This window comes from Lissotriton helveticus, chromosome 1_1, assembly GCF_964261635.1.
Source record: "Lissotriton helveticus chromosome 1_1, aLisHel1.1, whole genome shotgun sequence".
NCBI classification, from domain to species: domain Eukaryota; kingdom Metazoa; phylum Chordata; class Amphibia; order Caudata; family Salamandridae; genus Lissotriton; species Lissotriton helveticus.
In genome coordinates, this window is record NC_136057.1 from 1,457,469,379 (window position 1) to 1,457,541,467 (window position 72,089).

Consider the following 72,089-nt stretch of genomic DNA (forward strand, 5'->3'; position numbering starts at 1 on the left):
ACAGGTGTCGGCTGGCTAAGCTTTATGCTAACTTTGCATTAAAAGAAACAAGAATAGTTTGTAGCGAATTTCTTTTTTCCACTTGTATTTAATATGAATGAACACTGTTGTTGATTTATGTGTGCACAGGTCTTTGGCTTTCAAAAAAACTTTTGATATCAAAGACCGTTTGGCTGTTTTGCATGACTTAAATGAAACAAGAAAAAGTCAAAGCAACACATTGCAGAAGCCAACAACCACTGAAGAGAAACCATCTGTCCCAGCAAGATTTGTCTTGATTCCAAAGATTGGGGATCTAGTCAGAGAAAAGATCATGGACAAGAAGGAATTTGGGCCTTCTTACAGACAACCAGTACCTGTCCTAGCCATCCACGGATCAAGAACAGTATTACTGCCGCCCCTTGCTGGTAAAAAGGAGAACAGGTTCTTGTCCATCGACCTGGTCAAACCACATCATGTGGCCAATCATAACTAGTAGGACAAGTGGACTCCAAAGATGTAGCAGACGCCCGAATCTGGCTACTATCCAAGAGGTTCAAACTGAGAGACTGATAACATTCGAAGACTCTGCAGTACAGAATAAAGGACTATGCAACAAAGCCATGGAACTTGTACCTCTTGAGACCCAAATAACAGTTCGTCAAGAAACACCTGTCTGCAATGAAATAGCATCCGAGTATACTAATATGACAAGTGATCAAGTGGTTCCAGCGATTTCACCGAATCCTGAAGCAATCCCTACAATTGACAGAGCTGCCTCTGGCTATTTCCTTAACTTTGATACGTTTTACGAGGATCCAAGTTAACCTGAAACGACGCCAGCTAAAAAAACTTTTAAAGAAAAAGCAACCGAACTTTTTTACCAACTTGAAAAAACAAATCTGGTTTCACCATGGGTTGAAGTATGGATTGTCTTAGGTGTACTTTTTCTTCTACTTTGCTTGAATCTGGTATTTACCTTGGGAATGCTGATCAATGGAAAATATAGTACAAAGGACACAGTAAGAAAGAACATCGACTTACTCCTCAAGCCACACAAATCATCCCATCGTGAACAAAGAGACTTGTCAGCAGTGAACATCACAGCCGTTCCTATACCAGGTGGTATAGCTTGGGACAGAACTGAATATGACATTCTTGGTCCAGTGGAGCTGTTGAAGATTCTACACCAATTCAAAGTTTCCTTGAGCGACTTTGTTTCACTCAGCTCCTTTTCTGGTGATTGGGACTTTGAGACTGTTAATAATATGCCATCAGACTTAGAAATGTATGCAAAGTTTACAATTCATGAATGCTTAGAAGGTTCCTCAGATTATGAACAAATGTATTGTTATAATCACTGTGGTCATCATTTCTTGCATAAATCTGCAAATCCTAGAAATGTATTAACTTATAACCAATGGGAACATTGTCCTACGCCACCAAAGGGTAGCTCAAAAACATTTTATGGCAAAGTTCCATACTTTTCAGGGTATAATATTTCAAATCCGGAATCATTTCACTTTAAAAATGTTAATAGGACAGGAATGAAAAGTATGTTGACAAATACAAAGCACATTTTTTCTGCGGCCTTTTATGCTCAGCTATCTTCGTTAGGTTTCGACTTTTGGAAAGACAACATTGAGACAAAAACTGTCTGGGGCTCAAAAGACTGGCAGGTGCAGGGATTAGAAGCCTTATTTAGAGCCTGCATTATCCCAGAAGAAATAATGTTTTTGAATGACACTATCCAACAGACATCTTGTCTTGGATTAGCTAAGATAAAATATTTAAACAAACCGTCAGTACCTACACCTACACCTGAAAGAAGTAACACTTCAGAGGGGATGGTTGACGTAAAAACTATTTTACTTAACAACAGAACAGATCCTGATTGGAAAAAATGGTTAATCTGGCCCACAGACACAAACAGGTGTCAAGATAGATTCCTGAATAAGACACAAGGGTTCACATTCACTAGGCCAGATCCAAGATATGTCCAGAGACAACCTCCAGTCATACAGTGTGGGAAAACTGTGCCTTGAGTGGCTACACAAATCTACACTAAAGGAAGTAAAACAACACTTATCTTTACTTAAAGATGGCGTTGATTTAAGGGACTTCTTACAAGGATCTGCAAAACCGCGTCATAAATGTTTTATGTCGCCCGGTATCTATGCCATTTATAATGAAGCATGGACAACGCAAGCAGAGACTGCAGAATGAATACGAGAAATTGATCGTATTAATTTAGAGAAATCTCTCTCTGTAGTTGACAATGGGTTAACGACTCTGTCATTCAGAATATAATCTTTGGACAGCATAGTATCCTCTGCCATTGACATAATGGAACAGGACTTGGTCATGTTACAACATGGTCAGTCACAATTGCGTTCTATAATGCTTTTGGGCTGGACGTTGCAAAACCTTCGTTCTGGCTATGTGCCATGGCGTCTAATCAACACCATGTCATTGTTTTCTGAATTTAACCTTACAGATAAACAAATCACTTTGGCACAGAGGGGAGCAGACTATACGGTGCTGAGCATTGAAAAACTGGAAAGATTACCATGAACTGTTTCTGAGAAACCATTGACAGAATGGATAATACACAGTACAATCACTCTGCCTGTTACGATTTTCCATTTTCAGTATTGTTTGAAACATATACCAGCAGGCGTATATGAAAGGTTGGGTAAAGAATACATCAAGACATCCTGGGATTTACCTAATACACACAAATGTTGGAGTGGGGGAAAAGAAGTGTTTCTTAGTGGTACTAATTGCGAAAGTACACTAAGCAGTTCACTCTTACGTCAGGGTATTAATTTACACGGGGCCTGCGATGGTTCCTTGAACAACTTTTTCCTGCCACCTGCAAGGTTCTCCAGCTGCAGTGATAGATCCAATTTTTAGGCAGCTTTCTAATGGAAGTTACATTATGTTGAATGATCACAGTTGCTGTGGCATGTTGCCAGGAACCCCCTATCTCGTAACTGTGTCAGCCAGGGTCACTTGCTGTATGCAAGTATAGTTTCCTAAAACTAAGACAGATGGGGAGTCGCCATTATGGCCTTCACTGAACATCTCTTCTATACGAATTGATACTTTAAGCAGAATGAAAGCCATTCTTTTACAAAAAACTGTGCCACTGACCTCGGCCAAGGAGACGTATGATCTGCAGGTTGCAAGGACTTCTGCAGAGATACATGCCCTTTTATCGACAAACTGCCCTATACATTTCTCAGAAATGTTAGGTCGTATCTTAAGCATGTCTGATACAAGTGGTATTGTACATGTATTTAAGATGATTTTTTCGGGCCTGTTAGCACCCTTTGAAACAGTCCTGAGCATATTTCCAAACTTTGTGCACTCTGTGCTTGGCAGCCTGCCTCTCATTTTGGGACTCGTAGCAGGGATACTATTTTTGCTCCTTCTGCTCCGATATGGCAAGCCAAGCCACCATCGACACCAAGATCACCTTGGAGAACACCCTCCTGGCAATGAAGTGTTGTGAGCGCATGATACGAATACTGAGCTTGACTCGTTTAAGAGATTTGAATACAACGTGGTTCCTATCATTCCGACCAATCTAGCAATATTGCATCTTACCTGTTCTACGATGCCTGCTATGTGGAGAAGAATGCGTGCTAGACATCTGTCTGACACTCCCATCAGTCCTGCCAACGGAAGTTGATGCTTTGCTTGAACCGGTAACGGCTCATGCACTGTGTTGTCCCCAGCGGCTACCAATTCTGATGACGGCATTCGTTGAGATCTCACAGACGCAAACTGCAGACGGTGAAATACGTGGAGAAACAGGCACACAGGTACGATCTACATCGAACAATGCTAATGCGGCTGACGCTGAAGGCGATGCTTCTCATCTATGTGCAATTGATCTGCTTAACGAGGTAGTCCAACTTTCACCTACAGTAGTAGATGAATTCTTTACCAGCTTAGAAGATTTGATGTTTTCTCCAAACAATGAGAATGACTTTTGAAGTTAGCACACAGTGTTCTGTGAGACTCTGAATTCGACCTTCACTTTCTAAAACAAACTTCTAACTTTGTAACTCTATTTTCATATGATTTAACTTTTTTTCTTTTCAAAATTTAAATTTTTAGGGGGGCGCAAAAGTAATCTGCTTAAAGTAGAACTATTCCTAGAGAACAAGAATTCTTTGAATACTTTCAAGAGACAATATTTGACCTTGTCCACAACCAAACAAATTTATATATTCTGTCATGGAATGATCTCGACCTTTTTTCTGTATTTAAGAGCCATTTCATGAATGTATTTTCATGATTCTTTTAGATAGTGTTTTCTAAATGTCATCTATATGCTTTGAATGAAACATTGCTTTTAAATGCGTACAGCACAAATGCTCTTTTTGTGTACAACCATTTCAAATGCATTTTTATGTATTTTGGGTGGGGTTTTTAAGACATCATGTTTAGATATGTTTTATGTGTTTTAGAACTTAGTAATGTCGTACATAATAAAGTGGAGTGGGTGTTGTGTGGCGTTTTAGGCTCTGAGTGAATTTTCCCGATTCATGCCCTTATATAGGTACAATTCACATTGCCCTAATATAGGCATAGAAATCAGTCCCTTATTTAGACATAGCCCATGCAGACCAAATACAGGCATGGCTACTTCCACCTGTACCAAACGTCACAATGATTTCTTGGAAAATCGGCTTAAGCAGTCAGGGACCTTCCCTTTCTTGAATATTGATTTGTCCAAGAACTCATGTACTTTACATAGAACTACTATTCCCTAGGGGTTCTTTCCTGACGTTATTATGCCCGACTTTACCTCAAACTAGACACCTTCAAGGTATAAATATGCCTTCACTTGCTCTAGCAAGACACGGTGGTTCGGAGCAATTCGCTAAAGCAAGTGCCGAAGGTAGCCGACCCTCCAGCTGACGCACTGATCGAGAGGCTGCATTTCTCTCGGCGAGAATCCAGCTCCAGTGTTTCTAAGCTCCCCTTGCGGGGTGTTGGGAAATCGAGTCCCTAGACTGAGATACCAGACCTCCTTCATTCTAAACTAAGGTATGGAGCTGATTAGAACCTAGAGAAATCTTGGATAGATTCTTGGCAAAGAAAACTAAAACCTATGCTACACAATACTTACTTCTGCCCGCGTACTAGACTTAGGTTAGGTACATTGGGGTAGGCGTATTTTAGAAGCACCAGTTGAGCATTTTGTAACCATTGTTATTTATGTATGTATTTATATATGGTTTAGAAACCATACAATGATCTTACAGTATTATTTTATAATATTGTTCTCGCTGTACGCATTATACTTTGCTGTCTGCAATACGATTGTAGCAGTTAACTTTTCTTCCATGAGAAAGAAGACTGTTCAATAAAACCTTTTATTGAAAACGCCCGTCTCTCTATTTCTCTGCATCTCTGTTGAAACGAAGCATGCACGATTGACTGAGTGAAATACTTATCTATTGTTTCCGCGACTCTAGAGATATATTTGTTATTCTTGGGAAACAAAGTTGTCATGTTTATGCGGTTGTCAGAAACTAATCCCTTCTTGTGAATCCGAGAAAGTTTCTAGTGACCTCTGAGCTAGCTGGCACTCACTATTGAGTTTAATATATTCAATAGAGACCTAGTTGACCTTAGTCCTATGTCTAATCTATAGGATATATTATTCCAAAGCGCAGAGCCTATTGGGAATATAGGAAATGCACTACTGATTGTGTGAAGGAGTTGATAGTGGCGGCTCCCATTTCAAAATGTCCACCAGCCTCTATGTAGTGAAGGCTGGAAAGCATGATCTGGGACCTTCTGTACAGATGGCATAAGTAAGGTTTTATCATCATCCTGGTAAGCCTGGATTTCGAGCATAGTTATGGAATGATCTGAAAATCAATCAGCCAAATTGGAAGAGCTTTTTCTAGTTAATACATGGGATATTAGGGAAAAATCAAGTCAAGTAAAATTGTTTAGAGAAACGACTGGTGTTTTAAAGTGAGGTTGTCACAACGCTAAGGATTGATCAAACCATAATCTAATTCTGTGGATGACTTGCATTGTGTCTATAATTTTTCAGTGCAAGATGAATGAAGTGCAACATTTTGAATAAAATTAAAGTCTCTGCCCATAATTATCGGACAGTAGCACTCCTTACAAGATTATAAAGCTCTTGCAATGAAGTTGTCTGGTCAATATGGGGTCCAAAATAATTCACTGGAACTGGCCTTCCAGGGAAACGAATACTCAAATCCATCTGCCAAGCTTATCGTGCTTGACTTCCTTTGTGGTTCTCAAAATCCGGACCCTGTTGTTTTCCCGATATCGAGGTCCGATACCCGTGTCACAAAATCTCAACGTACCAAGACGATTTTGGTGTCTATGAACCGATAATGATCAGGACATCATTTCTGTGTATTTGCGTGACAATCGAGGGTTGCCAACACCCCTAAATCACAGTTTCCGTCCCATCCCTTAAACTCCATTTTGTGAACGGCATCCATCTTGCATCTTGCCCTCATGATAAGTCAATTAAAGGTCGAGCTTGATCCAAATAGACACGTCCACCTTTCGTGACTTTCCCCTGACCTGTCCCAACTGACTCCACTGTCTTCGGCCAAACCTGTTTAGGCAGCTCCTCGCCCAGTGGCCGAATACGATAGCATCTACGCATAACATTCCACAAACCATTCACTACATACAGACCATGCTTTCTGCAAACATGCACCTGTCTGAATTCCTTGTTTATGGCCAGTTTTATGACTGGGTTGTACCTTTCTTTATTGAGGTTTCATCGATATCTGATGGGAGTTCCAGGCCTAACTGGGTAATCTATCAACAAACTGGACATCCAAAGTATGGGCTTGCTTACATGACTTCGCTCTTTGTATTATTGTAGAAATGTGTGTATAGCCATATCATAAACTTAGGAATTCTTGCTTGCAGCTATATGTTTTGTATATAAGGAGACGGCTGGTTCTGTAAAAACGAACAGTCTCCCTAGAACCTACTCTCCGTGTGGTGTACTTCTGGGACACGTGTTACTTGGTAGCTACCAATAAAACTTGATCTTTGACTGCGACTAGAAGACTCCGTGTTTCTGTGGTCCGGAACAAGGGAGAACTCAGAGGTCTTCGGGTGTTATCCCCTGACACCAGCGGGTTCCTAAAAACCCGTTACCTCAGTTGGCGCCCAACTCGGGGCGATATCAAGCGGTGACGGTCCAAGCCAGATGTTCGTGAGGAGCTTCGTGTGAAAATTCCGGAGGACGGCCGGCCACTTCAGCGACCCCTGTATGTCGACGTGGTTCCGAAGGTCTTTGCTGCGAGGTTCCCCGCGTCCCGACGGCTACGAAGGACTGCTGCCCTGACTATCGCCTTGTTTTGGACCCAGTGATCCTTGGTAGAGCGAAACGATAGACGAGTCTTCTAGCGACGTCACAGATCTTCAAATACTTCAGTTAAGTATAAGTGGAGCGTCTCCTAGTCCTTAGTTTGTCCTTAGTTTTTGGTATCCTTGAGATACGCTTTGATTTGGTACTTGCAAGCCCCAAAGCCGAAGGACTCGTGTATTCACGAGAAATATCGTAATAGATAATCCTTTGAAGTTTGAAGCTAGACTAGTGAGCGAAGATGCCTAGTTTTAGCAGACTTGGAAACTTGTTTTGTCTTGGTTGTAGTAAGGACTCCCGATTGGAGGATTCCTGTCCGGTTCCTCCAATTGGAACTCCAACGTATGAGCTCTATGTAAGGCATGGCGTAGGTCCTATAACATATAACGAAGTATGGATAAAATACACCCGCAAGGATGGTGTTTTAAAATGGCCCCAATATGGTAGTTTCGACTCAGAAGTTTTAGATAACCTAGAGGTCAAACTGTTCAAGAAGAAAGCCCGACCGGCGATGTTTGACTCTTTCCGCCTATGGCGCAAAGAAGCCAAACAGAAAGAAATAAGATTAGCAAAAAAGAATAAAAGAGGTATGTCGATGGTACAAGCTGCCGTCGCATACAGAGATAACGAGGAAGAGCAGGAAAGCGAACAAATGCTTAGGAGCAAGAAACTAGCAGTAGATAAATGTTACCCGATGCTGCCAAATAAGGGACAAGGTCAAGAGGAAGGATCCGAGAAAGATCCATTAATGTCCCACTTATTAAATTCGCCACCACCCTATGGACTAAATGCCACAGCACCTCCGCAACCTTTAGTTGCACCTCTGGTAGCTGTTATACAGGCTCCTTTACAGCACCCACCAGCTGTTCTTCAGCTGGCTCCTGTTTCTCTGGTACAGCCTCCTCAAGGCTCACCGATCACATCTATTTCTCCTACTGTTCCTTCTAAAATTTCGCCTAGCGCACCTTCTAGTCTCTCTGATACTCGTTCTACGAGCATTTCTGTTTCTACTTTGCGTGACTCTGTTCTACCACCAGTTATTCCTCCACTTTCACCTTCCGTCTGGCATAAAATGGCCAGCCTTGTTACTAACTTTCCTTCACCACTTTTTCGGTCGCCTAAAACGACCCCTAACTCGGAACGAAGACAATTACGAAGCCAAATGCCCGATTATCAGGAAAGAGAATCGTTGAATAAGTTAGCACGAAATTGGGCTATTGACACAGCAAGATATGATGTAGAGTCTGTCATGAACGTTTTCCGTCAATGGGATGAACCAACGCAAAGATACGTCTTTGAGCAGATGTGTGTTTTTCTGTGTGAGGATTTGGAAGATAATGGTCAGAAGAGCAACCAGCAAGAGTTGTGTAGTGTGCGATTTAAATTTGGGGAGGGTATGATAGTTGGTCCCGACGTTGAAAAAGCAGTTGAGATATTATTATCACATCGAAGTACGGGTGGTAATTCTGGGTCATCCTCTGACAGTGGTACATCTAGCAGGAAAAGGGCGAGACAGTACCCGATGAGAGAGGTTCCTCCGGTCTGGAGGGAAGGTGACGCAACCGCAGTTCCACCGGTTCTGCCTCATTTCCAGCGTGTATGGGTACATGTCCCCTGGAAAAGATCCGAAGTTTTAGCACTCAAACAGACACTACCCGATCCCCGTAAAAACCCGACTGGGTATTATAAGGAGTTGTCCCAAACTGCAAGCTCATGTATAATGAATTTAGCGGATATAGACATGTTGTTTGGGAACGTTGTTCCACATCCTTTATGGAGTAAGATACGTCATACAGATCATGACCAAGAATTAGGTGACTCATGGGCGAACATTGCGACTACAGATGCTAGACAAGTCGGTGGTTTCAAGCCTGAGCCGCTAATAGCTGAACTTCCTGGTAGAATTATTGCGTACATGAAGACCATTATGCCTGAAGTACGCGTGAACTGGGACAAGCTATCCGCGTGCAAGCAGAAGAAAGACGAGAATGTGTCTGACTTTTTCACAAGATTTGAGGAAACTTTCACTGACCATAGTGGTCAGGATATGGCTACCGAGGGTGGCCAAAGATTGTTTGTAGACAAGTTTGTACACAATTTGTTTCCTGAATTGTGTGCTAAACTAAAAGATTCAGAGAGTGCTTGGGCTGTCTCTACGTCAGCGCAGATTTTAGCAACAGCCCAGTACTATGAAAATAGGCGTAAAGACGAGCTAGACAAAAAGACGAAAGATTTAAAAACTAAAGTTCTTCTCCAACAGGCCTATCCGCCCCGTATGGTTAGCCAGCCCAATTATCAACAGAATCAGCAGTATTCTAGAGACGCACAAGGAAACGAGCTTTCCCATCAGCGTCCTACATATGGCCCGAATCAATGTGCGTATTGCAAAGAAGAAGGTCATTTTAAAGGTAATTGTCCGGCTCTTGCGCGACGTTTAAACGGTGCTCAAGGTGTAAGGGGAAGAGGTGTTCAGCATGCCCCTAGAGGTAGAGGCCGTGGAAATTTCACTCAGAAAATAACTTCTTTTCCGCCTAAGAAATCCATTAATAGCTTTGATCAACAGAATAACGCATCGTCCAAGTCAGCTCAGTACTATGCTGACGACTACTACACCGAACACGACAATGAGGGTAACGATTGCTAGGACAGCCATGGACAAAGAGAGGGAGTTGTTTCAGTTCCAGTAGATCAGGATGGACCTTATGTCGAGGTAATTACCTCAGGAGTGTCAGAGCCATTTCTGCTGGATACTGGTGCTACAAAAAGTTCTATTATGCACTCAAAACTTCCTGGCGCACCTTTGTCTGGCGAAATAAATGTCTCAGTAGGCTTCTCTGGCGCCCCTGTTAGAAACCCGATCTCTAGTCCTGTGTCCCTTTCTATTGGCCCCTGTGAATTAGAAGCACCCCTCATTCTTACAACAGGTTGCGGTGAAAATTTGTTAGGATTGGATTTGCTAAAGAGGTTGTATGCGACTTTGTACTGTTCTCCCTCGGGAGTACAACTTACTTTAGGGAAAAAAGTCATTTCTCCAATGTACTTATCAAAAGAAGATATTCCAACCGAATTGTCATCACTTCCGGATATACTGTGGGCTAATGGTTCCAATGACGTAGGTCGTTTGGAGATAGCACCGTATGTCATAACTTTGAAAGCCAACGTCGGATTGCCACGTATTCCCCAATACAAAATATCCAACGAATGCGAGAAGGCATTATTAACGATCATTTATGATTTGATCGATAAAGATGTTATCGAAGAAACAACAGGGAACGTTTGTAACAGTCCAGTTTTACCGGTCTGAAAACGTACTGATCCTTCACAGCCCCCTGTGTATAGGTTTGTTATTGACCTCCGAGAAGTAAATAAGGTAGTCATCCCGCAGTTTCCAGTCGTCCCCGACATTACTGCTTTATTGACAATGGTTCCAGCTTCAGCAGCCTGGTTCTCGGTGATTGACCTGAAGAACGCTTTCTTCAGCATCCCGATCGCCGAAGAGAGTAGAGACCTTTTCGGCTTCAATTTAGGAGGACGAAGCTTCTGCTTCAAATGCGCTCCTCAAGGCTACTGCGAAAGCCCATCGATATTCAGTCAGGCTCTGAAAACACAACTAGACACAATTGTGCTGCCAGATGGGTCAACCTTAATCCAGTACGTAGACGATCTACTGATCACTGCAGACACTAAAGAGATTTGCAAGGAAGCTACGTTGTCGCTATTGCGTCGCTTATGTGACATGAAGCACAAAGTCTCCCTTTCAAAACTGCAATTTTGCCGACAAGAAGTAACCTACCTAGGTCACATCTTATCGAAGGAGGGAAGGAGACTGACACCAGAAAGAATCCAGGCAATTACAGAACTAAGTGCCCCAAGGACGCAGAGAGAAGTTCGAGCCTTCTTGGGCATTACATCGTACTGTAGACAATGGATACCGAATTTCTCACTACTAGCCAAGCCCTTGCTGGCACTACTCCGCAAAGACACGCCTAATCCTATGCCTTGGTCTGAAGATTGTCAGACGAGTTTCCACGAGTTGCGTGATGCATTGTGTTCGGCTCCTGTGTTGGGAAACCCCAACTACAGTAAGCCTTTTACATTGTATGTCCACGAAAAAGAAGGTTGTGCATTATCAGTCTTAACGCAACACTTTGGGGACAAACAGCACCCATGCGCGTATTTTTCGGCAACTCTGGATCCTGTGGCTAAGGCACTGCCAAGTTGTCTAAGAGCAACCGCCGCAGCAGCTGTCTGCATTCGACAGTCTGCTGGATTAGTCATGAATAACACTCTGATCGTTATGGTTCCGCATGCAGTAGACATTTTGCTAAATAGGACAAAGACACACCATCTTACTAGCGCTCGACTATCCAGTTACGAACTTACCCTGTTAGCAAGTCACATCCACATAAAGAGGTGTGATACACTCAACCCCGCTACGTTATTACCCATCCCGACAGAGACAGACAAGATTGACAAACATGACTGCTGTTTCAGGACAGAAGAAGAGACAAAAGGGAGAGTAGACTTACAGGACACTCCCCTTCCCGAATGCAATGATACTTTATGGGTTGATGGTTCATGTTTCAAGTTGCCGAATGGTGATACGACTACAGCATATGCCGTAACGACGTTACACACCATTGTAGAGACTGCACGCGTTTCCCACAATTCTGCGCAAGCTGCAGAGTTGATTGCGCTTACTAGAGCATGTGTGTTGGCGAAAGGAAAGCGAGTGAATGTGTACACTGACAGCCAATATGCCTTTGGTGTGGCTCACAGTTTTGGGAGATTGTGGCGTGAACGTGGGTTCCTTACGTCCCATGGTGCAAAGATACAACATGGCCAACTAGTCAATGAGCTCCTTGAGTCACTCACCTTACCCCTACAAGTCGCCATTATAAAATGCAGTGCACACAAAAAGATTCAGGATGATGTTGGCCGTGGGAATGCATTTGCAGATGAGGTTGCGAAAGAAACTGCAAGGAACACAATGAGTCGGATGTATGTTACGGGTCCCGCTAGATGGATTGCTGATACGGGAATGTGTGAGGACACCATTGAAAGCGTAAAATCAATACAAGCCGAGGCCACTGAGAACGAGATGAATGAATGGAGAGAAAGCACAGGTAGATTGGATGTGAATGGTTGTTGGGTCGAACTATCGGAACACCAGCGATGGCTATTACCTAATGCATACGTACTTGCAGTAGTAACGATGGCTCACGGAATGGCACATATCAGTTCTAGAGGAATATGTAAACTATTGGCCCCAGTATGGCAGAATAGCAATACCCCAAAATGTGCAAAGAATATGGCCGAAAAGTGTATGGTGTGTTTGAAGTACAATCCCGGTAGGGGAACCCCAACTCCAGCTGGTCATTTTGCGCCTCCAACGTATCCGTTTGAGGTTTTGCAGCTCGACTTCATCCACATGGAGAGGTGCAACAATCTAAAGTACGTGCTCGTTGTTGTTTGCGCCTTTTCAAGGTGGGTAGAAGCGTACCCCCTTAAGGACAATACCGCTTTATCAACCGCCAAAGCACTTGTCAAAGAGTTCTTCCCGAGGTTCGGTATGCCTAGAATTGTCTGGAGTGATAACGGAAGTGAATTTGTAGGATGCGTGATGAAGAGAGTGTGTGAGTGTTTAGGCATCCACCAGAAATTCCACGCTGCAAACCACCCCCAATCAGCTGGATTAGTAGAGTGCTACAATGGCACTCTAAAACTCAAACTAGCCAAGATCCAAGCCAGTACAGGTCTTAAATGGCCTGACGCTTTGCCTCTAGCACTCTTGTCAACCAGGACGACTGTCCACTCCAGAATAGGACTTAGCCCCCATGAAATTGTGTTTGGCCGCCCAGCCAACGTTTGGGGCGTGCCAAGACCCAAGAAACTAAGCGAGATAGAACACCCCGTACTGCTATACTATTTGTGCGAATTGACAACTAAATTGCGTATTTTACACCAACAGGTTCACAGTTCCTCTCCACCAGCCTCTGACGATCCAGGTCACCTCATCGAACCCGGCTCGTGGGTTTTGGTGCGGAATTTCCAGCGCACCAACAACGGACAGCCGAGGAGGACCAGACCATACCTAGTGTTGCTTTCAACGAGATCTGCTGTTCGGGTTGAAGGCAAGAAGAACTGGGTACATGGGACCCACTGCAAACGAGTCCCTCTACCGCTTCCATACGACCGGTGGGTCAACAAAGGACTTGCCGACTCTGAGACAGAATCCGTACCTCGCTTCATCCCTTTCAGCGATGCCCGTTTGAAAGAAACTAGTACCGAAAAGGAGAGTGATCACATTTTGCAAGGACTTGTGTCACCGTCTATGCAATTGGACATTACTGAACCTGAGACGTTGTTTGAAAATCACACCGCACCTGGGAAACGACGATACAACCTACGGTCTAAAGAAAAAAAAGAGGACTAATAAAAGCTTGATCTAATGTAATTTCCCTTTTTCCCCTAAGAACAATTTTTTTGGATTTTCAGCTCTCTCGTCCCAAGGGAACTAGCTCATTTTTGATTTTTCGAACCGCCATCCGGTTCTGCTGCTAGGGTCGCGGTTGAAGTCTGGGGAGTGCAACTGGGAAGTTCTAGGTCCACGGTTCTGATTGGTCCACGGGAGTTACCCCGGACTGAGCAGAGCGCGCTCCCTGGGAGAATCAATCAACCACCGCGGGCAGCAACTAGAGGATGGAGTTTCCAAGGGTAGAGAGACCTGTCAGACTCACGAACTTCGGAAAACAGTTATGCACGATACTGTCCAGAAGGAGATTCCTGATACTATGTGTTTTAATGTTATGTAGCATACTTGTGTTTCTTACTGGTTATACACTATTCGTATTTAAGGTTACCTTTTCGAATGACACCCAGCCACCACCTCCTCCCACTATTTCTCCACACTACTTTCACCCTCTACCTGAACACGAGTCTGCCCGAAGACTCGAATTTGCAAACAACTCTTTCATTCAGCTTCTACACAAACAGCAGTCCATAATGAACACGTCAAACTGTTGGATATGCGGACTTATGCCACACACAACCGATAAGGGGATCCCATACTTCATTTTGCCATTCAGTTACTATGGTTCTCTGTGGGCTTTCCAGACCATGTTCTTATTCGCCCTAGAACCATACCCGACCAGTTCCGCTGCGAGCGATTCCAGTAACAAGGCACTGATTGCAGGGATAAGAAACATGAGTAGGGATATCGACACATATCTGACCATGCCCAAAGATGAACTGAGTCCCTACACCCGTCGGAACGTGACTAAACATGGGGTTTACCTGATCAAGAGCCAGGCAGCAAGGAAATCCAGCCCAGTTTCGATAGTGCCCCACCGAGGTCACTTATGCTTACAGGGTATTGGTAGGAACCCCACAGCACAGTTAGGAAAGAGCATTTGCACGGAAACATATGTATTTGCTTCCCGAACTTCCCCAATACTTTTGGCAGCCAAAGGCACGTATTTCGTTTGCCACGACCAAGCCTACACGTGGTTACCCCCTGATTTCTCAGGTACATGTTTTATTTCATTTCTGCTGCCTCCCACCTATACGGCCCGAGCAGATTACCATCGGACAAGGACAGCTAGAGGTGTCGTGAGTAAAGACGACACCGCGGGTCAGGAATTCGCTGACTTCGCAAAGGGTTTTCTGCCATTTTGGGGGCCTATGGCGAACAGCAGGAATATTCGCCAGTTAGCTCGGATAGTTGAATCCGCCGTGACTACGACGGCCGGAGCCCTTGGCAATTTGACAACAGAGCTTCAGTCGGATCGACTTATGACCCTTCAGAACCGAATTGCCTTAGACATCATACTCGCCGATCGTGGTGGTGTGTGTAGAGTCATCCAATCCAGTTGTTGCATTTTCATCCCTAATAACGCACCGACAGTATACCAGGCCATCTCCAAATTACACGAAATATCTGGTTCCCTTCACGTTGAGAAAGGGGATTGGTCCCTACTGGGGTGGTTCTGGGAGCTGATCACTGCCTGGGGATGGAAAACCTTGATCTTCATTGGGATGATCTTGGCACTTCTGTTCATGTTTTGCTTGTGTATACAGTGTGCTCCTGCACTATGTGGCCTCTGTGCTACTTCGTGTGTACGGAAGCCTGTGTCGCAGGACGAACTGAGTAACAGAATGATGCTACAGCAACATCTCCACGAATTTCTTCATACCGATTTGGACTCAGATTAGCATGAGTTATTGCCTTATATGAGGGCAAAAGGAGGGTCTGTGGTTCTCAAAATCCGGACCCTGTTGTTTTCCCGATATCGAGGTCCGATACCCGTGTCACAAAATCTCAACGTACCAAGACGATTTTGGTGTCTATGAACCGATAATGATCAGGACATCATTTCTGTGTATTTGCGTGACAATCGAGGGTTGCCAACACCCCTAAATCACAGTTTCCGTCCCATCCCTTAAACTCCATTTTGGGAACGGCATCCATCTTGCATCTTGCCCTCATGATAAGTCAATTAAAGGTCGAGCTTGATCCAAATAGACACGTCCACCTTTCGTGACTTTCCCCTGACCTGTCCCAACTGACTCCACTGTCTTCGGCCAAACCTGTTTAGGCAGCTCCTCGCCCAGTGGCCGAATACGATAGCATCTACGCATAACATTCCACAAACCATTCACTACATACAGACCATGCTTTCTGCAAACATGCACCTGTCTGAATTCCTTGTTTATGGCCAGTTTTATGACTGGGTTGTACCTTTCTTTATTGAGGTTTCATCGATATCTGATGGGAGTTCCAGGCCTAACTGGGTAATCTATCAACAAACTGGACATCCAAAGTATGGGCTTGCTTACATGACTTCGCTCTTTGTATTATTGTAGAAATGTGTGTATAGCCATATCATAAACTTAGGAATTCTTGCTTGCAGCTATATGTTTTGTATATAAGGAGACGGCTGGTTCTGTAAAAACGAACAGTCTCCCTAGAACCTACTCTCCGTGTGGTGTACTTCTGGGACACGTGTTACTTGGTAGCTACCAATAAAACTTGATCTTTGACTGCGACTAGAAGACTCCGTGTTTCTGTGGTCCGGAACAAGGGAGAACTCAGAGGTCTTCGGGTGTTATCCCCTGACACCAGCGGGTTCCTAAAAACCCGTTACCTCACCTTGAATGTGTACTTTAAGGCACTAGAAATAAAAAATAGCGCCCCTTACAGCAGCTCCAGATGCCGCAAAAAATGCATGGGAGAAGTACCTAGGTATTCGCTACTTTAGCTCATTTGATTTAAATCTGTCTCCAGAAAGCAGTGCGGGCTGCTAAGCATCATGGCTTAAAGTAAATAAAAACAAAGCAATATGGCACAGCGAGCGTTGACCACTTCATAACGCTTTGTTTTATTGACTTTAAGACATGTTACACAGCAGCCTGTGCCTCTGTGCAATGTTACTCAAATCAGCCCGGGGCTGAGGGGGGAAAGGGCAAGCATCCACAGCCTCGTGGGAGAGGATATGGTGTAATGGCCAGAGCTGCCGCCTGGGGAACAGGGTTCGAGTCTTGGCATTGGCTCAACATCCTGTGATTTGGGGCAAATCACTTAGTCTCCCTGTGCCTAAAAAAAATGTAATTGGTGCTCATGTAAATCGCTCCAGTGCCTTAGGGCTTTGGTTCAAGTTAGCACTATGTAAACCTGCACAAAAAAAAAAATCAACAAGAGGGAGGAGGGTAGGAAATAAAGGTGGCAGTGAGTTGGTTAAATAGAAAAACACTAGAGGTGCTAAAAAGTAAAATAGAGTACCTGAAGTAACCTGTGGTCAGTGGAAGGACACTGGCCACAGGAAGCAGTACTTGGTCCATGTTCCCCGGCAAGGACAAGAAGACTGAAGCCCCGGCAAGGACAAGAAGACTGAAGCAAGGAACCAAGAGTGACGTGGGAGACAACCAGTGGTAAGTAAAGGTAGGTAATGGACGGGCTCTGATCCCCTTTTAAGATTTGTTTTTTCTTCACAAGAGATTTTGCAAGCACAGTGCAAGTGCTGAGCAGGCGAAACCTAACTGAACCATCTGCTTTTGTCATACAGAGAACACATGAGATAAACAATTCATTGGGTGATGAGACCATCTACTTTTGAGATGTAAAGTAGTCCCTTGTGCAAGGCAATACAAGCAGTCAAGAGTAGGTGGAATATTTTAAAGGATTGGTAATGACAGGTCTTACACACCTAAAAACGTTGCTAAAATTAGTTTTAGCCATGGTTGAGCTTTGATTGTCTCAAAGATTGTCAACTCTCTGAAACTTATTGGTTTCAGAATAAGGCAAAGGGCATCTGTGATTAATGAAGATTTTTGGGAGATATGTATTATTGGCATTGTGCATACTCACCGCTTGCGTCTAGTTCACGACCCAGCTGTGAAATACTAGCACAAAGCACAGCATAAGGGACGGATAGGGTTGTGTTTATAGCTGGGAATGTACTTATGCTACAGGATGTCAGTAAGCAAAGTCATAAATAAACACCAAATAACCCTTTTGAAGTCTGCTGCCTGCATGAGAGGGAACGTCACATATGGAATGACTGGAATGCCTTGACACTGGCCCTGCACGCGGCCACCTTCATGGCATGCTGACAGAAATAACCGTAAGCACTCGGTCACCCGAGGAGGCTTCCCTCCAAGGTATCCTTCAGCACAAAGTCACCATATGGGTGACGTGCCGAGGACAACTCCGGCGTGGGGACGGCATGTGAGTGATGTGTGGAGTACACCCTTCACGCCCACTGCTGACCAGAACAGTCCTTAACTCACTGAGTGATGTCGCGAGCGGAGGGGTTCAAAGGTATTCACTTCTGACCGAGACTAGGGGGTTAGAGGTCACTGACCAGGGGTCACGAGACGATGCAACGCATGATGACCGCGGGGCGCTGTCTGCAGGATCCACCATTGGACCAGCGTCACGCCAGGAGTCTGCTCATTGGCCTGCTCACCAATTTTACCCTGTCACTTCCTGTGACTTTGGATCCATTGACTTTCCTCTGAACAAGGGCCTTTTAGCGTCACAGGAAGTGAAAGGGTCTGATGCACATTAGCCGGAAGTACCTTTGTGCACTTCGCCTTCGAAATTAGACCTTCAAAGGACAATTAAGACCTGATTCACAAAGCTAATGCTGAATGTAAGTCGAATGTTATGCGAAAACGTCTTCACATATCGGGGCAAATTCTAATTTTGGAATCCACAAAATGAGACTTTGCAGTCATAGAAGTAATTACTCGTTCATAATTTGACCATAGCATAATGTAATATTACGCATATGTAATATTACGCATGAGCACATTTTCTCCCAGAGCTGGGAAGTGGGTGCTACAGGTGGGTGATACCCTGGAAAGAGTGTTAACATACTCACATACATAAGTTTATACATGTTTGCAAGCATCCCCATAATCTTTTTCACCGGGAGCAGATATTTACGACTGTCAGGTTAGGAGTAATTCTGTTCCTAAGGTGATAATGGGAAAAGAACAACATAAAATTGGTGGGATGTGATGGAAGGGGTTTAGAGAAACAGTAGTGTTCCAGGGGAAAGGAATAAATCCATGTAAGGAAACAGAGCTAGTTATGGAGACATGAAGGGCACTGTTAACAGGTGGAGGTGAGGGAATCTGTGGTGGAGGTGGTCAGAGTAATCGAAAGGCAACTAATCGAGAAGTCATCCAGGGCAGCCGACAGATTGGGAGATGGCGCCTGCCTAGATGACCCCCCTGAGTCCTAGAGTGGACAGTGGTGGGCACTGCCGGAGGATGATGGAGAGCCACAGCAACTCAGAAGAGTTGTGGCATAGCAGGTGAGTGTCCGAGGGAAGGGTGGTGTGATTGTCGGGGTTGGAAGGGGAGTAGGACAGGTCATAGTGTGGGGTGGTTTTTATGCGACAAATAGGAAACTGTTCACAAAGGTCCCTAGAGTAATAGCTCACCCACCTTGCATTCCATAAGGGCCAAGGCTCCTGACTGTATAGCAACCAGAATATGGACACCAATCCTTGAGGAGGGGGCAGAAGGAAGAAAATACCTTAACTCCAGGTGAGGTTAACCTGGTTTATTTCCTTAACCCTGAGAGAGGGGGAGGAGAGTTGAGGTCTGCATAAATAGGACTGATGGTAACATTATATTTATTAACCCGCGAGGTGCATGCTGTGTTCGTCCCCTGGCACTTCTATCTATCTATCTATCTATCTATCTATCTATCTATCTATCTATCTATCTATATATATATATATATATAATTTATATATATATATATATTTTTTTTTTACTTGCGGCTCCCTTGACGCATTTGCCATTGCCCGTGGCTCCCCACTGTTACTTTTTCGGGAGGGGGAATGTAAGCCCGGCCTCGGGACGGAGTACTTGCATTTTTCTCCCTGAAAATAATTGGGATAAAGCTGATGAAGGTATTATAATTGTATGCGCAGGGTGTTTCCTATTACTAAGGCAGCACCTCTAATAAAATATTCCTAGTTACACTTCTTGGCCCAATCCTTTTTTAGAGTACCCTCTCAAACATTTAATCCCACTTACAGTGCTAGATAGCACCCCTATGCATGTAGGCCCCATTGCTAAAGTGTTTCTGCGTTTACAGAATATTTGCATGCACTTCCATTTCGTACCAAGATATATTAAACACAACATTAATGAATACGTTCAGCCTCCCTGCTTATATATCCGCCCAGTCCTCCCACAATCCTGTTACCCAAATGTGAAGACGTTTTCACGTGCACATTTGTACAGTATGTATAGTTACGCATTCAGAACTACCTTTTCATGCACATATTCGAGTTCACTATACCTTTCCTTTACTACTCCTTTAAATCTACAGCTGTCTTTGCTCTTAGAGAGAACTCATTGCAAACTGTTGGGCTGAATTTTCCAAAACAATTTTCAATTGCACCTGTAAGCTTACATGTTTGCTTGGGTGCACATATACACATTTTTGAAATTCACAAAGGATCCCAAGAGTGATCCCCCAAACACAGATAAATATCCTTTCATGTGACAGCCTGCTTGTTCGACCACATAGTTCTATTGCATGGTAAATACATTTATATAGCGCTTCATATTCTTGACAGGGCGGACAGACGCTTGCACAGGAGGCGCAAGCTACTCTGTGGAAGTTACATGGATGCAAAAGTGTGAATCTCTTATGTGTGCTACAAGGTTAGTGCATAATGCCATGCATGAAGACCAGAGGTGCGCACTGATGTTTGTGTCTCTGCAGACATATGTGAATGTGATGTAAAGAAAAGAGATTGAGCAGCAGTATGCTTAAGGATTAGTTGCTAGTGTATTGCTGGGCAGAAGTGTGTCAGTGCATTGTGGCTCATGTGAGCAGGTGTTGGTGTCAGGTGTGCATGGCAGAGACTGCTCAAACTCTATCACCACAAGCCTGTTTCTGCTCTTAAGCATGAGTGTGAGAATAGATGCAATCATACAGGCTGACATCATCACTCACTTGGGCACATATTAAACAAACGTGGGTACGCAAACATGAATAATTAGAGGGCACATTGAGTTCTTCATCTAAGGGACATTACCACTGTTGGTGGCTGCCCTGCATTCGCCAAATTGTAAAAAAAAAAACGTTCACCCCCCCCTCTTCAACACCAAGATTCCTATCCGGTGCCAGTCTTCTAATTTGCCTCCATCATGCTGGCCATCTTACCTTGGGATTGGAATCCTCCCTATAGTGGGCTTTGAGGGTGTTAGAAATGAGTAACTCTCTTAATATAGATATTTTAGAAGTATAGAAAACACTAGTGACCCTCTGCGTGCTCTAAACAAGATATGTCTGATCCCCTGCTGGTGAGCCCAGGAGCCTGCTTTGGAAGCCACTGACCCTATGCAGAAGGATGCCACAAAATGCTAAAGTCCCACAGATAGAATAATAGTCCAGGATGACCAATGGATCTCACAATATCGGGCTTTGGAGATTCCCCAGCAGGCCCAACAGCAGCATATGATATATGAATCTATCAACATCCAAGTGCCTGGGAGGTACATCAAAAGACAAGTGGGACAGGCCACTTTTAAGCTACTGCCCTTCAATTCCAACCAGTGTAAAATACAAGATATAATTCAAAGCTCTATCTACCATGCACACGACCTTCAGAAGCAAGGGGGCAGATGACCTCTTTAGATGCAGCAATCTAAACTATCGCAATCTAGTATGTCCCAACAATGTGCCAACCAGTGTCCCACAAACATGGGTACTTGTTTGTTAATTGCAAACAGTGGAATAGCATATAGTGGAGTGGCATACAAGACAGGAGTGGTGTATATTGGAGTGGCGTAAAGTGGAATAGCGGACAGTGGAGTGTGGGAGAGTGGAGTGGCGCACAATGAAATAGCATACAATGGAGTGGCATAGAGTGGGCTAGTTTACAATAGAGTGAAGTGGCATAGAGTGGGGTGGCATAGACTGTAGTGGCGTAGAGTGGAGTGGTGTACAGTAGAATAGCGTGCAGTAGAGTGGCATACAGTGAAGTAGCATATAGTGGAGTAGCGTAGAATGGAGTGGTGAACAGTGGAGTGGAGTAGACTGAAATGACTTACTGGTGGAGTGGCATACAGTGGAATAGAATACATTGGAGTAGAGTACAGTGGAATAGCATAGAGGGGAGTGGCATAGAGGGGGTGGAGTAGAGTGGCGTGGTTTAGAGCGGAGTGGGATAGAGTGGAGTGGTATAGAGTGTAATTTCAAACAGTGGAATAGCATATAGTGGAGTGGTGTACATTGGAGTGGTGTAAAGTGGAATAGCATACAGTGGAGTGTGGTAGAGTGGAGTGGTGCACAATGAAATAGCATACAATGAAGTGGCGTAGAGTGGACTAGTTTACAATAGAGTGAAGTGGCATAGAGTGGGGTGACATAGACTTGAGTGGCGTAGAGTGGAGTAGTGTACAGTGAAATAGCATAGAGTGGAGTGACATACAGTGGATGGGTGCAGTGGAGTGCCGTAAAGTGTAGTTACGTACAGTGGAGTGGCATAGAGAGAAATAGCATACAGTGGAGTGGGGTAAAGTGGAATAGGGTAGAGTGGAGTGGTGTTCAGTGGAATAAGGTAGAGTGGAGTGGTATAGAATGAAGTGTCGTAGAGTGGAGTAGCGTACAGTAAAGTGGCGTAGAGTGGAGTGGCGTTGCGTGGAATAGTGTTCAGCAGGGTGCAGTTGCGTAGAGTGGAATAGCCTACAGTAGAGTGGCATGGAGTGGAGTGCCGTAGAGTGGCATGAGGAATAGTGTAGTGACACACAGTGGAGTAACATAGACTGTACTGGCGTAGAGTGGAGTGGCATAGAGTGTAATAGTGTGCAGTGGAATGTTGTACACTGGAATAGCATAGAGTGGAGTGGCGTGGAGTGGATGGGGTGGGGTAGAGTTGCAGGGGTTAGAGTGGAGTGGTGTGGAGTATAGTTAAGTATAGTGTAATAGAAAATAATGGAGTGGCATACAGTGGAGTGGCATAGAGGGAAATGGCATACAGTGGAGTGGCGTGGAGTGGAAAAGTATACAGAGGAGTGGCGTAGACGTGAGTGGCGTAGAGTGGAGTAGCGAGACTGGAGTGGTGTACAGTAAAATAGGGTACAGTAGAGTGGAGTGAGCTACAGTGTAGTGGCAAGTAATGGAATGGCATAGACTGGACTGGCGTAGAGTGGAGTGGCATACAGTGGAATGGTGTGCAGTGAAGTAGTGTAGAGTGGAGTGGCATAGAGTGGCATACAGTCGAATAGCATAGAGCGGAGTGGTGCAGAGTCAAGTACCATAAAGTGGAGTGACGTAGAGTGAGGTGAGGTACAGTGTAGAGCGTACAGTGGAGTGGCATAGAGAGGAGTTGTGTGCAGTGAAATAGTGTAGAGTGGAGTGGCAAAGAGTGAAGTGGTATTGACTGGAGCGGCATAGACTGGAGTGACATACAATGGAGTGGTGTAGATTGTTGTGGTTTAGAGTGGAGTAGCATACAGTGGAATAGCATACAGTGGAGGAATGTAGAGTGGAGAGGCATACAGGTTAGTGTTGTGGAGTGGAATACGATACAGTAGAGTGGCATAAAGTGGAGTGGCAAACAATTGAGTAAGGTACAAAGTAGTGGCATACAGTAGAGTGGAGTAGAATGAAGAGCAGTAGAGTGTAGTGGCGTACAGTGGAATAGCGTGCAGTGGAGTGGAGTGGAGTGGGGTAGAGTTTAATAGCGTACAGTAGAGTGGCATACAGTGGAGTGGAATATAGTGGAATTGGGTAGAGTGCAGTGAGGTACAGTGTAGTGACGAACAGTGGAATAGCAGCGGAGGGGCATAGAGTGGAATAGGATACAGTGGACTGGTGTACTGTTGAATAGCATAGAGTGCAGTTGCGTACAGTAAAGTAAGGAAAACCAGAGTAGAGTGGAGTAGAGTCAAGTGTGTTGTTAGAGTGGAGTGGAATAACACTGAATGTGGTGGCATACAGTGGAGTGGAATACAGTGGAATTGTGCAGAGTGCAGTGAGGTACAGTGTAGTGACGAACAGTGGAATAGCAGTGGAGTGGCATAGAGTCGAATAGCATACAGTGAAGTGGTGTACTGTTGAGTAGCATAGAGTGGAATTGCGTACAGGAAAGTGGGGTACACCGGAGTGGAGTGGAGTAGAGTCAAGTGTGATGTTAGAGTGGAGTGGAATAACACTGAATGTGGTGGCATACAGTGGAGTGGCATATAGTGAAGTGCCGTACATTGAAAAAGCATAGAGTGAAGTAATGTAGAGTTAAGAGGTATAAAGTATAGTAGAGAGGCGTAGAGTGGAATAGCATACAGTAAAGTAGAGTGCTGTAAAGTGGAGTGAACTACAGTGAATTGGAGTATAGTGTAGTGATGTGGAGTGAAGTAGAGTACAGTGAAGTGTCGTAGAGTGGAATGGCGTACAGTGGGGTGAGGTCCAGCAGAGTGGTGTACAGTGGAGTAGAGTAGAGGGAAGTGTGGTGTTAGAGTGGAGTGACGTACAGTGGAATAGCATAGAGTAGTGTCGCGTACAGTGAAGTGGCATACAGTGGAGTGGCGTAGAGTGTAGTGAGGTACAGTGTAGTAGTATACAGTGGAATAGCATAGAGTGGAATGGGATAGGGTGGAATAGCATACAGTGGAGTAGCGTACTGTTCAGTGGTGTAGAGTGGATTGACGTAGAGTGGCATAGAGTGGAATGGTGCAGAGCGGAGTGGCGTAGAGTGGAGTTGCATACAGTGGAGTAGCATAGAGTGTAGTGGTGTACAGGGTAATAGCTTTCAGTTGATTGGCAAGCTGTGGAGTGAAGTAGAGTTTATTAGCGTATAGTGGAGTGGCATAGAGTGGAGTGCTGTAAAGTGGAATAGCATAGAGTGGAGTAGCATAGAGTGGAGTGGTGTACATTGGAGTGGTGTAGAGTGTAATAGCGTACAGTGGAGTGTCACAGAGTGGAGTGGCACATAGGGGAATAGAGTATAGTGGAGTGGCGTAGGGTGGAGTTGCGTAAAGTGGAGTTGTGTAGAGTGGAATAGCCTACATTTGAGTGATGTAGGGTGGACTGGAGTGGTGTGGAAAGTTGTAGAATGGAGTGGTGTTGAGTGTGATAGCGCACAGCTGAGTGGCGTTGATTACAGTTGCATAGAGTGGAGTTGTGTACAGTGGCATAGCGTAGTGTGAGGTGGCGTAGAGTGGAAGGGTGTACAGAGGAGTGGCATAGACTGGAGTGGCGTAGAATTGAGTGGCATAGTCTAATAGCATACAGTGGAGAAGTGTGGCTCATCGGTTAGAGGCGTCAGACCCAGAAGCAGAGGTCGGCCTGGGACCAGGGTTCAATTCCCGAAGCGGCAGGGTACGGGACCAATGTCAGCGGGCTCGATAAATCTCGCCTCTGAGCCTCTCTAACCATGGGTCCCACGCTGCAACTCTGGGCAATAGCTTGCTTAATCTCCACAACGGCCCCCTCGCTGCCGGGGATGCCTGGCTTCACCTTGGGGATGCCCTATAGGGACCATCTCACAGGGAAAGCCAGGACGGGTTCCCCAGCGGTACACAGCGCCAAGAAACCCCAGGGTGAACGTGCGCTCTACAAATACATACTAACATAACATAACATAACATAACATAACAGTGGAGTGATGTAGAGTGGAGTGACGTTGAGTTGAGTGGAGTAGTGTGGAGTGGAGTGGAGTGGCATACAGTGGATTACCAAAGAGTGGAGTGACGTAGAGTGCAATAGCGTACACTGGAGTGCCGTAGAGTAGTGCAGCATAGAGTGAAATGGTGTAGAGTAGAGTGTGGTACTTTAAACAGATGTAGTGTGAAAGCTGGTAAACGGATGTAGATGTAATGTGGCATGAATACAGATTAAGGGGTGCAAATGGTAATTATTGGTAGAAGGTGTAAATAGTTTAAGCAGTGTTAAAGTTGTAAGTATCAAAATTCATAGTCATATATTGTGCCACAATATACTGCATTAACTTCATAGTATATGCCATGGTACATAGCGATGACAAGGCAGTATATGATTGGCTAATGGCTTTCTTTACAAAATGAAGAAGGTAGCCATGTAGGTTTCACAATACTTTGGCTGTGTTGTGGGTTAGGGCCTCAGATATATGCAAGTAGTAGATTTTATTGTTGTTCCCTAATTATTTCCACTTTATTAAAGTGGTAATAGGCTGTGAAATGCATTTATAGTTGTGTATATATTTTTAAAACACCTTACAGGGTACTGTGCTAGTCCTTCAAAGTACCAAAGTAGTTAAATGAGAAATAAAAAAATATATATAAATTTAAACAAACACTGTACTGCACTATATTTGCACAGTGTATTTATAATTTTTTAACAAATTCAATTACAAAAAAGGAAGTAGCACGATCATTTTTAGCTATTACTGTGGTACCTCATAGACTTTTGGTAAAAAATGAAATGTGCGGGGAAAAAAATACACTGTACTACCTTATATTTGTGAAACATAATAGAGTACGGTATATTTTTTTGTACATATTAAGTTTTTTTATTGTATTTTAAAGTACTGTGGTACTTCTTAGTTTTTTTAAATTTAATTTAATATACAGAAACGTATAAATAATTTTCCCTACCCTAAAGTGATAATAGGTAGGGAAAAATATAAACGCCTAATGCTTATCTATATTTAAGGCCCTTACTCAGAATACAGCAAAAGTGTATTTATAAAAACATTTTAACTTTAACTTTTGTGAAGGTAGTCATTAGCCAATCACATAATGCCTTATCATTGGCATGTAAACACATTTTGGGACTCCCTTTTTGACGAATCCCCACAAAATGTGCATGATCTACCAATGTAGAGAAAGCTACAGGGCTGCAAAGTTTTGTGGTGATTCACCAAACAGGTGCAAAGTTATTAACAGTCAAAAATCTGAGGTATTCCCATCTCTGGGACTCCTAACTATAACTACAGAGTGGCTTCCACCACTCTCTAATATAAATATATATATATGTATATATATATATATATATATATATATATATATATATATATATATATATATATATATATATATATATATATATTTATATATATATATGTATATATATATGTATATATATATATATATATATATATATATATATATATATATTTTTTTTTTTTTTTTTTTAGAGATGTCTAAACCTCAGTCACCTGAACAGTAGTTGTCATTATTAATTATTATGTTATATTTAGTACTGAATCAAAGTGAGGATTACAATATGCATTGGCATTAGAATTGTAAGTATACCGTTGTGCCCATTCAGGGCTAAATTGTCAAAACCTTATTGAACCTTGATTCTGACTGTTTGGTGATCTATTGGATTGTGAACATTTTTATGATTTTCACTAAGAGTTGGTTGTGAGAATCATGTCATAGGTACTAATGGCACGGACAACATCTTATTAATGCACGGAAATGCTTGATTGTAGTAAGAACACATGCATGGCAGCTATGATTATATGCATTGTAATGAATTATTTACCGTGTTAAGATGGCCGCCGTGAAAGTAATGAAAGAATTACTGGATGTACCTTTGTTTATGTTGATATAATTTGGGAACACGTGACCCTGGTCATTAACGGTCACCAGTTCAAATGTAATCGGGAAACAGTGTCAATCTACACTGACGAAGGCGGTAAACGCCGAAACGCGTTTGTGGATTGAATTGCTGCGGTATCATGGTGAATAAAAATGTGTGAACAACCTACGCTATACTGACTTGGAGTGCTCTCATTTAAAACAAAACCCAGAATTGGGGGTTTTTCGTTGGAAATATATATATATATATATATATATATATTACGCTCAAGTCTCCCCTCCGTTGCTCCAAGGAAAGGAAATCACAGCACTCAAGGGGATTCAGGAGTACACATATTTATTTTTGTGTAGGAGCTACACAGACGCGTTTCGGCGTGCTGCCTTCGTCAGTGTGTAAAGCACTCCATTTTTTTACATGTTAATAAAGGGTTTTCTCTTTACCCACGTCATAATGGAGTCAACACAAACATAGGACAATACCCCTACATGACCTTAATGGGGGCCATCTTGTAGTGATGTTTTACACAGTTGATTATAGATGCCATGATTATATATCATTTCTCAAGCCCACAGATGAAATGTAATTCTGCGTCAGCGGGTATAGTTATACTACAAATGCAACATAATAACATTGTTATAGAGCCGTGGATCGGCTTGTGTCCCATGTTCTATCTTATTTCATATAGATAGAGTTTCAAAGTACACTGAATCAAAATATCTTGTTAGAGTCAAAAGGAGAGAAAAGAAATTCAAGGGTAATTAACCCACAGACTCTCTAACAATGATAATTCATGGCAATACAAAGTTATCATCAAAAAGAGACGTCATAGTTCTCATATTACTTCTCTCAAAGCAAAATTACATCACGTGTCACCCAATCATGGTGATCACTAGATTGTTAGGTAGATCATGTCAAAGGATCGTTTTCAAAGTCTCCAGATGCAGTTCCACATAGTGTGCATGTCACAACATACAATGTAGGCAGAGTTTGTAATACATATAGATCATACAGGTTATAGTTCAACATTATTTGCCCAAATGAAAAGCCAATTCCTCCCCGCTATTAAGACCACGGGGGAATTTGGTTGATAGGTCGATGATATATCTGGACTCAAGTCTGCGTAGTCGTCTGAGTCTATCTCCACCCCTAGCATTAGGTTGAATGGTATCTAAACCAAAATACTGTAGCTGATTTCGGTCCTTGTTGTGACTCTCTGCGAAATGCCGGGCCACTGGGTACGATGGATCTGCCTAGTCTATGGCTCTCAGATGTTCCAAAATTCGCAGTTTCAGCTGATTAATGGTGCTACCAATGTACCGTAGGCCACATGGGCATACCAAACAGTAAATTGCGAAGGGGGTGCTACAAGTAATAAACTGTTTTATATACATTGTTCTACCTGTGTCTGGTATGGCATATGATAGGACTCGTTTACTACCAGCGCAGGCTTTGCAGCACCCGCAGGGAAAGAAACCCCTCATCTCTTTCAATGTGTTGTTTCTAGGTATTGGTTTTTCGAGATGGCTTGTGACTAATAAGTCCCCCAATGATTTGGCTTTACTAAATGTCACCAGTGGGTGAGCAGGCAGATCTTCACTGAGTACACTATCCGTTTGGAGAATGTGCCAGTTTTTCTCCATCATGGCTCTCAGATCTTTTGCTCCTGCGGAGTAGGGAGTTATCAATCTGAATTTCCCTTCCCCTGTCACTTTCTTTTTCCCTCTTCCTCCCTTAGATGAATTAGATGTTAGCAATGTACATCTAGGGATCAGTCTCACCTTCCTTAATGTGTCTTGCAGCAATGTTTTCCCATATCCTCTTGCTAGGAACCTTGTCAGGCATTCTGACGCAGCCGCCTCAAAATCTGAATCTCTTGAGCTATTCCTACGTAGCCGTAATAGCTCTCCGTACGGAATACTTCTGACTAGTTGGGGTGGATGGCTGCTGCTTGCAAACAGGGTAGAGTTCCCAGCAGTTTCTTTCCTATATAGGGATGTATGAAGCTGTCCCCCTTCAACGAACACTCTCAGGTCCAGGTACTCCGCCGCCACCGGACTAACCGTACCTGAGAAATGCAGGTTGTACTCGTTGATGTTGAGTAACTCTATGTAGGCTTCTGCTGTGTCTCGAGAGCCTCGCCATACGATGAAAAGATCATCGATATAGCGATGCCAGCATATTGCTTCCCCTGTCTCTTGGCCTACCGAGCAGCACCTGGGCACCTGCTCCTCCCACCAGCCCACGAATACATTCGCGTAGCTGGGAGCGAAGCAGGTGCCCATCGCCGTACCAGACACTTGTTTATAAAGTTGTTCTTCAAATAAGAAAATTTTGTTATTGAGACAAAATTTTGCAAATTCCAAAATCATGATGTTGTGTTTTGTGAATCTTATTTGGCGGAGACTCAGAAAGTGATCCAATGCCATGAGGCCGTGCTCATGCTCTATGATCGTATAGAGACTTGAGATGTCCAATACCATCAGGAGGCAGTACGGTTCCCACCTTATGTCTTGAATTTTGGTCAAAAAATCCTTAGTGTCCTGGACATAAGATTTTAGATTGAACACCAAAGGGAATAGGATATTGTCTATTAGCCGGGACATATTTTCTGTCAGACTGCCTATGGAGGAAACAATTGGACGGCCTGGAGGGTACTCACTGTCTTTATGGAGTTTTGGTAAGTGGTAGAAGGTAGGGGTCAGTGGTTGGCTGTTTCATAGGAATAGGTGTTCATCCTTACTGAGCATTTGAGCAACGTACCACTTTCTTATCAGCATGTCATAGTCCCTTATGCTTTGCTGATAAAGGTCGTTGCTACATTTGATGTAAAATTTGTCATTCGACAACTGTCTCAGTGCTTCACCCCTGTAGTATTCTCTACTCATCAATACCACGTTGCCTCCTTTGTCTGAGGGTTTTATTATGACATTTTTGTCATTTGTTAAATTCAGAAGGGCCAATTTCTGTTGTTCAGTGATATTCCTCTGTATCTGGTGGCTGGTTTTCCTGTACTTCATGAGGTCACTTTTCATAGCTTCCACAAAGACATCCACAGCGTCCCAAGGAGTTTGTGGGACAAATACCGATATTGGTTTAAAACCGGTTTCCTCTCTTTCTTGCTCTATGCCCTGAAGTTCTGCTCGTTGAGCTAGATTCAGCATTCCAATTTGGGGAGACTGTTCCGTTCTTAAATCCTCAAGAGTCTCAAGTGCTGTAATATCTCTCCCCATTAATGTATCAGTGGCAGTTATTCTCCAGCCTTTGCTTCCTTGATCTTTGAGATGTGGTCGAAGTTTAAAATACTTATGCAGTTTTAGTTTCCTCGTGAAACGGAACAAATCGATACGTGTTTGTGTGTACTCGAGGTTGTTGTTCGGTCAGAATGTTAGGCCCAGGCTCAATAAATCAGTCTCGCAATCTGTTCGACATTTGTCCGTTAAGTTAACCACTGTTAGACTGGTGGTCTTCCTGGTGATGTCGGGCATTACTTCCTCTTGTTGTAGGTCCGGTTGGTCCAGTTCGAAGGCTTTGTTCTTCCTCACCCTCCTCTTGCCGCCCCCCGACCTCCTTGTTCTCCATATACTCCTGGTGGTGCTGTTGATGTTGTATCTGGGGGTTTGTTTTTCCCTCCCCTTAGCCATGACTTCTTGATGACTTCGAACTCCTTGTGAAAACGGGTTCGTCCAGTGTTAGTAGCGGTGCCAGCACGTCTTGTCCGGGTGCTATCTGGATTTCCAGGATCTCCCTGTTCGTCACTGGATTCGTTTTCAGTGACCTCTGACTCTGAGGTCACTGCTTCCACTGTCTTCGCGGGGTTCATATTGCTCTGGAGTGCCTTTCGGGGTGCATCAAATCTTTTCGCGTACGTAAGTACACGTCCTTGTAAGTAGTCATCCTCATCCCGTTCAAACTTCTCTTGTTTGCGTGATCTTATTTTTTGTTCATACTTGGTGAGGCGAGTTTTCATTTGTGCTTTCAACTGAGTTACTTGATCAATGTCTTGCTCCTTCTGAAGCTCCTCTTCCAATGATTTGATATCGGCTAGCGCTTTTTCCCGGTCACTCCAGGCATATTTAACCAGTATTTGTAATGTCCCTTCACAATAAGAGGCTGTATGTTCCGCCCAATCTGTCAATAGTTGCGGATCTGGTTTTTCATATGAAGGTACCGTGTGTACCCTGAGTCCACGTGGTACACGTTGTTCCTCTATGTAGCTGGTGAGGCTCGTCGCCTCCCACCATTTGCGAACCTCACGTTCGTGCAGCCTTTCCAATTTTGACATGATATCACTTAATTTGCTGTTCATAGGTTCTGCTGTATTTGCCACAGTTTCTGATGGCTTGTCCCGCTTGTCACGCGCTTTGAACATGCCCATTGCCGCTGTGCGGCGCTCAGTGTCCGAAAACATGTTGTGCTTAAATGTGCCTGTGTCTCAATCGAGGCACGGCACTACTGTTCCGTTGTAGCTCCTGCCTGCGTGCTCCTTGATACCCCTTTGACGCCCTGCTTTCAAATAGCCGCAGCACCTTATAAATATATGCGTGCAAAAGTGGAAAACAGAAGAGACTCGCTCACCAGACGAAGACTCGGGTAGCTTCCGGGGACCCCCAGCGCTCACCTCCGTACCGTCCTCCGGTGTCTCTCTCCTCCGCTCAGATAAATCCACAAGTGGCGGTTGAAGTGGTGCTCGGGAATATTTTCAGAAAACTCTCGTTTCTCACGATGTCCCGTGCAACTCGCGGGCGGGTGCTGCTAGCGGCTCGTGAGAACGCCGCTCAACACTACGCTCAAGTCTCCCCTCCGTTGCTCCAAGGAAAGGAAATCACAGCACTCAAGGGGATTCAGGAGTACACATATTTATTTTTGTGTAGGAGCTACACAGACGCATTTTGGCGTGCTGCCTTCGTCAGTGTGTAAAGCACTCCATTTTTTTACATGTTAATAAAGTGTTTCTCTTTACCCACGTCATAATGGTATCGACACAAACATAGGACAATACCCCTACATGACCTTAATGGGGGCCATCTTGTAGTGATGTTTTACACAGTTGATTATAGATGCCATGATTATATATAATTTCTCAAGCCCACAGATGAAATGTAATTCTGCGTCAGCGGGTATAGTTATACTACAAATGCAACATAATAACATTGTTATAGAGCCGTGGATCGGCTTGTGTCCCATTTTCTGTCTTTTTTCATATAGATAGAATTTCAAAGTACACTGAATCAAAATATCTTGTTAGAGTCAAAAGGAGAGAAAAGAAATTCAAGGGTGATTAACCCACAGACTCTCTAACAATGATAATTCATGGCAATACAAAGTTATCATCAAAAAGAGACGTCATAGTTCTCATATTACTTCTCTCAAAGCAAAATTACATCACGTGTCACCCAATCATGGTGATCACTAGATTGTTAGGTAGATCATGTCAAAGGATCGTTTTCAAAATCTCCAGATGCAGTTCCACATAGTGTGCATGTCACAACATACAATGTAGGCAGAGTTTGTAATACATATAGATCATACAGGTTATAGTTCAACATTATTTGCCCAAATGAAACGCCAATTCCTCCCCGCTATTAACGGGGGAATTTGGTTGATAGGTCGATGATATATCTGGACTCAAGTCTGCGTAGTCGTCTGAGTCTATCTCCACCTCTAGCATTAGGTTGAATGGTATCTAAACCAAAATACTGTAGCTGATTTCGGTCATACCAAACAGTAAATTGCGAAGGGACTTTCACATGATTACGTTTTTTATATATATCTTCATTGAAAAAGCACAATATGTACATGTTTTGTAAATGCACTGTATATATTTGTTGATCACAACCTTTAAGATTTCTTTGATGTATATAAAAGAGGGCAAGTAGGTTTTGCTCAAGCTTGTCCCGTGATGGAATTTCATGTTTTGTAAGACAAATGTACGAAAAAGAATACATATATGATTATAACCAAGGCATAATTAAAAAATCCCTTGGGAAAAAGTGATGTTTTGAATTACGGTGTCAGAGGTACTCTTTTTTATTCGCGAGATCATCTCTTCGATCAGCATCTATGCTGGGAACAAACACCCCCGAGGATCATGGACCATGATGTAGGCTTTGTGAGCCAGGCTGTTGTAGAGCAGGGCCCACTCGCCGACGCAGTCTCACCTGTCTCCGGTGCTGCTGTGGAGCGGGTTCCGCTGTAAGAAATTCCTGGTGCCTGCCCTGTGACCCAGCTGTTTGTGTAGGAGGCTGACTGTTGGGACTTATGATTGGTGATGGCTGGGGCCCATTGATTTGGCAATTATAAAGCATAAATAAATGCCCAAATGCGTCAAGGCGCTAATTGGCCCATGCTCCAGACACCTTACAGCCACGACTCACCTATGGAGGTGCCGCTGTAACCCAGTGCTTGGTGGCTGTAGAGATGGCTGGGCATGGCTTGTGTCCTAAGAGCACAGACTGAGGCCAGTGAACTGCCGGGAAAATGGCCCATGGTGCAAAGTAGCTCTGCTGTGTTCTTACCCCCTACCGGCACATCTGGTTCCATTGAGGTGGCAACCAGTGCTTAATTTGAACCGGAGCTTTCCGGTGCTTAGCATCGGCACTTAATTAGTTTCCGGTGCTCAGCACCGGCTCTTAATTGTCAACACCATACTTGGAATAGTCCACCACATGGTGGCGCTGCTCATCTAATTTGGAGATGAGCAGAACAACGGCAGTTTAAGACTACAATATACATTAAAGTTGCTAATAACTGCCTCCCCAGACATTCCTTTAGCTTTGGGGATCTGGAATCATCTGAACCGTCGCATTTACATGCAAGAGAGTGGTTAGTAGTTCTTTTGGCAGCAAGGACAAGGGCGATGGGTGGTGCAAGCTGCAGTGACCTCCTGGTCAGAGCCCTGGCACTTAATATTTTACAAATTAAGAACTGGTGGCAACCACTGGACTACAATTCCACGATGGTTGCCTGCTCCGGATACTCACATAGGTCCAGTTGGATAGTCACGGCTGGGATCTTGGAACCCGCCCGGTCTTGTTCAGAAGGCCCCAGTAGGGTAGACCCAGAACACATTGCTAAGCTTTGACGATGACTTCTATGGCTGTAGTGCCTCTTAGTCCTTTTATTCAATCGGACCCCGGTGGGTGGTCCTTCTAGGCCCAGTCTCCCCTGGGTAGGAGACACCTGGGACACAAGTTGCCATGGTGCCTGCCCTCTCTCGTTAGTCACATTTATTTTTTGTTTTTGAAGGGTGAACTCGACCCTCATGGAGTGACAAATTGCTTTACAGAGTGGAAAGATAGATAAGAATAGAGGGGGGAATTGGGGATTTTGACGGGTATTTGAAAAAGACAGTTAATATAGTTTCAGATAACAGAAGAAAGGGTGGTTAAGGCACAGAACTTTTCCTAATGAACTTGAACCGTTCAGGCAGATCTTGAAGGCATGGTGTTGCTCGAGGAAGAACTGCTGGGGTCGTGGTACGATGGTGCCAGACTACGCTTGAGCGTCACCTTACCCCACAGGGCAGACCATCAAGTAATGGCTCTGCTAGTTAAGTGATCTCTGGGCTCACAGAACAACTGAGCCTGCAAGCTGCTCCTCATAATGAAGAGCACCCAGTAGAGCGCACCTTGAAGTCATATCTCTCACCTTGAAGTCATATCTCTGCTGGATAGAAGACTCGCGAGACAAAAATCCCTGATCCCACCTGTTATTTACCTGAGTTCCCCTTGGATAGGCTTGGGGCCCATGAACTCCCATTGGGTAGACCCTGAAGCCACTGAACTCCCATTGGGTAGACCTTGAAGCCACTGAACTCCCATTGGGTAGACCCTGAAGCCACTGAACTCCCATTGGGTAATAGACCCTGAAGCCCATGACCATTGGTTAGAATCCGGAGCCCATGAACTCCCACAGGATACACCTTGAAGCTTCTGTTGTGCCAACTAGATTGCCCGAGGCCTACATGGGGCCATGGGCACCTGTCTGACCCAGGGCCCTGGTTTCAGCGTGCCACCGCGCCTGCAGCGTAGTTGTTGCACGAACATTGGGGTAAAGCAGTAACCAGAACTGCTTCGCCCCTGCCCAGAGGGCTGGAACGGGCTCCTTGTTGAGTCAGACAACTCTAGCTGGAACAAGAAGGCCCAGTGTGAGCCCCTGGAGCGATGAAGCTGGCCTGGCATGGACGCAGAGGCTGGATTGTATCAGGGGCCCGGGGACAAAGGCAATGAAAAGTGTCGATGCAATGGGAACTCTGAGGCCGCGTGGTGAAGCGAGGCCTTCTGTTCGACGTGAATAAGGATTTCCTAAACCCACACACTGAAAAACGGGCGCATTCAGCCCTGGAAAAAACAGACGAGGGTTCCATTTCTGCCGTGACGTCACGAACTCTTTGACTATTGTACAGTTTGGGAAATTAATGATCAATACGGGACAGAAAGCCCATTGTCTGGCGGCCGCTGGGACGCGGCTCCTTGATTCTCAGACCGTGAATGCCTCTGTTGTTCGCACTTGGTTTCTGGCGGATTAATTAACATTTTTTTGTGCGGGCCAGTTATTCTGGTTGCAAAATAAAAGAAGTAAATCGACATCTCAGTGTCTCTCAAAGTCAAGTTGTTCTCGCGCGAGAGGCGCCAGCCTTTGAGCGATATCTGTGCAGAACAGCTCGGTCTTCCTGAGCCCAAGGGAGTCTCCTTTATAGACGAGGCCGCAGAAATTATGCGATTCTCCGGCCGTGGCGTTCCCCTCATAATTGTGGATTTGCCACATAATACATCATCTGCACCATAATCTGCAGATTTTACTATGTTTTTGTTTCTAGCACAAACGGACCAAATGTTACTAAAAAATATGTCAACCATTGTTGACATGAAGTGGAAGGACCTTCGCAAAGGTTGAATGGTCTTCTTTCAGTTGCTTATTACTGTATTTTGGGATTAAACTGATACTAATAAGATGAAGTATTTTCCCAGACAGGAGTTACATATGTAAAAATGTCAAAAATAATGAAGTAATACTATTACAAAATGTGCAGCAAAAATCTGCGTAATTTGCCTTTTCCTGCCGCATAATTTAGTCAACCATGACGCATTGTTTGGTCCTCCCCTGACGCATAATTCCAGTGGGCCAGTTTATTGGGTAACCAATATCACAGTTTTCCAGTTTCCATAATAATTACAGTAAAAGACACACAAGTGTCACATACTCTTGAGATGAACAGAACCCCAGATCTCAACTAGCGGGGGTACACATGTTGGATTTTCTGGGATTGCACCAGAGTGTGTCCTGTTGAGAATTTAGGAGAAATCCCGAAACCCCAATGCCACCAAATTCTGGTCCTCCGAAGTGATTAGCCCAAGGCTGCGAAGGAGTTCATCCATACTGACAATCTTAAAAGTGAAACGAAAAGTCCTAGAATGCAATATGCAGGTGGCTAGAAAAATCCAGGAATGGCTGCAGATGGACATGGGAATAATTTAGGAACCTTAATTAGGTCTATGTGTATTGTTTACAGAGTTTGAAAAAAGTACTTCACTTGTCAATTCAAATAAGCTTTATTCGGTTCATGTAAAAAAACAACCATAAATGCACATAAGAAAAATGCATCTTCATATACGTTTTAACCATCACTGTACATATATGATTAAAAACCAGTAAGAATTACAATTAAAACATCATACTCTTCCTTGCATTGATCGATTTAAGGATAAAAGTTGCAGTAAAAAAACATATATCTGGTTCCTGCATTATAAAAAAAGCAACCTCATCGCAGCGTCTGTGGTAAAAATACCATATTTTAAAAACAGTAGTTTTAAAAAATGCAATACAAAAATTCATATAAAGGTCACATATAAGAAGAAAGTGCAGGGTGCTTTGTTTAGTGAGGCCATCACAGGGGCATGGGCAAGATGGATGCTGTTTGAGTCGAGGGAAGGCTACCAAATGGTGGACCAACCCAAACCTTAATCTTTTTAAAACATATCTATGTGAAATTCTTGTCACCTGGCTTAAATATGTCTGGAAACCTTCATAAACTGAGTAGCTATTAAAACATGCAAGTTGTTAATTGCCCGTTGTAACTCAGACACCTCTTTATTCTGTGTAACAGAAACTTATTCCTCATTTCTGCTTTGGGCATCTCTGCTACGGCGTTAGGATCAGTCAAAAACTTCCTTAAAACTGTGTATAATATACCTAAGCCAGGGGATAATACGATAGTTATCCAATTGGAGGTCATCTTGGAATATTATTCTATTAAAAACAGTCTCTTCTTTTTGCCATATGGATTTCCGGATCAGTAAGGGTCTAAAAGCTATTAGGTCCGACAAGTGCTGATCCCAACTTCCCTATGGATTAACTCAGTAGGCGCCGTAGACGGTAAACAGAGCAATTTTTTTAAGGAACTTATTCTCCACTATTTGTAGACTTTTATCAGGATAATGACCCCACACCCCCGCTCCATACATTGAGATAGATGTACATCTTGACTGGTAGATGTGAGTCATATCACTGATACGTCTATCACCCAGCTTGGCTGCAAATCTAAAAACACCGTGGACACTTTTTGTCATTTTTGCCCGAACATTCTGCATCTCATGTGACCATGTTCTGTCTCTGGCAAAAGTAATCCCTAAATAACAAAATGTGTCCACCGATTGAACTTTCTGTCCGTCTATAAAAAAAGAGTTAGATTTTTTACGACCACTGCCAAAAACCATGGTGTAAGTTTTGCTCTTATTAATCTGCAACTTCCTTTTGGATATAAAATCAGCGAACCTATCTATCAACCGCTGAAGGCCTATTGGTGTCCTGGATAGCAAAACGGCGTCGTCTACGTATAACAGTACCGGTACTCCAACGCCATTTGCCTGGGGAGCATCGGATTTTACTGATTTGAGCGCTGCGTCCACCTCATTGATAAAAAGGGTAAAAAGCAAAGGGGCGAGGACACAGCCCTGTCGAATACCACATCTGACATTAAATGTAGGGGTACATTCCCCCCTAATCCCATACCATACAGAAGTTAGTAATCTTTTGTAGAGTCGTGCCAAAAAATAAATTATTGACTCAGGGGCCCCAAGCTCTAGTAAAAGTTTTCATAAAATGTGATGGTCCACTAAATCAAACGCGCTACTTAAATCGGCAAAACATAAGTAGAGGGAACCTTGCTTAGCATAAGTGTATTTCCCAACTAATAAATCTAGATTTAAACACTGTTCCAGCGTTCCTCGCCCCTTCCTGAAAACGTATTGAGTATTAGCTAAAATTCCATTATCCTCCGCCCACTCTACTAGTCTAACAAGTAAAATCCTACTCCTGATTTTAATGGATGAGTCTAGAAGGGAAATTGCGCGGTAATGTTTAGCGGCCGATTTATCCCCCTTCTTAAAAATAGGGATAATAATAGATTCTCCCCATGTAGGGGGAACTCCATTAATTACTGCAGCATTAAAAACAAGGGTTAGGAGAGGACCCCATAAAGCTGGTACAGCTTTATAAACATCAATTGGGACCCCGTCTGGGCCCTGGGCCTTACCTCCCTTGCTGGTTTTGATATCTTGTTCCACCTCTTCTAAGGTTATATTTAGCGGAACTATCGGCCAAGTGCTAGGGTTAGTAGGGCCATCACTTGTATAAATACTAGATTTAAAAATACCAGAAAAATGGGTTACTCAGGCCTCATTACTAACATGAGAAATTAATTCAGGGACCGCCTCGTCTTTTAGAAAATGAGAATTAACTGTTGCCCAAAAAAGTTGACAGTCTGAGGTCTCGGCAGCCTGTCTAAGTTTATCCAAGGCCTCTTGTTGCAGCTCTATTTTCCTCTGTTTAAGTGTGAGTTTATAATCTGCTCCTAATTTTGTTACAAGCATCAGGTCCCTAGGTTTGCTCGTCAATGCCTGTTTTAGCTGGGAGAGAGAAGAGGTGCATGTATTGTCAAACCAACCCTTATGAGTAAATCCCCTATTATTAGACTTGGTAAAAATTAAATCAATGGATTTATTAATTTTACTAAAATTCATTAAGATCAAAGTAGGCTCACAGTTAACATTCAGGTTCTCATATATCTCCAAAGAACACTCATTAATAATATTTTTTAACACCTTATCCGCATTCACCCCTTTCCATTTCAATCTAGTTCCATTGGGTCTATGCGGTTCAATATTGCCCACATGTACTGATGAGCTGTTGCAATTTGAATTTCAAGAGGCACAAGTTCCATGGCTTTGTTGCATAGTCCTTCTTTATTCACTGTAGGTTTATCAAATGTGATTAGTCTCTCAGTTTGAACCTCTTGAATTGTAGCAAGGTTTGGTCTTCTGTTACATTTTGGGAGTCCACTGGGCCTACTACTTATTATTGGCCACATGATTGTGGTTTTACCAGGTCGATTGATACAACTCTGTTCTCCTTTTTACCAGCAAGGGGCGGTAGTACTACTGATCTTGTTCCGCTGATTGCTAAGACAGGTACTGATTTCCTGTAAGAAGGCCCAAATTCCTTCTTCACCGCGATCTTTTCTCTGACCAGATCCCCAATCTTTGGAATCCAGACAGGTCTTGCTGGGACAGGTGGTTTTTTCTTCAGTGGCAGTTGGCTTTAGCTTTGTGTTACTTAGACTTCTTCTTGTCTCATTTAAGTCCTGTAAAACAGCCAAGTGATCTTTGATATCAAAGGTTTTTTGTTCCACCACTGAAGTCTGACTATCGAGGTCTTTGGTTATCATTCTTGTACCAAACAAAAGTTCATACGGAGTGATTCCACCAAGAGAATGTCTTGGCAGATTATTAAGACTACGTTGGACACCTATTAGATGTTTGACCCACTCATCACCCGAACCTAATGCCCTCGCTGTTATAGATTGCTTTATGTCACTTTTTTCTCTCCACTACCGCATTTCCCTCAGGATGGAATGGACTAGAGCACTGCAATGCAATGCCCAAGCTGGCCATGGCCTCCTTGTAAGCTCGAGAGCTAAACATAGGACCTTGGTCAGAATGTAGCATGCCAATTGCGTATGTGCCGATAAAGACTCGCAAATCTTTTATAACAGTTCTGGCGTCAGCCGAGCGCTGGGGCCACATCCAAATGAATCTCGTCTTAATATTTATGAGATCGCTTCTTTCCATGTGGACGTCTGCGTGTAGATAGCCTAATGCTGTCTAATAGAGCTGTCTGGGCTGGTATCTGGTCCGGTTCACAACTGCGATCTCTGTTACAGTCCTGACAATCTAATGCAAAGTTATAAACATGCACGCTCATCTCCGTCCACCAGTATTTTGATTGCAATTCTATTAGAGATTTCAAGATCTCTTGTTGCCTCAGACCCATTCCCATGTGTGCTTCTTGAATCAAGTAAGCCCTCCGGTTCGTGTTTGGGATTACTCTGTCCCCCACTCCAGGGATTCGAGCAAAAGGAACGGAGGTCGCATCAATTATGTATGTATTATTGAGTGGATATTTTAGAGGTAATGCCGCATAGTCGCCTTTTAATGAGGCTTTTACTGCCAGCATGGTTTCTCCATCTATTTGTTTTTTAGCACGCTTTTTTGTAGCTACGGAAGCCGGTTGAACAGCTGCCATTGTGGCTTTGTTAGCCAATGAATTCCCTGCAATGTGAACGCCATCACGTCGAACACTCTGCGTATGTATCACATGAGTCTTTTGTAGTTCTTTCTGTAAAAGAACTACTTGTTCCCATAGTTTTTTATGCTTTATTGTGACACCTGTCTCATCTTTGTAACCGTTTTTAATCCAGGTCTGCATGAAATCATTATAAGACTGGACGCAGAAATGCGAGCCGCACACTATTAGTGTGGGGAATTCGCGATCGGCATTCTCAAGCGCCATCTTTAAAGCTTGTAGTTCAGCTCGCTGAGCTGTACAGTTTCCGAGTGATTCAGTTTTAGTGACCATTGGTCTAAATTTACCTATGCGCCAGCGACCTTTAACAATCGCGCATGCTGCATTGTAAACTTGTTTATCCACAACGTAGTGTTGTGCAGATACGTCTGTGTAGATTACACAGGCGTACTGTTCGAGAGGCAGAATTTCGATCGACAGAGGACATTCATGTTCGTATTCTAGATGCTCTAGCTTTTTCATTTTGGGATCAAAAATGCGTGTATCACGTCTGTTGCAGCAAGAAAATTAACCCATTGTAACCATTTTGGATCTAATGCCATAGCATTTGGAATGCTCGGTCTTGTTACTGCCTCAAGGGCTGATGCTGCAGTTAAAACAGATATGCTCTTCCCTTGGGCTAGGGCTCTTTCTTTTGCTACAGCAGTTTGGACCGCACTCAGAATTTTTTCAGTAGAACTGAATTTCATTTCAGCTTGTGTGTACAAGTGTGATTTATAAGCTATTGGTACCGTTTCTCCCTCATTAGAGATCAGGTACGTAAATCTGCATCTTCCTGGGATGACTCGGATTACAAGGTTACGTTCGTTTGCGCGTGTTTGCAGTTTTGTTTTAGTTAACATGTCTGTTTGTATTGATCATAACATTTTTGTGTGTTTCTGTGTCTAATTAATTGGTTTGAAATCAGGTTTTATTAATTCGTAGAGGGGTTTAACCCTCTCTGCGTAGTTTAGAATGTAAGTTCTTCCAAAATTCAGGAAACCTAGAATTGATTGTAAGTTTTTCAGTGTTTGTGGAGTTTGGAGTACTGCACACTTCTCTAAGAAGTTGTCTGCTAGGCTTTTGCCTTTACTTGATAACTCATATCCTAAAAATAGGACAGTGAGGTGGGCAATTTGTGATTTTTTAAAGTTGAATTTGTACCCTTCAGATGCGAACCCAAGTATAATGGTGTTTACTTTTTTCAAGTGTGTCTCCAGGTCATCGTCTGTAAGATAGATGTCATTGACATAAGATGATGCCTCATCATCATACATTTGTAGTCAAAGTCAAAGTCAAAATGTATGTTTATTATGACCGTAGTCTTTAAACAAAGCAGTGAGCATAACGCAATAGGGGTGTCTACAATAAATATCTATGGTTATTTTTAAAAATGTTGTTCATTAAAAGCAATTCTACATTTCATTTCCAAAAATACAAAGTCCAAACTATAAAATACTAACAACCAGTAAAAAATTACAAATACCTTAAAACTTGTTTATAAAAGTTAGAACCTATTCACTTTCTTACCACCATAACAATTTCAATCAGATAAAATTCATACAGTACTACATTTTTTCCTTGGTTCTCAGTGCACTCAGGGCCACCTTTAAGAATTTCCCAAGGGCAATTACAATATCAATAAAGGGTATTTCTGTTAGAAGGCTGGCTGCCTGCAACCTTGTTTTTATTCCATATTTTAGGAAAACCGGGCGCAGACATAGTTTTCTCTGCTCTAGGAGTAACAGACAGTCCAACAGAATATGCGGCAAGTCTCCCTTGGTTCCCAACTTACACCTGCAACGGCCTTCTTGATCTAACAATTTAGATTTGAGCTCTTTGTTTATTATCCATACATTTGTAGTAATTTTGTTACCTTGGCTGAAACAAATCCTGGGCTGTTCTTGAATCCCTGGGTGAGACGACAAAATTGCCCTGGGCCCCAATACTGGAGAAAGCGGTCAAATACCTGCTTTCTGGTGCAATGTTTTGACAGAAGAAACCATTTGAAATATCTAATGTCGTTTTATATTTTTTGCGCACAATGTTATTCATTAGTGCTGCACTGTGTGAGTTTTGTACTGCAAATGTTTTGCAACAAGAGTTTAGGTGTCTGTAATCCAAAAGTAGACGATATGAATTGTCTGGTTTGGAGACAGGAAACAAAGGGTTGTTAATTTGTGAGGTGCATGTTGCAATCACCTCCTGGTATTCAAGTTGATCTAAAATCTCCCTGACTTGTTTTTTAGCTTCTTGCTTAACAGGATACTGCCTCTGTGCAGTAGGTTGATTTTTTAACTGAATTTTATGGTGAGGAGAATCCTCATCCCATCCTACATGATTTTTATATAATGCAGGGGCTTGGGCCACTGCCCATTTTCTAGCATATGTGTATTTTTTATGAATTGGAATGTGATTTGAGAAGGCAGGCATAATCATTTCTTCGCCATGTGGGCACTCCCTGACAAACTCTGGTGGCCAGTCTTTCTCTGCTAGAAGGATATCATAGCCTTTAGATAGATTCTCCCAAAAGAGACCTCTTATTTTCCTAGTTTTGTCCCCTTCTATACGTAATGTTATTTCATATAATTTATGGGGTACACTAACTCTGGAGTCTGCAGTTTCCACCTGAAGATTCATCGGATCTTGCGAGCTATGGTCACTTCTGCTGCGCTGTCTAGCATTGTCTGGGCCCATTCTCCGTTCTTGAGTTGTGTCCTCAGAATCCTCTGCATGTTTTATTTTAATACTAGCTACCTTCTTTTTGGGAAATTGTAATTGTTTACTTTGATGAGCAGGTTCCTTGACTTTGGACGTGACGCGCTCTTCTTTATGTTCTGACCGTCCTCTTCTTTCCGATTTCTGTGAGGAAGTCTGAAAAGATCGAGAGGGACATGTATCATTATCTTGATATCTGTCAGGTTTTCTTAAATTGTCCCTATCTCTAAGGTTGTATCTTTTTTCAGAGGGCTCCCATTGTGGAGACCTGTCCCCCGTCCTGGAGATCTATTTCTCCGTTGGGGAGACCTTCCTCTGGACTGAAACTGTTTTTCTCTGGGAGTGGTTTGTTTATTACCCTCCCACTTCTTTTTTGAAGTAATGAGATTATTCTTAATAAAGATTTTTTCAGGATTTTCAGTTAGTTGTGGTTTTAGTGGTTTCCCACCCAAACTATCTCTACCTAATTCTTCATTGCACTTTTCAATTATTCTGGCAAGTTCAAAAGGTTGGTCTGTTATTTCTGTTTCTTTTAATTTTAGGCGGATCGCCACAGATGCTGCTTCTCCTTTTATGTTGGCTAGTAGTATAGCCGAGACTCGCTTAAAGTCTTTCAGTAATTTCATACCTAGATTTAAAGCAGGCTCCGGACCGTATTCATTTTGAATCTGTCTTAGTACGTCTGGTATAACCGCCATAGACTGGACACCATGTGTTTTTGTGTATATTGAAGATCCCCAAGTGTCACAGTCCTCCACATGTGGTGCGATCCCCATTGGTAGACAGATTGTCAGAATTCTGTGTTTTTCATGAGGTGTACTATCAGGAAATACTGCCTCTATTTGAGTAATTTTTTTAGCTAACCAGAACGGAATTTGTTCCCGTTTTGCGGGTAATTTGCCAATGACTGATTGTGTCATTTTTTTGTGTTCCCCTGGTGAGGGGTGTGCTGTGGAATTTTTATTGCTGGTTGGACTGTTAAAGTCCGCATGACATATTGGACCAATTGTCTATGTATTTTAATTAATTGTTTTAGCTGAACTAAAAGTTCTCTGTCTGACATTTCTTCAATGTCAGGATGTGGTGTATAGCTGGCTAGAACCGGCCATGTGGCTCCTGGTCTACCTAGTGGACCGAGCCTGGTAATGTGATTTTGATGTTTTAGGGCGCCATTAAACCAGAGCTGATGCTCCTGGTAAGTTAGTGGAATTTCAACGTCCTCGAAAGGAACGTATTCCGCCGGAGGTTCCTCTGCTTTGTAGTAGTGGAACTCGTGTGTCACAGCATTTGCTGCTGGAAAAGTTATCCATGAATAGAATACCTCTGTCTGCCAATCTTCATGTGCCTCTACCACAAATATGACTGTACCACCTCTTGATGATACTCCATTATTTATAAGTTTGTAAGTTACACACTTTCTTACATTTACCGGGATGATTATTGCATCCGGGTCATTTTGTTGAAGAGCTGTGTCATCTAAGACTGCTTAAGATTCTATTCTAGCTCTTTCCCTTTCGTCGTCACTTTCCGTCATTTTTGCTGACAGAAAGTTTGCAGAGCAAGTTTCAAGGAAACAAAGATTAGGTGCACAATTTTTTGGAACACTGTATCCTTCAACGTTGACTAAACCAAAAACTAATTCATATGATTCTCCTCCTACTAAGTTTTGGCGGATATTATCCTTTCACCCACTCCAGACGTCTATTGGAGCTTTTACGGGAAAAAAGGGGTCTGTGTGAAAAGCACGACTGAGTTACTCTAGTATCTAGCGTTAAATTATTGCCTTACCAAACGTTGGGCGCCATGTAGTGTAGTTCCTATATTCCCAATAGGCTCTGCGCATTGGAATAACATAAACGATAGTTTAGACGTAGGACTTAGGTCGACTAGGTCTCTATTGAATATGTTAGACTTACTTATGAATGCCAGCTCGCTCAGAGGTCACTAGAAACTTTCTCGAATTCACAAGAAGGGATTAGTTTCTGACAACCGCATAAACATGACAACTTTGCTCCCTCAAGAATAAGGAGTATACCTCCAGAGTCGCGGAAACAATAGATAGCTATTTTACTCAATTTGTGCATGCTTAGTTTCACCAGAAGTGCAGAGAAACAGAGAGACGGGCATTTTCAATAAAAGAGGTTATTTATTGAACAGTCTTCTTTCTCATGCAAGAGAAGTGAATTGCTACAATCGCAATACTTGTCATAAAGTAAAGTGCATACAGTAAAAGGAGTACTATAAAATAGTACTGTAAAAGCATAGTATGGTTTCTAAGCCATACGGTGTTTAACATGGATAAAATACATACAATGATAAAATAATGACTAAACGTACTCAACTGGTGCTTCTAAGATACGCCTACCCCGGTGTACCTAACCTAAGCCTAGTATATGGGAAGGAGTAAGTGAGATGTAGTTTGAGTTAAGATAGTTTCTGCCAAGAATCTAAATCAAGAATTCTCTAAGGGTCTAATCAGCTCCGTAGCTTGGTTATAGAATGAAGGAGGTCTTGTATCTCTCTCTCAGGACTCGATCTCCCAGCAACCCGCAAGGGTGACAGGGAAACACTGGAGCTGGATTTCTCGGCAGGAGAAAAGACAGCGTCTCTCTGAGTGTATCAGCGGGAGGGTCGGCTTCCTTCGGCACTTGCTACAGCAGGGCGTCGGGCAAGTAGATAGTCGATCTGCTCCAAACCACCGTGTGTTTTGCTAGGGCAGATGCTGGTATATTTATACCTGGAAGGTGCCGAGTTTGACGTAAGGTTGGACATAAGACGTTACTAAGAACTCGCAGTTCCTTCAGGACTCCGGGAGTTCTAGGACAAATCAATACAGAAGCAGGGGGAATTCCAGGGCTGCTAGAGGCTTGGTTTATCTAAGAACACATTTTGCTTTCTAGGAGTCTATGGGAGTAGCCTTGCCGTATTTGGACTGCATTGGCTATGTCTTAATATGGGTATGATTCTTATGCCTATATAAGGATATGATTTGATATAACCACATAAGGGCATAAATCGGGAATACTTAACTAGAGTCCTAGATTCGTCTACAACAATGCCTTTTCACTTCTATTGGCAGGCTAACTAATAAAAGAGTTAGAAGGCCCCCCTTTGCTCTACCAGCCACAGAACTCTGGGCTGCTTGGTCATACGAGGCGAACCCCTCAAAATTAACCAATTCCGTACACCAAGTCTCTTGGAGACAGATGATACCATGGGATCTTAGAAAATCCGTCCAGCCGAGCATTTCCCTCTTTTGTGCCAGCCCAGCTATATTCCAACGAGACACGACATTTAATTTCTGGTTCTGTGGGTTGTGCAGTGTTACCTATAACGAGTACCATTTCCTCTTGGCTAAGATGTCTTTCGCCAGACAAAGGTGTGGCATTCTGTGAATTAACCAAAACCATGGATTCCTGTCCCACTAAGTTTTCACACCCTAGTGCATCATTCCCCGGCTATCCGCCGTATTGGTTATATGGCTGTCCTGGTCCAGTCAGTCATTCTCATCAAGGGCACTAAGAGGTTGAAATCGATTAAATACAGGGAACTCAGACAAAGGCTGGAACGGTAGAGACCTACTAGTTATTTGTTGGTCCTGAGTAGTCCCTCTAGGGGGTACCTGCTGTAGATGACTGTAAAAGAAACCAAGTGGGAATAAAGAGGCACCCTGTTCATTTATTTGTAGAGCAGCTGCTCTATTCAAAGAGGTCCTAGAATAGTGTGGATTTTTAAAATTAATAATAACACAGTCACCCCGTATATGTTTTTTTAATGGGCCTATCCAATTGACCCTTCTTGTGGTAAGGATCTGTTCAGCATGGTTCACTGGGAACCCACAGTGGCGACTTAGCCAATGCACCGTTTTGTTTTTAAGTGATTCATGGCTTTCCATTAATGTCGGATTAAGGGCGGGGACATTTACCAAGACTTTATGTTAATTCTAGGGATGATAGATATGGTCTAGTGGCAGTGGCGCTTCCCTTTATTCCTGGTGATTCTATACTGCAATATCAGTGTGTTATGGTGCTTAGGGAGGGGTTCATCATCCACAACCCCAATAGTAAGATCTCCGCAAGAAATCCTATACGTTTATACCAATATCCTAGCACATATAAGCCTCTTTCATTTTGTTTATGACATATAGGTACAAAAGACAGCAGTTATCTTTCTTCTTATTCTTTTTTCTTTAATTCAGTTGTTGTTGCCAACACGTGTTTCATCTCATACCAGGGTTGGTCACCCGCGACTTCGTCAGGGCTGTATAACTGGAATTTATAGCATTGTTCCGCGAAGCGGGTGTCGCAAGAGTCTATGTAGCCGGTGGTGGTGGGAGGGGCTGGAAGGAAGCAGCAGTCGTGGCCCCGTAGTCTCCTGGGCCTTGTTGTCCTATACCGCAGTCAAAATGCCCCCAGCGCGACTCCTACGACGCAACACCTACGAAGCGGGTGTCACGAGAGTCTATGTAGCCGGTGGTGGTGGGATGGGCTGGAAGGAAGCAGCAGTCTGTAATAATTAAGTGACTCCTCTCCACATGTTTGTACGTCAAGTAGCAGGTTTATTCACCACAAAGGATCCCATCCAACCAGGTCAACTCCAACTGACATCTCCCCACACAGGATTCCAACACATTAGCATTACATCACTAATTCCAGAACAACATGACATATTACCATAGAGATTAACTACTAATCCTACAACCTTAGAGGGTTATGTAGAATATCACACACACCCCTCCCTTACATTTGAGAAGAACAGAGAAGAAGAGAGAAAGAAAAAAAAACCACACAATATGCAATACTAACTTTAAAATAAATTAAAGAGCATAGTGACCATTAATAAAGCACAGTCACAACCACTTTTTACACATAGTCCTTAAAATGGCATGGACGTCTAGTGTCTCTAGATGATCTTCTTAGTCCTTCTGAAAATGAACGTAACTCATTTGTTTTTTCCTCTTCCTCGTCTTGATCCTGATCTAGTTCCACATCCTTTTTCCTTTTAATAAACACCACTCTATTAAGGTTCCAAACACGATGATCCTGAGTTTTAACTGCATTTGTAAATACCTTTATAACAACCATTGGATTCAAATATTTGGAATTACTGCTAGCGATAATTCCAGGGCGTCTGATGGCAACCAAATCACCAACTTTAACCTTGATAGACTTAACAGCATTCCTTTTATCAAAGTACTTTTTCCTTTGCTCGGCTTTTTGTTTTACCTTATCTAAAACCTCCTTATCAACATATTTTTTTTCTTTGCCTTTAGCATATGCATACTCATGAACCCAAAATGGTTCAAGTAATGTGTTTGGTTCTCTTCCTCTAAACAAAAGAAATTGAGTTTTACCAGTTGTAGAGTGTGGAGTAATCTTAGATTCCTCCACTTTTTTGTTACTTCACTTCTTCAATCCAAAGAATGAGATTTAGCCAAATTTATGGACTCCTTAATCACCCGGTTGAATCTCTCCACCAGTCCATTCGCTCCGGGATGATAAAGAGAGCTTTTCTTATGAACAATTCCATACACAAACAAAAACTCTTCCATTTCCTTTGAAACAAATTGCACCCCGTTATCAGACAGTACAGTTTTTGGCATACCTTCTCTTGCAAATAAAGATTTAAGACATTTAATGATGCCCCTGAATTGATGTTAGTCAAAAAGAAAACTTCAGGCCACCGAGAAAACATGTCAATGACAACCAAAATAAACATTTGGGATGCTTTAAAATATAAAGCTTCAACCAAATCCAACGCAACATCTACCCATGGACCCTTTGGATTATTCCTTATTACCATGGGTTGTACCCTAGTCATTTTTGACTTATCACACATATTGCAAGCATCACAATCACGTATGATCCTTTCAACCATTTTATCCATTCCTGGCCACCAATAGGAAGAACGTATTCCTTCCTCAGTTTTGGTAATACCAGGGTGACTTTGATGAGCCAAACGGATAATGCGGTAAGATTCTACTGTAATTTTACAAATCTCTAAAGGCTGGGCTTCAACCGTTGTTACTAATGCTTCAAAAGTCGCTTCTTGGAGTCACCGTAACACCTCTCGGTTTAACTTCAACGAAAATACTCGCCACTCAATCTTCAAGGAATGCTCAGGTCCTCAGTATTTGAACGGCCCTGTTCACAGTCAAGGACTTAATTATTCTTTATAAAAGCACATCGAACAGCTCCCAATCTACTATGTACAATAAAGAATCTTTCAATCACACATACATGCAGATGAGCATGTGCCGAGATTTCTCCACAACACGCATGTCACGCCTGACTTAAATTGCAATAGAGAATGACGCTGATCTTTTTTTTTAAAATAAGATCTCTCACTGCATAATAAAGAGTTCCTCAGGTGTTGAGATCCTTTGCGTAGATGCCGACTATGCCAGTGTAATAATTAAGTGACTCCTCTCCACAGGTTTTAAGTCAAGTAGCAGGTTTATTCACCACAAAGGATCCCATCCAATCAAGTCAACTCCAACTGACATCTCCCAACACAGGATCCCAACACATTAGCATTACATCACTAATCCCAGAACAGCATGACATATTACCATAGAGATTAACTACTAATCCTACAACCATAGAGAGTTATGTAGAATATCACACAGTCGTGGCCCCGTAGTCTCCTGGGCCTTGTTGTCCTTTACCGCAGCCAAAATGCCCCCAGCGCGACTCCTACGTCTTGTCATACAGGTATTAAGGATGAGGATGTGACAAATGACATGTGTCCAGTTGGCAGCATGCAGTATTCCTACAATCTCATTCTGAGCACCGCTGTCATATGGAAATGATGTTTGCGTCGGACAGCACCAGGCATCTTGGAATGAGAGGATTAGCCACGCAGCAAGGAGGCAGCTGCTAAGTAAAGTGTGCATCTAATTTCCACCACCTTAGAGGGCTTTACACCTGAATGTGCTGTGTTACCTCCCACCGCTGGGGTTTACACCATTAGACAAGATTACCTCTCACCACTGGGGTTTGCACCATTGCATAAGACTACCTTTCAGTGCTGGTGTTTATACCATTGTGCAAGATTACCTCCCACTGCTAAGGATTATATTAGTGTGCAAAGGTACCTCCCAGCTTTGGGGTTTATACCCCAGTGGGAGGTTCACTTCCAATGCTGGGGCTTGTACCCGTGTGAGCAGGGCCGGTTGGTGCCAGTGCAACAATGTTTGTTGGTGCCCCCCTACCCATGGTGGAGGTGTTGATCACCTCCATCACAGATTCCCTCACCACCACCTAACAGTGCCCCTCAAGTCTCCATAACCAGTCTCTTTCAGAAGCATTTAGTTAGTTATATAGCACCACTCATACCAGTGTAGGGTGTCAGAGCACTTTGCATCACACACACTGCGCACAGAGACAATCAATCAAACATGTGTAAATCAGTGTGTAGGAAATGTTACATCCGCTAGAGGACTACAAGATGTAGGAGTGACATGCCATCCATACTGGTAGGCTGTATAGTTTAAGAGTGCTCGGTCTGAGAAGCACAAACTCTATTAAAAACAGAACACCATAGTTGGGGGTTCTCTTGAATAATTAGAATTGATTTCTATAGTTGGGTGTTCTCTTCAATAATAAGAATCAATTTCTGCCCAAAGAACCCTTTTTGCAACATTAATTCCATGCTCTAATCTACACTTTGCATTGTGCATGCAGTTTTTTGATGGCAGTTAATAATTCACTGTTCTATATAAGGATATTAACTTATGAAATGCAAGTAACAAAGGATGTCTCTTAGAAAAGCAATAACCCACTGACTTACCTATTTACATTATATGCACTTTGTGATTTGCATGGTACACCTTTGCAGCAGGCATATTAATCCTCTGTGCTATTTTATGATCAGTTGAAACCCCAACTAGACAAAACACTGATCTCTCTCTAGGAAGTGAAACACCAGAGTTGTCTTGACATTTTTATTGTTGCCTGGAAACTGCTGGAGGCAAGGAATGCAGCAGCAGCTGCTTTAAGAACTAAAATGAACTTGCAAACATGACACCCCCTGAAGTCAGCACCTAGTACGGTCGCACAGGACGCACTGCCCTTGAGCCGGCCCTGAGTGTGAGATTACCTCCTACTGCTAAAGTTTATACCAATGTGCGAAGGGACCTCCCAGCTCTCGGGCTTATAACCCAGTGGGAGGTTCACTTCCAATTCTGGAGCTTGCACCAGTGTGAGATTACCTCCCAGTGCTGGGCTTTCTATCCATTGTACGTGAGGTTACCTCTCAGTGCCAGAGTTTGCACCCATGTTTATACCAGTGCTAGAAGAGTTCATACCTTTGTGTTCGGTTAATTTCCAGTGCTGATGTAGGAACGTTGGATCTGCTTTCATGGTCACCCCCACTTTATGCTGGTGTCATTATGTTTTTCTGACTAGTCTGAGTGGGATCCTGCTAATCAGGTCCCACGTCTTTGTGCTTCTTCCCTGAGTTGGACCATGGTGAGTACTTAGATACTCCCAGATTGGCTACTGGTGTACCCTTGTAAGTCCCTAGTATTGGTACTAAGGCACCTAGGGCATAGGTACACCAGGGGTCCCCCATAGGTTGAAGCATGTATTATGCCACCCATGGGAGACCACTCAAATTGTGACTACAGGTCTACCATTGCAGCCTGTGTAAGCTGGTGCTAGCACCACTTACGACAGATAGAAGTTTCCTTATATCTGAGGTCACTGCACTTAAAACGTATAAGTCACCCCTAAGGCAGGCCTTTCAATCCTGAAGGCAGGGTGCTTGGCTATAAGTGTTAGGGTGCCCCTACCTGAGCACGACACCCCATAAGTTCACAAAGTCCATTCTCCCGTCTTTTAAGTGCATCAGCCATTATGATACATAGAGTAGTGTTGTATCCTTGGTGAAAGAAAACCAGGAGCCAGGATGTAATCAAGACTAGTTTATTCAGTCTTCAATTCAGGTTACATATTAAGTGACTCCAGTCAGCCTAGTGTGATACCAGCCCCACCAGGAGCAGCCTCCCTAGCTGCTCAGCCCATCTCCAACTGCCACATTCACCCCACTCAGTCACCCAGGCATTCCACGCATCACAGGCACACCAACATTCTAATTCCAAGACACACTCTGGCTGAGCAGCTAGTGGCAGCAAGGCTGGAATACATGTTAAATAATTATGTAGGATATAACAAGTAGCATGCGTTATTACGCAATGCCTAACTCTAAACTGGCTGGAACAAACCCTGTAGTGTTTGGTATCAAACACATCGCGGGACAAGATTCAGATCCAAAACCACTTCATCTTCAACTGTCTGCGTACCTTGGACTTCGTTGGGCTTCGCTTAGGGAACTGAGACTGCAACTGGGAAGACTCCTGCTGCTCCTGGGTTTGTCGTCCTGCCAGTCTTCTGCGTTGTCTGTACCTGTTCTTCTCCTAGCTTGTGGACATCCAAGATGCCCAAAGGAATCTTCCTTCGAATGAAGGAGTCACTCCCCTGCATCTGCAGGCACTGCAACAAAGCTGACCAGTCTGCTGTTCATGAGCTCCCATGGACTCTGAAAGGTTCAGCAACACAGGTGGTGGTTCCGCAACTCCCTCGAGGCCTGCACTGTCTCCACAGCAAGTTTGGAGCCAGTATCCCTCATCTGAACCGCTGAAGCAATACCCTTTTGCACTGCACAGACTTGCCATTGCCAAGGCTTGTTGACTCTCTCCTATAGAGATCTTCGGGCTCCAAGAAGATCCAGCCTCAAGCATCTCTTGCTACCAAGATCTTCATCCTCACCACACCCTCTGCACCGTGGGCCTTCATCCTTGGTGAGCTGTTCAAGGTCATCTTGCGTCTCCTACGCCTGTGGCTCATCTTGAGGGGTTTCTTTGGCTCCTGTGAGCTCTCCTGGTTTCTTGGGGCCTGCTCTGACTTACCTGCTCGTGGTGAGCCCCTTGGACCTAGCTGGTCCTGACATCGCACCTTTTTCATCTACTATGTTTGTTGCCACTGCCAAGGTTTGTTAGTGCTCCAGGCGGACACCAATCCCCTGGCTCTTGACATCCAATGTGTAACAGCTTGTGAATGGCTCCTGGTCTTCCACAGCATCATCTGGTCCGCACAGCTGCAGCACCAAGGTCACCGTCAACTCTCCTGCATCTTCCGACACCGGTGGGCATTCATCTTCCGTGCCTCCTGGCCACTCCTGAGTAGCATAGACTTGGTCCCCTCTGCTTGCAGGTAATTCTTTTCCTGAATCCACCTTTGGGTTCCACCTGACTCTTTCACCTTCTTTGCCAGCAGCATCTTCCGTGAAAGTCCTCCATTGTGGTCTAAGGCGGTTTCCGACATCCCTTCGCACCTAGCACCCGGTAGGTATTCTGGTACCCGGGGTATCCATGGGTGGGGTGACTCTCCAACATTCCATTTCCACATGGTTTCTTCAGTGTCCTCTGGGAAGGGTCCTTCTTCTTAAAAATTGCAACCACAACTTTCTCATTGATCCTGGGTACTTACCTTGGGTGGTTCCTTTGGTCCCCAGCTCTAGATCGTGGTTTGCATTCCACTCTATTAGTATTTGGTTTGGTCGTACCCTTGCGACCACCGTGTATTTGTGCTACTTACGTGTTCTATTATCAAAGTATTGTGTGTATTGTGATTATATCTCCGGTTAGGAGATATTGCAATATGTTAGTGAGTGTTTATAACAAATACATATTTTTATAACTACACTGTGTGGTTCTGTTTCACTTAACCTACACTATATGATTAGTACCGGTAAAACAAGCTGCTTCACACTCCTTCTGGACTAAGCCTGCAGGCTGCTCTCCTCGGCTACCACTTAGAGAGCTTTCTAAGTTTGTCTAAGACTCCTAAAATCACCAAAAGGGTTGTCTGGATTAGTGCAGAGTGTTACACTTACACAAGTGAGAACCATATACTAAGGCAGCCTCCTACATTGGTGTGCAGCAGTTAGGGTTCAAGCCAGCATTGTTTTACCAGCTAATCTTGGTGTTGATTAATTGAAAAACCATCACTAGCATTAGGCACATATTAAATGTTTTAGACAAAGTAAGTTCTACTGACATTTTAGATTAGCTGTTAAGGGTCTATCACAACACTTTCTCCAATCTTAGGAAGTTTAATTTCCTCTAGGGTAGGTAGGTACAACACCACACTATACCAATTCGCCATGTCTTTAGTTGGGGAACTTAGTGGACCCCAGTCTGCTAAGTACAGTGGTATGAAGTTCCAGTAACTAAGGACCCTGTGTAGCCATAGAAGGATAAAGGAAGGTAACAACCCCACTACTAAGTACCTCTTAGAGCTACTTCACCAGGATGACCAGAATCCTGGTGGTAGCAGGGCCATGTGGGTGGGGAGGCTACAGAAGAGAGGTCAGGAGGAGTACCCCGTACTGACCTTAATTCAAAGTATGGCCAGGGAGGACTCTGGGGACTCCACACGGGCAAATTCTGATACCTCAGGGAATAGTGCAGATGGCACAGAGGGTGTCCCCTTTATTCCTCCTGGGAGGGTTCAGAGTAGGCATAGGAGGTCTAGGTCCCCCTCTGCTGAGCCCAATGCTTCAGGTCATTCCATAGGGACCTCCATCTCTAGCAAGTGGGAGGCCCCCTTGGAGTGGAAATACCACGTGATCAAGCTTGAGAGAGTTAGACTCAGGCTCATGCAGGATCAGCTAGTAACAAATGGGGGCTGGCTCTAATCGGTAAGGCTGAGCCGGAAAGTTATCTAACAAAACAGGGGTGCCAATACTGATGAGAATAATTTTAATCAACAAATGTGCATCCAAATCCAGAAAAGAAATTCAGGAATGGGAATTTGCTACTCAATAGCCTTTTAGTCAAAACATTTTTTCAAGATATGTTTCAAGGTTCAATTCATAGTACAAAATGAGATATTTAGACAAACACGTGGGACGTAAAAATATTAACCGTACATACAATCATTCATTCAAACTCACAAGCATATCACAAACAACCATATGAGATTCACACACTTTATAAGAGAAAAGAATTATGTGAACATAATCAAACAACAATAAACACTAAAAACAGAAAAACAGCCACGGTCTACAAATAATTTCCAAGGACAGTAAAGTAGACTATTTTTTAAGGTACATTCCTGTGTCTCAAACAGACTAAATAAAGCTCATTATAAATTAATACTGCAAGGTAATGTACAAAAATGGAGCTCCGGGTTCGACCACTTTGATGCGCAGATGCTCACGCAGACCAATTGTGGCGGGGCCTACGCGTTTCGAATCCCACTAGGATCGTTGGGGATTCTCTTCAGGGCCTACTGCAATATCTATAACAGATGAAAAAAAGAAGAAAAGAAAAAAAGAAACATCAGTGACGCAAATTTTTACAGCCTTGCGGTTCAACTTCAGACAACAACAGAAGCACAGCTTTACGATGCAACTACCAGTCTCTGCAGTGGCTTACCAGTTTTAGGGGGTCCTAGACGTGTACTAAGAAGAATTGCCTGTCATGGAAGGATCTTATCCTGTGGAGTAGAAGATATTCAGCATGAGGAATTTACCGTCTCGTTTCATTTTCTTAGCAGGAAGTTGTCTTAAACTTGGGCTACACCTGATAGCTACTCAGAGTGTCTCTTAATACTCACCTATTGGCAATACAGGGTGTGTGTAGTTATTAGGGAGAAGCCTGTACCGAGGTGGCAGGGTTCGGCAGCACTATGAAGTCACTGGTTTGATGGTGCATCCTTGCCCAATGATTCACCAAGGGCGCATTTTCCACTTTTCTTTTTAGTCTTGATTTGTGTTGGGAGATACGCTTGCGCACTTCCTGTGAATCATTGGGCAAGGATGCACCATCAAACCAGTGACTTTAAGTGGACAGTCATATCCAAGGTCCAAAAAGACCCACGTGGAGGTGACTGGAATCTCAAATTATCTAAGAGAGAGGCCTTTCTTATAGTGAAATTCGACACGGCCACATCGGGTCTCAATGAATTGAGTGAAATTTATAAACTCTAAGGAGGTGATTTTATGGGTCTCACTTGAGACTCTGTACAATGTATTTCCACTTCATTGTCCCAGTTAATTTTCCGTAGGTTTAGTTACTTGAGTTATCTACACTAATGATATTGGTATTCTTAGCCTTTATACCCCAGGCAGACACTGAAATTTCTAACACCATCGCCGGGCGTATAAGCCACGCCTTCATTGGGCGGTCCACGTAGATACTCCCTTAAAAGGAACACTTCCCCGACCGCGCATTTCCACGCATGCGCGAGAGAGAAGTGCCGAATTGAACGCCGTCTGCTTTTGCGGTCGCCCTGGACACAAGTAAGTCCGTCCACCCCACTAGCTGTTACACCGTTTTCCAACCCTCTTTTCTAGTTATGGATGTCCTACCCCTTATTTTTGTAGATTTCCTTAACTCCCTGGCCGGGCGGTAAGCCGTCGCGACTTCCCAATGGTCGAGTACGGGTTTAATCGGAAATTTAACCAACCCGGTAAGAACCAGTTAAGCTTGTTTTAATGTCTCATTGTGACATCTCTTACTTATAAGTGGGACCATACATCTGACAGTTTTGCTCTCCACGTTGTTGCAGCTCCCCTTTGATTTCGGCAACAGGTGGAACCAGCAGACTTGAAATCCTGACGATTGAATAAGATCGGTAAGATGCTATTCCAAAAATATTTTCCCCCGTAATTTTGAGCCGTTTCAAATAGCTAAATTTTAATGTTCATATCTTCGTTTACAGTACCGACTTTCTTCCCGCATCACGTATTAACTGATTCATCATTTCCGGCTCCTCAAATTCTCTAGACCGGTATAGATTCTTTTTTGATCTCGCCCTCTTTTTTGAACTTGCTACGTTGACAACATAGGTCATGAGGCTCGCCCCGCCTCATAAATAACCGTTTATTTTCTTCCGTTGCAGCCAATACTAATTCCTTTAACCAGCCTCACCGTGCATTTCTCGTCGAACCCCGAGACAACATCTAGTTACATTAGGGGTAAGAGATTTTTCAATCTTGGTGATCCATACTCTTTTGTTTATTCCTGGTAAAACAGTCTAAATGAAGTTTTTTTACCTCTAGGCAGTCGTCGATTTCATAGTGCTGCCGAACCCTGCACCTCGGTACAGGCTTCTCCCTAATAACTACACACCCCCTGTATTGCCAATAGGTGAGTATTAAGAGACACTCTAAGTAGCTATCAGGTGTAGCCCAAGTTTAAGACAACTTTCCTGCTAAGAAAATGAAACAAGACGGTAAATTCCTCATGCTGAATATCTTCTACTCCACAGGATAAGATCCTTCCATGACAGGCAATTCTTCTTAGTACACGTCTAGGACCCCCTAAAACTGGTAAGCCACTGCAGAGACTGGTAGTTGCATCGTAAAGCTGTGCTTCTGTTGTTGTCTGAAGTTGAACCGCAAGGCTGTAAAAATTTGCGTCACTGATGTTTCTTTTTTTCTTTTCTTCTTTTTTTCATCTGTTATAGATATTGCAGTAGGCCCTGAAGAGAATCCCCAACGATCCTAGTGGGATTCGAAACGCGTAGGCCCCGCCACAATTGGTCTGCGTGAGCATCTGGGCATCAAAGTGGTCGAACCCAGAGCTCCATTTTTGTACATTACCTTGCAGTATTAATTTATAATGAGCTTTATTTAGTCTGTTTGAGACACAGGAATGTACCTTAAAAAATAGTCTACTTTACTGTCCTTGGAAATTATTTGTAGACCGTGGCTGTTTTTCTGTTTTTAGTGTTTATTGTTGTTTGATTATGTTCACATAATTCTTTTCTCTTATAAAGTGTGTGAATCTCATATGGTTGTTTGTGATATGCTTGTGAGTTTGAATGAATGATTGTATGTACGGTTAATATTTTTACGTCCCACGTGTTTGTCTAAATATCTCATTTTGTACTATGAATTGAACCTTGAAACATATCTTGAAAAAATGTTTTGAATAAAAGGCTATTGAGTAGCAAATTCCCATTCCTGAATTTCTTTTCTGGATTTGGATGCACATTTGTTGAATAAAATTATTCTTATCAGTATTGGCACCCATGCAGGATCAGTTGGCACTTGACATGGAGGCCCTGAAAGTACAGAAAGCTAGGAAGAAACTGGGACTAGGGTCCCATGGTGGCAGCAATAAAGTACCTAGGATCAGAATCATCCTTTGACACTAGAAACCTGAGCAGGACAATCCCTCCTTACCATGAGCAGGATGATATCCATGAATGTATCACTGCCTTGGAGAGGGCCTATAAAGTTCAGAAGTTCCCTCAAAAGCAATGGGCAGCTATCCTGTGGCTCTCCTTTGCTGATAAAAGTAGAGACAAGCTCCACACTGTTAAAGAAGAGGATGCTGACAAATACTCAGTCTTGAAGAGTGCACTTATAGATGGGTTTGGCTTAACCACTGAACAGTGTAGGATTACGTTCAAAGACACCCAGAAGGCACACACCCAGGACTGGGTAGGTCTCATTTCATTGACAGTGCTATGAAGGCTCTGGAAGGCTGGCTTCATGGAAGCAAGGTACAGGACTATGAGGAATTGTATAACTTGTTGATGAGGGCACATATCCTTAATAACTGTCAGAACCAACTACTGCACCAGTACCTGGTGGACTCTGATCTGATCTCTCCCCAAAAAATTGGGAAAGAAGGCAGATAAATGGGTCAGCAGCAGGGTCAAACAGAAAAACCATGGCGACGGAGGTAACCAGAAGAAGGGTGGGGAGAAGGGCAAAGAGAAAAAAGGAGTCTTCTCAAGGTCCCCCAAAACCTGCATCTGAGGGTGAGTCCTAAAACTCCAAGATGGGTAAAAAGAAACCTTGGTGTTATTAATGTAAAGTAAAGACCCATTGGACAAGAGATGATTGTGCAAAAGTCACGAAACCTACTACCACTGCCCCTAAGGCAACTGACCCCGTAGCACCAGTACAAGTGGTAATGCAGCAACCACAGGAGTAGTAGGGTTAACCTTGGGTTCTGAGGTGGGTTCTGGCCTAGTAAGAACTTCCACTCAGGCTGTCCTTGTCTGTGATGGTGGCATAGATCTTGCCACCTTACTAGTAAGTCCCCCTAACTTGGGCAAGTGCAGACAACAGCCTTTAAAAATAGAAAATAAGCTATGGCTTACAGGGACACAGGGGCCAGTGTCACAAAGGTGACAAAGAAACGTAAGTCCATGAACAGATCATACTTGGCCAGTTGTACTAAGTAACCAATGCTAGCAATGTCAGGAAGAGAATTACTTGGCAGTTGTGAATCTCAGCTGGGATGGGGTAACTGGCCCTAAAAGAGTTGTGGTTTCTCCAGACCTACCTGTAGATTGTCTGTTGGGCAATGATCTACAAACTTTAGCCTGACCTGAAGTGGAGTTCAGGACACATCTAGAGATGATGAGCATCTCTGCCAGTGCATTTGCTGTCATTAGGGCTCAGGCCAAACAAGTTGGCACTGATGATGCACTGGATACTGATAAATGGACCAGATTTCTCCTAGGAGAAGGAGCAGGAAGGGTAAGGAATTATCCTTATGTCAAACTCCCAGTGAGGATCAGGCTCCTATGGGAGATGATCTCAGTCCCTGTGAAGGAACTGTCCCAGAGGAACATGGGCCTGACCAGGCAGAGTTCCTGGTGGTAGGAGGCCCTTCCAGGGCAGGCTTGAGTTTAGTTAATCACAGAATGACGGTGAGGGTTGAACCAAGTATGCACAAGGGTATATTTAAGAAAAATAATTAAATTCAACAATTTTAAGTATCTCTTGTGGCACTCAACTACTTCTGGTTCATCGTCAAAGCCACACAATTTTCCATAAATTTAAACAAGAAAACAAGGAATGCCAAAAATCATGAAAAACGTTTTTGCAGTCCAATGCTGTAGTCCATACATTCTTTATTATCTGCTTTTTACAATATCCAAGGTTGTCCAACAGAACACAATGTATACACTCCAATGTAGAAAATTCAAAATCAAATATTCAATGTTTCAAAAGTTCATTAAGTGATGATAAAATTGACACAGCCTACGCGTTTCGTCCTATTCGGACATCATCAGGGCATAATACTGGCCACATTTGAATCTCAAATCTCTTAAATTAATGAAGAAAAATCAGTCTATTGCCACCAAGGTATCCAAATCCACAGCTAATTTCAATTACTACTCATTTGATAAGTCCTATGCCTCACAAAATGTTTATTTGAATATTATGACCTCTCAACTATAAAAAGAAATAAAGGTGAAAATTCAGACAAGAATTTTTTTTAATTTTTTTTATGACTTCCTTCTCTAAATGCATATAATTTGTATATTCACAGCTCAACCCTTATTCCTCACCATAGCAGGACTGCAACTTACATACATTGTAAAAAGTAATGCAACTCATTGTCACCGTTTAATCCTGCATGTACCGTTCTGCACCTGCTGATCCACCTGGCCTCCTGTTTTCTGATATTTAATTCCCAGTCTCCACCTTGTTTGTTAGGAACTATTTTTTGTATACCATGAAACCTAATTTTGTTCCGCATCTCATGGTTGTCCCTGATGTGTCTATATAGCAGTGACTTCTCATCTTTATTCCTGATGGATCTGCTATGCTCTTGAATTCTAAGCTTCAATATACGTTTAGTGCTTCCAATATACACTTTGTTACAGTCACAAATAATAGCATAGACAACACCTGTGCTATTACAATTAATGAATTCCTTGATAACATATGTATGTTGGGTATTGTAGGAAAACGTTTTCATCTAGTTTAGTCCTAAACTGCACATGTTACATGCCCCACACACATAAAATCCTGTAGGTGGTTGTGGAAGCCAGTTGCTATTATTGGAGACCACAGGCTCCAAAACATTTTTAGAAATCATTTGCTTAATAGTAGGACTCCTCCTATAGATAATTTCAAGTTTGTCTCCTATTAGATACATCAAGCCTGGTACCCCTTTCAACATATTCCAATTCTTATTCAAAGCCTTCAAAATGTTATCCTTCTGGACACAGTATGTTGTTATAAAGGCTAATCGATCCTTAGATTACGTCCTCTAGCTTTACGCAATGAGAACTCACTGTAACCCCTCTGGTGCAATCTATTCTGTAATTGATCTAATTCTGCATTGAAATCCAAATCTTTCCTGCAATTCCTCCTGATTCTTATCATTTCCCCATACAGGATCCCCCGCATCACTGACTTGGGATGTGAGCTGTCTGCTCGAAGTATTGAATTAGTCGAAGTGCTCTTCCTGAACAGTTTACTCATGATTTTTATTATCTTCCACAAATAGCTCCACATCAAGAAAATTTATTTTTTTACTGTTACAGTCCCAAGTCAATTCCACATTGAAGTCATTTGTATTTAGATATCTGAAGTATTCTATTAACTCTTCTTGTGTACCTCTCCAAATTAAAAAAATGTCATCTATGAATCGGACCCAAAATAAAATATGATCCGTCCACTTACTGGCCCGTGACCCCAGGCATGCTCCCTCTCAAACCAACCCATAAAAAGGTTGGCGTAAGAGGGAGCAAACCTGGAGCCCATTGCGGTGCCCCTTATTTGATGGTACCAATCATTACCAAAAAGAAAGAAAATTGGTCAAAATTAACAAACACATTTCCACCAGCATAGTGGAATGATCCCTTAGACTAGCACTTCGAGTTCCCAGAAAGTGATTTAAGGCTTGTACCCCTTTTCCATTCTGAATACAAGTATATAATCCTACCACATCTAAGGTGACAAGGATGAGCCCTTCCTCCCAAATCACATCTTGCAACTTATTAAGCACATCCATTGTATCCTTTATATAGGATGGCAAATTCACTACCAAGGGCTTAAGATACAAATCAACAAATTCTGATAGATGCTCTGTCATTCCTCTAATGCCCGAAACAATAGGTCTTCCCGGGGGGATTAGTTCTTGATTTATGTATTTTAGGTAAAACATAAATGAATGGATAGGTAGGGTTATCCACATGCAAGTATTTGTATTCTGCCTCGTCCAATAGACCCACTTCTTTCCAAACAAATAGTCTATCATTGATCTGTGTTGATGCTTGATTGATTGGATTCACACTCAATTTCATATAGCATGAGCTGTCTATTGATCTCATGGCAGTAATCGGTCCTATTCATAACAACTATGTTACCACCCTTGTCGGCACTATGCATTACAATACTCTGATCTGATCTTAAATTATGTAATGCCACCCGTTCTTCTTTAGTCAGATTATCGTCTCTAGCCATACAGTTTCTTGATTCCTTATCTTCTAATTTATGCAACTCTTCCAATTTTTTTGCATATATAAGTCTATTGCAGCAAACTGCGCACCTTGAGGAATAAATTTAGAGTTCAATCTTAGTCCACTCGAGCAACTATAATCAGTGGGAATATTAAGTGCAGTAGCAACATCATCCAATGTTAAACTCTCTCCTTCAGAAATCGACATTAATAAATGGACATTACGTAAATCTGAAGTAGTCATTTCACAACTTTTAATAGAAGAACATACATCCATTGGTTTGTCAACAGTGGCAAAGAAACTCATAAGTTTCAACCTTCTAGTGAATTGAAACAAATTAATCTCTAGATCAGTAAAGTTCCACACATTAGAAGGACAAAATGATAATCCTTTTCTTAGCAGATGCAATTCATCATGTTTCAATATTCTGTCAGACAAGTTTATAACTTCTAGAGCATCAATATTATCACCAGACATGTGACTACACACGCTCTCTACTTCTTCAATTTGTCCTGGCTTCTGGTCCCAATTCTCGTAACTCCTGTGCCTCCGCCCTCTACGGGTGCCCCTTGTACCTTTCGTTTCCCTTTTTTGATCCTTGTGATTTCACCTAAAAAAGAGGAATTTTTGGGCGATACCCCTCCTTCTGCACCCCCTGTCTTGATTTCTCTTACAGACGAAAGGCTAGAGCTACTGTAATTGACTGAACTAAGTTCATGTTGTTGTCCTGTTTCTGGTACAGACTTAGTTTTTACAAATTCATCATAGCCTTTAGCAAAAGTAAAGACCCTTTCCTGATTATAGTCCCTCTCATCTCGTCTTATTTTTCCAAGTTTCTTTTTCTTAATCTGAAGCTGGTGTCTGTTTATGACCTCTTTTAAAATTGCATAATTTTCATCAATGAGCTCTGTAAGGTTCATTTCTTTAATTTCTTTTTCCAATTCTAGTATTTGTAATTTTAATGTTTCCACTTTTCTATCAGCATTCTTAATTAACATGTTCATCATGTTAAAAGATGAGGCATATAAGTTTTCTTCCCAGTCTTTTAAAAAATCCTCGTCGAGGTCATCAAAAGTTGGGAATATCAAAATCCTAAGACCTCTCGGGATTCTCTTCTGATCTAGATAATTTTGCAATGTCACACCATCCCACCATTTATTTAACTCTGCCTTTTTCAGCCTCTCTAGTTTTAAGAATTTATCTCTTAAACTAGTCACTAGTGGATCCTTTCTAGTGTTAGCATTGGTATTTTAACTCTGTTGGAACAACTCAGCCGCTAGTTTTTCTCGATCGTCATCCATGCTAATACACCACAGTTCTCAAAATTTCACCCACCCGTGCTATACACCCCTCAAACAATTAATCACAGAATGACGGTGAGGGTTGAACCAAGTATGCACAAGGGTATATTTAAGAAAAATAATCAAATTCAACAATTTTAATTATCTTTTGTGGCACTCAACTTCTTGTGGTTCACCGTCCAAACCATACAATTGTCCATAAATTTAAACAAGAAAAGAAGGAATGCCAAAAATCATGAAAAAAGTTTTTGTAATGCTGTAGTCCATAAATTCTTTATTATCTGCTTTTTCCAATATCCAAGGTTGTCCAACAGAACACGATCAGCAATCCTGCCCCTCTCTTGAACAGCTCAGACAGCAAGCTGCTGCTGAGGAGACATGGCATGTCAGTGGGTCCCATAGGATCTATTGGGAAGATGGTCTCCTGTTCACTAAAGGTAGAGACACCAAGCCTGGTGCTACCAGAAGGTTGGCAATACCCCAGAAGTTCAGAGGTTTTCTACTCTCCCTGGCACATGACATTCCCCGTGCAGGACATCTTGGGGAAAGCAAGACTTGGGACACAATTGTCCCTCATTTTCACTGGTCCCATATGTCTGAAGACACCAAGAGGTGTTTGGCTCCTATGTCACTTGCCAAGCCAGTGATAAGTCAGGTGGCACTACACAGCCCTCCTAATTCCACTCGCAGTGGTTGGGGTTCCATTTAAGAGGGTAGGGATCAACATTGCTGGTCCCTTGGACCCTCCAACTGCATCTGGACACAGTTACATCCTAGTGGTGTTGGACCATGCCACTGGGTATCCAGAGGCTATTCCCCTTCGAACTGCTATGGAACCTGTGGTGGCTAGGGCCCTCCTGGGAATCTTTTCCAAGGTGGGTTTCCCTAAGGAGGTCTTAACAGACAGAGGTACCAACTTCATGTCTAGTTACATCACTGCAATGTGGAAATAGTGTGGAGTAAACAATACGTTTACCACACCCTACCATCCACAGTGCAATGGGCTTCTTGAAAGGTTCAACAAGAACCTTAAGGGTATGATCATGGGGTTCCCAGAAAAGCTCAGACGAAAATTGGATGTCTTACCACCCTGCCTTCTCTTTGCCTACAGACAGGTTCCACAGAAGGGGGTGGGCTACAGCCCATTTGAACTTCTGTTTGGACATCCAGTTAGGGATCCAATGTGTTTAGTTAGGAAGGATGGGAGCAACCTCTCAAACCTCCTAAACAGGATATTGTAGACTATGCCCTTGGCTTGCATTCACGTATGGCTGAGTATATGAAGAAGGCAAGGCAGGAGCTTCAAAAAGCCTGGCATGGGCATGACCAAAAGGCTGTATTGACGGTTTACCAGTCAGGACAGAAAGTGTGGGTCTTGGAGCCTGTGGCCCCAGTAGCTGTCCAAGACAAGTGGAGTGGCCCCCACACAATCTTTGGAAAGAAAGGTGAGGTCACCTACTTGGTGGACTTAGGTACTCCCAGAAATCCCAAGAGGGTACTTCATGTGAATCGCCTGAAACCTTTTGTAGACAGGGCTGAGATGAGCTTGCTCATGTCCACCAATGCGGGACAGGAGGAAGAGAGTGATCCTCTCCCTGATCTCCTCTCTCAGAACCCTGCTGAGGTGTCAGTCGAAGGAGCAGCCTCACTGCCCAGGAGCAAGCTGATTGTAGGCAAGTCCTCAATCAGTTCAACCACGTTCTCTCTGACACTTAGTCAAACCACCTGGTATACCCATGAAGTGGACACAGGTGGCAGTCTGCATGTGAAGAACAGCATTTACAGACAGTCTGACCATGTCAGAGACTGCATCAGGACAGAGGTCCAGAAGATGCTGGAATTGGGGGGTCATTGAGCCTTCAGATAGCCCATGGTCTAATCCAGTAGTCCTGGTATCAAAACCTCACGCCACAGGCAAGAGAGAGATGAGGTTTTGTGTGGACTAGAGAGACCTCAATGCAGTCACTAGGACAAAAGCCCATCCTTCCAGGGCAGATGAGCTCATAGATACTTTGGCTTCAGCCAAATATCTGCAGACATTTGACCTAACTGCTGGCTACTGGCAAATCAGACTTGCTGAGGATCCCAAGCCAAAAACGGCATTCTCAACTCCCAGTGGGCATTATCAATTTATTGTGATGCCTTTTGGCTTGTAGAATGCACCTGCCACATTTCAGAGGCTGGTGAACAAAGTCCTGACAGGTCTGGAAGCCTATAGTGCAGCATATCTATATGATGGTATTGCTGTCTTAAACTCCACCTGGAAGGATCATCTGGTCTACCTTAGAAATGTTCTGGAGGCCCTGTAAAAGGCAGACCTCACTATCAAGGCCACCAAGGGCCAGATACGGCAGAGCAAGGTTGTATACCTGGGTCGCCTGGTAGTTGGAGACCAAGTTCAGCCATTGGAGAGCAAAAAACAGACCATCATGGACTGGGTTGCTCCCACTACCCAGACTCAGGTCAGAGCTTTCTTGGGCCTGGCTGGTTACTACAGGAGGTTTGTTAAGGTGCATGGGTCCACTGTAACTCCTCTTAATGATCTTGCCTCCAAGAGAATGCCTAAGAATGTTCAATGGAAAGTTAGCTGTCAAAAGGCATTTGATGACCTGAAGCTTGACGGTTGCACTGCTCCCATTCTGCAAAGTCCTGATTACTCCAAAACCTTCATTGTCCAGACAGATGCTTCTGAGATAGGGGTAGGAGCTGTTTTGTCACAACTTAATGCAAGCGGGCCAAGACAAACCAGTAGCTTTTATGAGCTGAAGGTTGACCCCTAGGGAGAAACGTTGGTCAGCTATAGAGAGGGAGGCTGTAGTGACAACGCTGGAGACAAGGTAAGTTAAGAAGTTTATTTGATGGCTACATGGTTGTGGGGCATGAATCAGACATTCCACCAGTTACAAAGCAGCCCCAACTGTACTCAGCATTTCAACAGTAAACATTCTAAGAACATAACACAAAGAAGAGTCATCACCAGGCAGCATGGAACACAGGTGAGGAATGCCAGAGAAACATTCTCAAACACATACGACACATGGTTAGATACTACATACCTTCCCTCCTCCGAATAAAAAAGAAAAAACAAATAAAGAACAAAACAAAAAGAAAATGCAAGAAACAAAGATTATTACTCTCGAAATATACTGGGAATGACAGGAACTCTTGAACTCCTCCTATGGCCAACCTGCATATCTCCAGAACCTAAACCATCATTTACAACAGTTTTATCTGTACAAGTTCCGGTACCGGTCCGCACTTTAACAATCTTGGCAAGATTACACCAATGCCCACCCGAGAATTGAACAGCATTATGGCCGATTTTCACAACTTTGACAGGTTTGCCAAATTTGCTATCCCCTTTTTTAACATGGATAGAAGACTTGATTCTGACAAAATCACCCACTACCAATGGAACAGTCTTCATCACCTTTTTTGTCATCAAACCAGGTTCTAAGCTTACTTTGAGACTCAGACATATTAAATCTCACAATCTCCAGAAGTTTGTTTAAATCAGACTCAGATTTGAGCCATTTATTTATCCAACCAGGTCTGAAAGTTGTATTAGCTTTGCGTCCCCTAAGTAATTCAAACGGTGAGACTCTGGTAGAAGAATGAGGAGTGGTCCTGTAAAAACCACAGCATACTGTGTAAGGATTTAACAATCTCGTGGTTCCCAGACCTTGCCCACCTTATGCATTCTCCCGACACACAGTTCATTCTCTCAATGAGGCCATTAGTTTGAGGGTGGTATAAAGAACTTTTGACATGTTTAATACCACAAGAGGCAAGAAAACTTTCAACCACTCTACTCACAAATTGAGTCCCATTTTCAGAAATCAAAATATCGGGGAAACTTTCTCTAAAAAATATTTTGTTTCAAAAAGAAACAATAGAAGAAGCATTTGCCTCCTTCACAAGCTTAATTTCAGGCCATCTTGAGCCATAGTCCATGAGTACAAGGACACATCTGAGTCCATCAGACACATTATCAAAAGGACCCATGACATCAATGCCCACTTTAATCCAAGCTCCAGAGGGACACTCAATGGGCAGTAAAGGAGGGGATACATTCTTAAGACCCTTGTCAGCAGCACCACACACACAGCAGTTAGCAAACAACTCTTCGACTTCTTCATCCATTCTTGGTCACCAAAAGCTTTCCCGAATGCAGCGCTTAGTGAGAGTCACCCCCAAATGCCCTTCATGAGCATTTCTGATGATCTCTTGCCCTACAGTATGAGGGGGAACAAGCTTGTTACATCCTACCAGCAAGCCATCCTCTATAGACAACTCCTCCTCAACTTTACAATCGGGTTGGAGGAGAAGAGACAAAACTTCCTCCCTGGGCCAGCCATTATGTACAAATTAACAAACTTATTGGAGTAAAGCATCATCTTTCAAGGCATTTCTCCATTCTTTTTCTGAACCTATTGCTGGAATGGGTAAGTCAAGAGCAGCCACAAAGCAATCATCACAATCTTCTTCACACAATTCACTGAAAACAACATTGTCACACTCATCCCTCTTTTGAGGAAAACGAGATAGGAAATCGGCTCTTCCATTCTTTCCTCCAGAAATGTGAGAAACATCAAATTGATATTGCAACAACCTGGAAACCATTCTCAAAATCCTAGGTGTGCAACACTTGTTGACACCAACACTGAGAATGGAAACCAACAGCTTGTGGTCTGTTTGTAAAATGAAGAGTTTCCCCAAAATATACGTGCGGAACTTCTCAATGGCCCACAAGTAGGCCAGGAACTCTTTTTCAATAACTGAATAGTGGACTTCAGCATCGCTCAAAACCCTAAATGCAAAAGGAACAGTGTCTTCGCAATCATGATGCTTTTGTGTAAGAATGGCACCAAGACCAACCTGGCTTGCATCAACAGGAATACAAAAAGATAAGTCAGGGTCAAAGGGTTTGAGAGCATTGTTCTTGCTCAGCAAGGACTTAATAGGTTCAAAGGCTGAAGCACACTCATCAGATCACATGAATGTAACACCTTTTTTAAGCAGGTTGCTGATAGGTCGAACTATGGTGGCAAAATCGGGAACAAAGCGGGAATAGTATTCCCATAAACCAAGGAGAGACTTAACTCCAACCTTGTCAATGGGAGCAGAAGCGTTGACTATTGCCTCTACTAAACCTTGGCTCAGCTTAATACCCTCTTGGGTTAGTAAGTGACCCAAGTATTCAACCTCAGAACAAAAAAACTTACATTGCTCAGACTTTAAAACAACCCCTTTTTCCTCAAACCATTTGAGGACCTTATGTAACGTTGCATCATGTGAACAGGCATCTTTTGCAAAAATCAAAACATCGTCCTGAAAAACTAGGACACCATCAATACCTTTCAAAAATTCTTGCATCGCTCTCTGAAAAATAGAGGCAGCGGACGCCAAGCCAAACGGCATACAACGCCATTGGATTGTTTCAAGGGGAGAAAAAAAAGCTGAATGGTGGCTTGACTCAGGATGGAGCTCTATTTGGTAATATGCACAGGCTAGATCTAATTTGGAGAAAAAATTGGCTCCCATGATGCATGCAGACAGGTCATTAATCCTTGGCAAAGGATGGGAATCAACCCAAATCTCCTTGTTCAGAGATCTAAAATCCACGCAGGCCCTAAGCTGGTCATACCGCTTGAGAGCCACAACTAAGGGATACAACCACAGCGAATATTCCGGGGGGTATAGGCTAGTTACGTTATGTTTTTCCCCAGTCTTTCATTATCCAAATGTTGCTAGAAATGGGTTGGTTCAGATAGAAATGCATTCTTTTTAGTAAAGCCAATACCAACAACTGTGGTACTTTTTAAATCCTAAATGTGCGCTATTTCAGACCAAACACACTTAAAATATACCGCCTACTAGTATGAATGTCATGCAATTCCTAAACCTTGTAAGCCTAATTTTCTTATGTAACATGTCCTTTAGACCGCTTTACACGTTTGATTCATTGTCTCGTATAACGTGGATGATGTGAAGTGCTCTGATACCCTACAATGGTATGAGTAGAGCTATAAAACAAAAGAGATGCATGTGAGAGAGGGGTTATGGAGAGATGAGTGGCACTGTTAGAGGGTGGTAGTGAGAGAGTCAGTGGAGAAGGAAGTAATGGGGGGTGAAAAGGGTTGTTGCACCAGGCTCCACCGGCGCTAAAGCCGACCCTAAGTTCAATGGTGTAAGTGATTGTCTTAAGTACCTGATATATAGTAGTGTGCCGAGCAAGAAATGTCACTTCTCTGCACAAATTCTACACTGCAAACAAGAGAGACGTTAAGAAATGCATTTCTCGCATACTACAAAACGGAACCTCAGCAGCAGTTTAAGTATAATGCTGTATTATCAGTAATATGAGTTGCTGGGCGATGAAACATCTGTTTTATTTTCAAGTTGATGTTGGCCTCTTCCCTTACAAAAAATACCTTTTTTTTGGTCTGACTACAGGCAGCTCATCAGCCTTATGTAATTAAATAAAAGTAATAAATGAACACACTTACAAACATGTACACATAAAAAGAGCTGCTTTAGGTCACCCCGGTTTATATATTGGTCTGCCTACCATAGCATACAGCATAGAGCAATGGCTCTGGCCTATTTAGCCAATGGCTCTTTGCAGTGTGAGTAATACCATTAGTCCTAATTACCTGTGCACATCCACTTAGGAAGTGCCAGCGTTGGCATGCCAATACTTTGCCAATGTGTTTTCTTTCCATTCTTTACGCTTTTTAGTCATTGATGTGTTTTAACTATACTTTCAGAAGACATCAATTCAAAGCCAATATTACCTTTTCCTTAAATCAACAAGAATTATATTTTCTGTGATGTGCATTAACTGAAAAGGGTTTCTATACCTGTTTGAAGTAAACGCGTGCTGTGAAACTTCCTACTGGTTTCAGTGTTCGACAAAAATGATATGCTATGCTTAATTTATTTTTAAATGTAAAAATGTTATTGCAAGCATATTGCTGTCACGTGCTGCTGAAAATCAGTCATGATGCCCACCACCTGCAACCACCGGCACAAATTACATGCTGGATGTGGGCATGAATTTTGTATATCAGGTGAGATCTGCTTTGGAACCATAAATGCCACATATAATGACTTACATGAGATAAGATCTCTGGTCTGTTGGATTGGACAATTCACAATTGCATCAAACCTCGTCTCCACTAATTCACAGTGGCAACTCACAGAAAAGGCAATAGTGATCATTTCTCTGTAATTACACTACCAACTATTCCTGAGTTGCTAGTATGTGCAATGTCACCCTGGGGCATATTTACAAGGAAATAGCGAAGCATGTCAAATTTCTCAGCGCGACGTTCCACCATTTCCAAAATACAGGGAGGCAAAGTATTTACAACAATACAGGTCACCCCTGTGTTTTCCCAAGCGCTGGTGCGAAAAATAGCTGCTTAACGCCAACACAGACATCCGTGCTCCATAGTGCAAAGGTGCCTGCGTTGCAAGGAATGATTGTTTATGTGCGGGAAGGTGTCCCTTCCAGCACATAAATACATAAATAATCAATAATGGCGATTTATAACTTCTGTGTGTAATTCATTCTGCAGCACACATAGAAGTAGCAAATTGTCATTATTTAATGATTGTGTATGTACAGGAAGAAGCATCTTCCTGTACACCAACAATCATTAATGGCGTATGCAGTACACACAGAGAATCAATAACGAAGAGAAATAAGGGTATTTCTCCTCGTTGCGCCATTCTAACGCCTGCTATTGCATAGCTTTAGTTTTTGAAGCTGCCTCAGATTT